We start from the raw sequence: 70,526 nt of genomic DNA on the forward strand, positions 1-70,526 counted from the left end.
AAAGTAGGTCCTGTTGGAGAGTATTGATGCTTCATAATTTCCTGGACCACGCGCAGCGCAACACCCTCGAAAGCATTAACCAAGCTCTCGGAATGTCAGTGTAGCGAGTGGGCCACCACGTAGTTTACTTCCTGATGTAGAGCTCTGGTACGATCTTCTGACGGGGTGGACAGATCCACTCCATCAAGGGCGCCTTCGGGTGAAAATCCTTCCCACCTGACGCCGTGGTGATGGGTCTTCTCGAAGGAGCCGATGAGATTGGCTTCGAAGAGGGCTTTAATCTCGTCGTATTTCTGCTTGTGTTCAGCAGGCAGCTCCTCGTAGGTGATCGGTTCATCCCTCGTCATTTCACCAACAGAAGTTGATGGAGTTGATGAAGATGATGTAGTTGATGAAGATGATGAAGACGGTCCCACTAGGCGTGCCAGAATATGTTATCGATCGAAACCCGCCGGCGAGTAGCGACAGGCAACACAAAGAGCCGGGAGGCTCCCGGGACTGCTGGTGGCCCCGGTCCCTCGGTCAACAGGCCAAGATCCGGCACACGTCCTGGCTTCTGGGTTGCTAGGCGTGCCACCTGACCTTGTACCTGATCAGAAAGGTGTTATATATTAGTTTCCTACATGCACAGACACGTATAAATATTAGTCCGAGCCGTGATCGGCTCATCGCATGATTCCCGGTATCGGCTGTAAGGAGCCGATTGTGTTCAGTACCGGATCGGATCTATAAATATAGCAAATATATCCAATGGTGATATGAATCTTGCTCCATAAACATCAAGCTAATCCAATCTACGATGATTAAAGCTTTCACTGTGTAATCGGAACATCCTACACGTAATTGAGCTTAACAGATACGGAAGGTGATGAAACAACAACCTAAACAGAGGCCTAAAAATCAATGAAAAGCCGATTCCTGGAACAATCCCTTTTTAAGCTGTTATAAAGTACCCAAGATACTGCCAGAACATTCAATCCGTTTGAAGGGTCTAATCAAGCAGATATTAAACTACACTGCACTTCTCAATTTTCAAGTGAAAAGTTTTCTTGCTGAGGGAGAAAATAATCACATTGCCATTGAGTGCCCCTACCTTATCCAGCTCTGCTTTTACTCATAGCACAGAATGAAGTTACGCCCTGGTCTTTACTTTTTTAAGATTATCTTAGAACTTCAACTTTTCCAACTGGCCTCGATTAACAAAGACTAACCATAACAGATTGGATCTACTAAACAAGAACGGAGAAAAGTGCTGACCTTATACCCGAGATCGAGTACAGGGGCAGCTGTAACGCCCCGGAAATTTCAAATCTAAACTACGCGTTAGGGAGTTCTGACTAAAAACTTATTCATCGTAAAACCCTGACCCTCTCTGCCACACGCGCGCCGTCACATTCCCGCCCTGTGCCGCTCAGTGCCCGGCGTACCCCACGCGCACCGCCTCGACCCTCGCCACCGCGTCACGTCGACCGCGCGCGACCGCTTTGCCGCAATCAGCGCCGGCACGATGCTGTTCTTCCCGCACAGCGCGCGGACGAGGCCCGCGCGTGGCCGACCAACCGCGGTCGCCGCTGCGATTGGCGCCGACGCGTTTTCCTCGCCGTTCTCCTCGCGCAGCGCGCACGCGCCACGCGCGCGAATCCCGCCGGCACGCGCCATTCTTTCTCCCCTTCCCCTTTTTCTTTTCTTTTTCTCTTTCCCATTTCTTTTCCTCTTCTCTTTTCTTTTTCCCCTTTTCTCTTCTTCTTTTCCCCTTTCTCTTTTCCTTCTTTCCCCCCTCTCCTCCCTGTTTTCCCCCCCTCTCCCCTGCTCCCGAGCGCCGCCCCTCCTGCTTGGCCCCGAGCCACGGCCCCCTTCTCCCCTCACGCGCACACACCCCGTGCCCGGCCGCTTGTGCCCACGCGAACGCTGTGCGTGCACCACGTGCCGCGCCGCCCGCCGCGACGCCCGTCGCTCACCGCGCACGCCACGCCTCGAGCCGCGCCGCCCGCCGCGCCGCCTTGCCCTCACGCGCACGCCGCCGTACGCGCGCGCACCGCCGGACCGCGCGCGCACGCGACCCACGCGCACGCGCACGGCCACGGCACGCACGCGCGACTGCACGACCGCCGCGCCGCCCGTCGCCACTCGCCGCTGCTCCCCTGCTGCACCGCCCTGTGCTCGCACAGCGCCCGCCCACGTGCCCGAGCCGTCACGCCGCTCCGGCCTCGCCGCCCGCGTCGCCGCTCGTCGACACCAACGCCGCGACGCGGCCGCCATTAAGGCGCTCCGCGCCGCCCGCCGGCCTCCGCACCGGACACCACCGCTCACCCCCTCTGGCCGCCTATAAATAGGCCTCGCGCGGCCCGCTACCCCCCCCCCACGACTTCCACCTCCGCCTCTGCCCTCTCTCCTAGCCCGCAGCGCCGCCACCACCCGTGGCACCACCGCCGCCCGCCGCCCGCCGTGGGCACACCTCCCTGCTCTACCCCAGCCCGTGGTGAGTGGGGGAATCGACTCCCCTCTGTCCCCTCTCCCTTTTCCCCCTCAACCCCGAGCCGCCCCGGGCCCCGGCCGCCGGAATTTGGCCGGCGCCGGACCTCCCCCTTCCCTCCCCTGTTTCCTGTCAACGGGAGAGGAGGAAGAAAGGGCATTATGCCCATAACCCCCCCCCCCCCTTTCCCTGTTTTCCTCAAAGAAACCCCCCATTCACCCCCTTTTTCGAAAAGAAGCCTCGCCCTTTCCGTTATTTCAAATCGAATCCTCGATACATAAACCAGGATATATTTGATACTTTTAAGCATGCACAGGGTATTTTTAGGATTAGCAAATAAGCCCTTATCCCTTTAGATAATTGCGAACAAGTCCCTGGACCCCCATTTAAGCCCTAAAACCCTCTTTAGCGCGTCATTTTATGCGCGAAACGACCTCCAATTGACCCGAAACTTTACCACGCTCTTTCTAGTACAGTTCTAACCATGCCATTGAGAAACCGCCCAGAAATATTAAACCTATCTCCGTAACTAAATTATTTCCGATTCAAGCTTAACGATGAAAGCTTTTAGTTCTTGCGCTTGATTGAGTGTCTGTTTGTTTGCGTCGTAGGACACGGAGTGAACGAGGAAGGTCCCGAGTGCGACCAAGCGAACGAGGACCAGTTCTGCGACCCCGAACCCGAAGGACAGTGCTTCGATCAGGATCTTCCGCAAGGGTTTGACGATGGCAAGTTCAATTCCGCCCTTTGATGCATGTTTTTGTCCTAGTTTTTATAAACACAACCCGACGGCCTGTTTTATAAAATTGCATGGTTTTGCGTGCCGTAACCATGGTAGGATAGCCACCCTTGTTGTGACAACCATACCTTGACCACCTGATTTTATAAAGAAAATGCGTGTGTGTGGGAAAGGGTAAAATGTGGATTTGAGAAACGAGTCGGACGGGATGGATGGCATTTCTGTGTGAATTGCCGTTGGTGTGCTCGTACCTGTGTGGTTGAGCGTGGAGAGGAGATATCCATCTTGTCACCCCTAAGGACCGAGTTGATGTGTCGTCTCACCTAGCTTCCTGTCGTGCAAACCACTTGACCGTTGTATGGGCAACGGCTTGGCCTAACCCCACTAGTTAGTCTGATAGCCATCAGGAGAGCTGAGAGCAACGGGTGATCAAGGAGAAGGGATAAGCTCTGTGTGACTTATGCCCCGGTTAAACCTCGAAGATAGGTCGAATGACCCCTTGATGGATCCCGTGGTGGCTAGTCAGGCCTAGCTAGGTGGGTAATGGCTTTGATGGGATCTGCACCGGCACTAAGGTGTTCGTGCTGTGGTACCCCACCTGTGGGTAAAGTTGCACACCTCTGCAGAGTTGAAAATCTATTCGAATAGCCGTGCCCACGGTATTGGGCAAGTTATGGTGTGGTCACATAACTAGTGTTTCTCTCTGGAAATGGTTGAGCTGGTGTGAGTTGTTTGGAAAGTATTCGGCAGTTGTGCCATGTGCTACGGCGGACGGGGAGTCCGGTAGCGGTTTAAAACTTGGATTCGTGTGGATCAACATCGTGTGCCCCTTGGTACTGGAAAACTTGTTTTGAAAAGTGCTTTTAAAACGAACCCCTGCATATAATTGTGTTTCCGCAAATGAACCGTAACCTTATCCTTGGATTATCCTGTGCATTTAATCCTGTTATACCCCCCCTCCGTGGGTGTGATTGGACTTGCTGAGTACGTTCGTACTCACCCCATTCTTACTTTTACAGTGGAAGATCCCGACTACATCCCCGAAGACGTTGAGTAGGATTCCGTCCTGCACCCAGTCTTGCCTGTGGGTGAGGTCACCGTTGGAGTTCCGCATGGCGCAAGACTCTGATGATTCTCTTTTCGTAGCTAGTGTAGTAGTGTGGGTTCTAGTTGTAATCCTCGCGATAGTGGCGCTTCACTGCCCATTACCGCGTAGAGTTGTACGGTGATGTACCATCTGATGTAATAAAAGTGTTATCAGCCTCCTGGGACTGATAAATCGACACTTTTAAGTCTTCCCTGATGGGGGGGACGCTTCAGCAGCCGAACGTTTACAGGTAACAAGCAATGCACAATTAAAGCATGGAAGCGCCGATGATACTCTATAAATGCTAAGATAATTAGTGTTACTCACCATCAACAACGGTTCAGAATGAGAAACATGAAAGATAAATAAGCAAGAACGATGCTGCCCCGATCACGCACGGCGTGATCGGGGCCGCATGGCACTTACCCGAGAAACCCTAGTACAGAGGTGGTGATGCATCGAGAGTTGTTGGTGAATGATTGATGATTTTTTATTATTTATCCAGGGTACATATTTATAGTCCGTAGACTTGCCTTCCCTAACCAATCCTAACTAAACACAACACAAATCTTAACTATCTCTATCTAAACTATTTAAACACACATGCCTATCTAGATACACGGCCAACCTTGGCCTCAAACACCTGCATAAGGTCCGATTCGCAAGCCCATTATGGCTATCCTTCGAGCCCATCTTGCTCCTCGACCCACCTTTCTGGCCCGCCTAAATTATGGCGATAATAATATCTCAGGGGACGGGGTTCCTTGTATGATTACAAGGTAGAAGTCCTAATAGGATTATAAGGTATGAGTCCCAACAGGACTACAGTGGAATCCTAGTAGGAATCAGATTTCTTTTTCCTCACGGGTAGCTTCCTTGCGGTACCCAGGGGATCTATCCCTGACAAGCCCCCGAGCTCTTCATAGCCGAGTACTGCAGGCATTTCAAGTACTTCTGAAGTAGTCTTCGGCTTCTTCTGCAACTCCGTCTTGAAGGTCTTCTTCGAGTACTTCCTTGGTTGCATCGAGGCTATGAGGTGCTCATGCCCCGAATAGCTTCAAATCTTCTTTTGTATGGGGTGCGATGGAAAATCGCACTCCATATGGAGTAGCCCGAGCCTTAGGTTGAATAGAAGAATCAAGCTGAGGGTCAAATTAGTCTTGAATCTTCTTTTCTTATCCTTCGAGTATATTCGAAAAATAAATAGTCGATGACACGTATCCTGCAGCCCCCGGGCCTTGAATCCAAAACCCTTAGGTTCGAAAAAAGGATCCAAGAATCGTGGCATTGGTTTACTCTAAAATCCCAAAAAAAACTCTTCGCCTTCTGCACAGTTAAATTGAGCCTCCCGCTGGTTTATTTAACCGTGCAGTGACTTAGGGTCTCTTCTGCACTCTCAATCTTCATATGAGTCATCTTCGAGTAGTTTTGCGGCGTCCAGCGCCCGAGCTTACGAGCCAGGAGAGCCGAAGGAGCCATGTTGAGTAGTGTGCATCGCCCAGCCCCTGAGCCTGGGAACTAGCGGAACTGTGATGGCACGCCGTGCTGCCTGGAGGATTGTTGTTGAAGCTTGATCTGAAAAAAGACAAGGCATACATTATTTAGCATAATGCGAAGATACCGAGTAGTACTCAGTAATAATGTGAAGACACCAAAATTTATTCGGTGTAAAAATTGTTGTGTCGAGCTCTTTTTTAGGCCATTTAAAAATCTCCCGAGTAGTCCACCCTTTATGTTCACCCAGTCCCAGTTTAGCCTTCGCCCATAGCATGTATAAGTTGTTTAGGTCTATAGCCTTCGCTCATATCATGTACGAGTCGCTTAGGTCTCTAGCCTTCGCTCATACAGGACGGGTCGCTTAGGTCATGACTGGAGACTCGAGGTTTCACGGATTAAGGCTTTTGTTACTCGAGTAGATTAGCGACCGTTAAGAGGAGACAACAAGCAGAAAGTAGTCGTCATGCGACAAAGAGGATGCGCAGTGCGCAAAAGTAATCAACATTACGACAGAATGAATGCGTGTTGCGCAAAAAGTAGTCAACAAAGTGTAGCTCTGGAGGGTTTCAATGCCCATCGAGAGTCATACACGGATAAGTAGTCGGCGAAGTGTAGCTCGGGAGGGTTTCAATGCCCGTCGAGAGACGTACACGGATAAGTAGTCGATCATGGTGTAGCTTCATGCCTGTCGAGAGGCGTACCCAAAAAGGTAGCCGATCTTGTGAAGAACAAGTCAGAAAAGGTATAAGTCACTTAGCTTAATTCGTGGATGAATGTCGACGAAGCCGTGGAGCTCGTTGATGGAGCTGCGATGGTTTGTTGATGAACCTCGACTAGTCGGAGTCGATTCCGACTAGTTTTCAAGTCGAAACGAGTAGTTGCTGTAGTCATTACTGTGAGGCTCGCCCTCGACTAGTTTCTAGTCGAGACGAGTAGTTGAAGTAGTCGTCGGCGGGCCGCCGATCATCCTCGCAAAGTCAAAGTGATCGCCGGCGGGCTGCCGAGCCTTCTCGTGAAGTCGAAGTAGTCGCTGGCGGGCCGCCGAGCCTCCTCACGAAGTTCAAGTAGTCGAACTCGTCTGCTGCGTGCGGACATTGCGGCACAAGCCGAAGTTGAACCGGGTCGTCGAGGTCGGCGGCCGCGGTGCATCGACGTTGCAGCGCGAGGTGAAGTCGAGCCGGGTAGTCGAGGTCGATGTAGCCGTTCGCTGAAGGATCCGATCTCGAACTCGATGAATCGATCCGCCGATGCATATGTATGAAGTAGCAATCACCACCTTGAGTGGATTGATGTTGATGAAGAGGTCCTTCAAATTCGCCCAATGATCGTGATGATCGGCCCCACGGTGGGCGCCATGTGTCGCTGTTTTTACCATCGGCCTACCTTAGAATACCCTAAGGTAGGTGATTATTTGGTGAGGGATCACCGGATCTGAAACTTGAAGGTGAACGTGAGGATACAAGACACAAATTTAGACAGGTTCGGGCCACTAGAGTAGCGTAATACCCTACGTCCTATTTTGGGGTGTGGTATATTACGTCCTGCGCTTGGGTGTTGATTTGCCTGTTGGCTGCTCTCTGTTGGTTGTCTGCCTATCTAGGTATCCCTGCCCTCCTTTATATATCCTAGGGGACGGGGTTCCTAGTAGGATTATAAGGTAGGAGTCCTAGTAGGATTACAAGGTATGAGTCCTAATAGGATTACAGTGGAACCCCTCGCTCTGCCCCTCTGCCCCGTGGGCCCCCGCGCGGCTCTGCCCGTGGCCCCGCGGCCCACCGGCGCCGGCCCCGCGGGTCCCCGCCACCGCCCTGAGATCCCACGCCGCGGCACCGAGGCCCGCCGCGCCCCACGGGCCCCCGCCGCCGCCCCGAGGTCCCACTCCACGGCCCCGAGGCCCACCGCCGCCTTGCGGGCCCACGCTGCCGCCCCTAAGTCCCACGCCGCGGCACCGAGGCCCACCGCCGCCTCCTAGGCCCCACGCCGCGGCATCGAGGCCCGCCGCAGCCCCCCAGGCCCCACGCAGGCCCCTGCTGCTGCCCCTAAGGCGCCCCGCCGTGCCCCCGCGGCCCGCCGCCACCCCTGAGGCCCCACGCCGCGGCCCCGCGGCCCGCTGCCGCCACCCCCGAGGCCCCACGCCGTGCCCCCGCGGCCCACCGCCACCCACATGTATGCCTGCCCGTTCTCTTTCCTGCTAGTTTTGAACTTTCTGAATAACTATTAAACTTAGTGATGCATTGTTGTCCATTACTCTAAGGCCAGAAACTGTATTACTCTAAAAATATTTGTGTTAATTTTTCTTGATAATTATTGTTTGCTTAGTATCGTTAATGAAGTAACATTTCTCACTTTCGTTATGAAGTAGATAGTTTGAGAAAATGAGAGACGATCGAAGTTGGATGTATGATGGTTGGACAAGAAACGGAATGCCTACGCGAGAGTGGATGGTCAACACACAAGCTTTTGTTGATCATGTATTTTCCTTGTCTCATGGCGGTGGTTTGGCAAAATATCCATGTAACAAGTGTTAGAATTGTTCTCATCAAGTCAAGATTGATATGGAGCGTCACCTATGCAAGTTTGGTTTCATGCCAAATTATGAGATGTGGTACGAGCATGGGGAGTCACAGGAGCAGGAGCCATACAACCTAGTTGATAGCTTTGAGAAAAATGAAGATAGGATGGATGCAATGATGGATGATTTTGTCCAACAGGTTGAGAATGCTGCTGAGGTACCGGAATATTTTGGTCTGCTTGCGTCATCAAAAGAACCATTACATGGGGCCACTACTTTATCACAGCTTGCTACTGAGATACGGTTAATGGCTATAAAGTCCAAGTACAACTTTTCAGTAAGTTGTTACAATGATCTTGTTGACTTAATTTTGGACATGCTTCCGAAACCTCACAAGTTCCTAAAAGACTTTTACTACTCAAAGAAGTTGTTAGCTGGTTTAGGGATGCCGTATCAAAAAATCCATGTGTGTGAGAATAATTGCATGTTATTTTGGAAGAACAATGAAAATCTCAAGTACTGTTCATTTTGTAAGAGTGCAGATACAAGAAGGTGGTGAAAAAAGATGGAAGTGTGCAGATAACAAGTGTGCCCGTTAAGGTGTTACGGTACCTACCTTTGAAACCAAGGCTTCAACGGTTGTACCTATCTCAGAAGACTGCAAAATAATGAGATGGCACAAAGAGGGAATTCGTAGTAATCCAGGATGCATGAGCCATCCATCTGATGGTACGGCTTCGAAGGCGCTCGACCATTATGATCCAAGTTTTGCAAGTGACCCCCGAAATGTGCGTGTTGGGTTGGCCACTGATGGCTTCACTCCCTTTAACTCAAATGCTGCCCCCTACTCATGTTGGCAAGTGATAACAATTCCATACAATCTTCCACCATCATTATGCATGAAAGATGAGTATGTGTTCTTGACGCTCATTATACCTTGGCCTGACAATCCCGGTAAACATTTGAACATGTTCATGCAACCATTGATTAATGAGCTGCATGACTTGTGGAATGGAGTTAGGACGTATGACTGCAGTCGGAAGGAATACTTCAATATGCAAGTAGCATTTCTTTGGTCTATTCATGATTTCTCTACATATGGAATGTTCTCGGGATGGAGCACGCACGGTCGTCTATGTTGTCCGATATGCATGGGTGATACAGATGTTTTCGTTTGAAATATGGTGGCAAATTCTGCTTTTTTGACTATCACCGTCGGTTCTTGTCTCATGATCACCCGTTCATGAGTCAACGAGATGTCTTTCGCAAGGACACAATCGTTACTAAGGGTCCACCCAAGCGTTTGACCGGTCAGGAGATTGTAGCAAGCCATTGTCAGTTAATTGCCACAGATGATGGGTTTGAAGGGGTCAAAGAGGAGCATAATTGGACTCATATAGCTGCCATTTGGAGCCTTCCTTATGCTACTACTCTGATTCTTCCACATAATTTAGATGTAATGCATCAAGAGCGCAATGTTGCAGAAAGTATAATTAGTATGGTTTTTGATTTGAAAGATAAGACTAAAGATAATTTCAAAGCTCGGCAAGACTTAGCTGAAATATGTGTTCGGCCAACCCTTAATCTGAGACCCAATCAAGCTGGCCATATGGGGAAGCCACGTGCTAAGTACTATCTTAAGCCTGCGGAGAGGAAAGAGATTCTTTTGTGGCTGAAGAACCTTAAATTTCCTGATGGATATGCAGCTAATCTGAAACGGGCGATGAACATTGTAACTGAAAAAATGAATAGTTTGAAGAGTCACGATTACCGTATCATCATGGAAAGGTTGTTGCCTGGATGCTGCGTGGGTACCTCCCTGAAGAAATTTGGATAATGTTGGCCGAGTTAAGTTTTTTCTACAGGCAATTATGTGCAAAAGAAATTAACAAGAATACAATGAGAAAACTGAGTAAGGAAATACCTGTCTTAGTATGTAAGATGGAGAAGGTGTCCCCCCGGGTTTCATGAATGTAATGCAACACTTGTTAACGCATTTGCCTTATGAAGCTGAGGTGGGTGGCCCCATACAAGACAGGTGGATGTACTTTGTTGAACGAGACTTACAGAAGCTCAAAGCAACCATCGGAAATAAAATACGAGTATTATCTTATTATTGATTGCTTGAATGGTAGGCGAGATATGGTGATGAAATGGTGGCACGTCATGGGAAGGAGTACGATTGGAGGAGGAGTGATGTGGATGTCGATGCCTTATACTCAAGCGGGGGAGGGAAGAAACATGGCAGGTTCAGCATGTTGAATGGCGTTATTGATACAAGTGGTGCTTTGAGTGAAGCAAGGTATTCTCAGTCCTCTCAGAATTCTCGGGACTACCAACGGGAAAGGGAAAGGGAAAGTCGACTGCAGGAGGAGATAAGGCAGCATAGAGAGGCGATGCAGAGGCAAGAGGAGTGGGCAAGGCAACAACAAGAGTACATTCAAGGTTTTTTTCGCTTAGCAACGACAGATTCAGGTACTATGCAAGTTTGATATTTTTTCAAGTCCTTGTGCACTTTTCATTGCAATAAGATATTTGATCTACTATCAGTTTTTAGGAAATGCTAGCGGCTACCCTTGGCTCACAATTTAATTTGCCACCTCTTCCTTCGCCTCCTCCTCCACCGCCGACTTTTGTACCATATGTGCATCTACCGTCTCCACAAGTGATAATTCTATCGTAAAACTAGCAATGCTCAAATTTTCTTATATATACATACTATAATTTTGTCTATAATCAGGGTTCAACGAGTACTCATCTTCGAGGAGTTTCTGCTAGCCCATCCATGCCACCATCGACAGCGCGAAACATTTCTGAAGGTGACTGCGGCAGCGGACATAATATTACCCCTCCTTGATTTGTGTTTTCGCGTTTCGTTGACATATATATGTCATTTAGACTATGGATTTTATGATTATACTTATTGGATGAATTTGATGATTGTGTGATGATGTATTTCATAATTCTGCTTATGGATATGTTAAGTAACTACTTATGGATGATTGCGTTTCATAATCGTTATTATATGCAACTATTTTTTAGTAGGATTCCAGTATTTTCGTCGGCCAGGTGGCCGACAAAAATACTGCAGCGTGTCCAGTATGTTCGTCGGCTTTGAGCTGATGAAAAAAACGACTATTATTTTCGTCGGCCACACTAGCCGACGAAAATGTGAACGTATTTTCGTCGGTTGTGCTGGCCGACGAAAAAGCACTTATTTTCGTCTACTTTATTCCGTCAGCCTAATTTCGTCGGCCAACCGATGAAAATAGCTATTTTCGACGGCTTTCGGGATATTTTCGTCGGTTTCTGGCTGACGAAATTACATTTTTTTCCTGTAGTGATTGGAGCTAGCAGTATCTATTGAAGTCTTTACCCATGCAAGAATGGTTGGCAATTTAGTCACATGTCACTAAGCCTAGCTAGTGTCTCTCTTGTTCCCTTTGTCATTCGAATGAAACCTTGCTTCTCAAAAACTAAAGAAACTTGTAATTATTAGGGCTTCTATGCAGCGGATAGTTTTAAAAAGCTGGAATTCCTTTTCATTATTAAAAAAGAGACAGCACGAGAGGATATTATGAAGGCAACGAAGCTGGTGACATGGATTCTGTGACCAAGAGTGGATAAATAGGTTATGTTTTTTTATGTGGTATGAGTCCATTTTGCCATTTTGCTACGCCCCATTCAGTTTTTATATACCCTTGGATGATGCAAGATGCCAGAACTTTTTTCTTCATTTAAAACAATGTGGGTTACCTTCAAGGCAGTTCTTCTTATGAGATAAGGTACAAGTACAAACATTCATACACACGTATCTTATAAACGCACAAGCTGGACCGATATATCTAGAGACCGATAAAGTTAACATAGACGTCTTGTGTTAATGGATAAAATCATCTACAACTAGAAGATTAATTAGCTATAAATGTAAAGTATTCATACTTTAGTCTACAAACTAAAATTAAGGTGAACGATGTTCATTAAAAAAAACTAACGTACTGAACTACAGTTCGCTAGAGCCAGGACACTTGCTTGCGGTGAATGTTATTTCCGAATATGTGCTGTCGTCATTTGGCGAGCTATTTAGCTGTGTCTGGTTCAACCGGTTAATGGAGTGAATGTATTCCTAAAGGTTAACAAAGAAACATTGTCAGCGAAAACACAAGCATGAGCAGTGACCATTTCTCCTGTTTATCATATGCCCACGTCACCACGCACACTACTGGAAAATACAAAGTCCCCTACGGTTTTAGGCATCCTCTAGGATGAACTGGCCAGTCGCTAGAATGCTCACCAGCATCGCCTTGCAGGTACTACTTAACGTCCCATCATCAGTAAGCGACTAACGTTCCATCCTCTCTTGTATAGTGATCTTTCGTTTCCGATCGATTCAGAGCCTGCTGACAGCTACCCGCTGCTCGAAAACACACATCCTTTGCAGACGAAAGAAATTTTAACACACGCGTTTCAATCGTTTTGGACTGGATCCACGCCTGTGCAAACTGTGACTGCGTTCTCTTAACTCTCGCGGATTTTCTTTCCCCTTTTCCTCTGACTCTCGACCCACTCGAATTAAGAAGTGTGAGAGAAGCGACGTCGTGTTTGGACAAGCAGCATGTTTTCAGAAACTCAATACATCAATTCTTTCTTACCCCAACAAGATCATGTCAGATATGCTTCGTCAAACAATAATCAGACTGGCCCCTAGCTTCTTGCCCGGTTTTTCTTCAGGATATGGTTGGATCACATCACGACCGATAACAAAATCGCTTGGTCGCACGCGTCGGATCACATCGAACGAACTACCATCAGAGCAATTTTCTAAGAGGTCCCCTTCCTCCACGAAGCCTTTCTTGCCGAGACAAGCATTGACCCCAGTTGGCGATGCAGGATTGTATATTGCTCGAGATATATCACACAAAAATCCAATCGCTCGCCTGCCCAGAAAGCAACTCTCGCACAAGTCTCGAATGCCGCCTGTCTAGATGCAGCTGCGCGCTGCAGACGCCGCCCGGGAACCGGACGGCATTATCCGATTGGCCGCCGGGCAGCTTAAATTCCCTCGCGAGATGGCGCCAATGCCCGCACGCACTCACCGTCACCGCACGAGAGCACGCAGCCGCACTAGCTTACCACAGCGGCACAGCTAGTTGAGATGTCGGCGGCGGCGGCGGAGTACCCGTGGCGCGCGCAGTCGTTCGGCGACGCGGGGGCCGCGCAGCGTAGCGCGCTGGTGCTCGCGTCGTACCCGGTGCTGCTGCTCCTCGTCATCCTGGCCGCGTTCGTCAGGTACCTGTGGGTCGCGCTCGCCATGTACTGCGCGCTCCTCTTCGTGCTTTCGTGCGCCGCCCGCGCCTTCGGCGCCCGGCCGGCCGCCGTCGGGGACGGCGACGAGGAGGAGGCGCGGGCCGGCCACGGCGGGCTCTCGGCGGCGGCCATCGCAGCGGTCGCCCCGGCGTTCCCGTACGAGCCACCAGCCGCGCCCGCTCCTAGCGACTGCGCGGTGTGCCTCGAGGCGATGAAGGCCGGGGAGCCGGCGCGGCGGCTGCCGGCGTGCGCGCACGCGTTCCACGTCGGCTGCATCGACATGTGGCTCGACTCGCACGCGACCTGCCCCGTGTGCAGGTGCGACGTCGTGCCGCGGAAGGGCGGCAAGGAGCCGCCCGAGGGCCCCGCGCTGCCGTCGTCCGCCGAGCCGCCGCTCCCGCCGGTGTAGCTCCGGCAGGGGGGTTGGGTCGGGCCGTGTCACGGCGGCTACTGCAGGGTAGTTTCGACTTTTGGGATAGGCTTTGCACATAGTACTAATTTTTGGGGGTTATGTATAGTTGTGCTAGTGTGCTGTTCTGCTGGCTGTATATATGTAGTGTATTTGTCAACGATAATGCAGTTTATTAAGCTAGCGATCTTGCAGAGTCTGTCCAGTCATCGTCTTTTCCACGGAGTGAATTGCGATTGAAAAGAACCTGTCAACACTACTGACTGAGACAAGCTGTAAAAAGATCTGCCAATGGGCACTGACAGCCCAAATCGACTTTGATTTGATCCGCAGTTGCTGTAGTTAGGACTTACGAGTACAGTATACAGTTTATTCAAACCAGGTGGTACCAGCAGTTCAACTACAAAACCTACTTTCTACGTTGAATTACAAAATCATATATACACTCACCACGCACGCACGTCACACTCGCACACCCGCGTTTTCTTGAAAAAATAACTTACAGTTTTTCAAGAGGATGTTATGTTCCGCATGAATGAGTAGGAGCTTCATGTGACCGAGCACGCTAACACATGGCAAGAGGGTAGAAGGGGTTGAGCTCGAGTGGCTCTTGGGCCCCCTCTCACGCGGGCAGCCCGGGTTCGATCCCCGGGAATGGCACCGCTATGCAGTACAGTAGGCAACTAAGAACACATATTTTTTCAACAAGAATGAAATCATATCTGTCCGAGGCGCGATTTGAAGGATCAAATTGTTTATTTAACATCCAGATTTCAGTTGAACTCTAATTTTATTTACGAATTCCACATTGGTGCTCAGCTCCTATTTCTCGCCACACACACCTCCACACACCTCGGTTTCTAGTGGTCTTATTCCTTGCTGCCAGATTTTCCTTGCTACCAGATTTACCCCTACCATGCTCACCACTGCATTATTTGAGTCCCACCACCGATGCTGCCCACCACCAATTTTCGTATATTACTTGTAAGCGTACTCCATCTCGCTGCTCCACCACTGTACTTTGTCGCCGCCAGTCATGTTGCCTCTCAAGGGCATCCCTTTGAACCTCTGCAATGAAGAACCTCCTTGAAACCCAACCCGCCACGGCTAACCCATCGTTGCTTCTACGGTGGTGCACAAGACGACTCATGAATCCGCCTTGATGAATCGGAGGATGAATGCGTGTCTTATAATAAACTATAGGTGTCTTATAATATAAACTATAGAAGTAACGCAAAAGATCACTTAACGCTCAAAAGCGATAGAACAACAATATCTATCTGAATATACATTTATATTTTAAATTACCATCAGTTCGATTGTTAATCGAGTATCACCATTCCCCTGTGCCATGAAAGCAAGTGAAGCAAAAAGAAAGAAAGAAAGAAACAGATGGGTCCAAACCACACCAAGTCCATTATTGCTGTACATTTGGACAGGGCTAAATGGGCTGTCACGCAGCCCGGTGATTTTGGCCCGGCCCAAAAGAGGCCCGGCACGATAGATGATGGGCCGGGCCAGGCCCGAGAAAAGGCCGGACCGTGCCATGGGCCGAGAAGACAGCCCGATGGGCGGCACGGCACGACCCGGTTAATTGCGGCCCGTCACAGCCTGATGGGCGGCACGGCCCATTAAAAAGCACGGCCCATAAGGCACAGCCCAACCCAATAAACCCGCGTGGTGTATATAAGCCCCGGCCGGCGCCCCCCCCCCCACTCCCCCAGAACCCTAACCCTAACCTGATCGTGGCCCCCCCTCACGGCCTCACCCCGCCCCCCAGCCTGCAGCGGCGCACCCGCACGGCCGCACGCTCGCCCCCCCCCCCCCCCCCCCCGCGCCCCCTAGATGGCTTCTTCATCGAGGTCGATGGCACCTAACGAGTCTAACGGGCTGTCGTGCTAAATGGGCTGGCACGGCCCGTTGTCGTGCTAAATGGGTTGGCACGGCCCGTTTAAGAGTGTACAGGCCGTGCCATGGGCCGAGAGGCCAGCCCGATGGGCGGCACGGCACGGCCGTTAGTGTAAGCGTGCTGGGCCGGGCTGTCATTTTATACATTGGCACGGTCCATGTAAGAGTCGGGTCGGGCCGGCCCGGCCCGATGTACAGCTATAAAGTCCACACTCAGTCAGGTAGTCTGACCGATCAACAACACAGACACATATGCCAACACTGAAACGATGTCTTGGTCACTGCTAAACCTATCCCAACGGCCCAGACAAAAGCCTGGTTGCCTGGGAAACACGGACCTTTCTTCTTGTTGCATACATTCCAAAGCGTAATTGGCCGGTGCAACAGCATCCACATCCCCGTGGTGTACTGCTTCTACGCAGGCTGCAGCTGACGTGATCGACCGGATTGTCTTGTAGCGGCCGATTTCAAGCATGTCAAGCTCCGGACTCCGTACTATCCGGTACCGGTCTCCATCGGCTGGATGCTCCCTATCTTTCGCGACCGGAAGCATCAGGCGAGAGCTGGAGCCACTCGAATTTTCGCAGACATGTCCGGCGACGCACGTCGCGCCTTGGAGATCGAAATCTTTGATTGGTCGTGCCGTGCGTCGTAAATCGTAATGATGAAGAATTACACATCAGCGACAGCGAACACTAGACCACAGCACCAATCTAATCTGCTTTATGCTGTGTTAGAGATCAAGAATGTACAGTCCAAATTACGAACGGAATTGCGCCGCCCAGATTCCGGTGAGCTGATCGGTTCCTCACACCGGCGGCAGGGCGTCGGGCGAGGACTCTACCGTGACGGCGGCCGCCGCGGCGGCCTTGGCGGTGAGGTTCCGCTGGGAGAGGTCGCAGCGGCAGAGCGGGCAGGTCCGGTGCGCGCGCAGCCAGGCGTCGACGCAGTCGGCGTGGAAGAGGTGGCGGCACGCGGGGAGCTGCCGCACCATCTCGCCGGCGCGCACGTCCTCCAGGCACACCGCGCACAGCAGCACGGAGCCGCCGCCCTTCGCCGCGGCGGCCGGCGGCTCGTACGCGAACGCCGGCAGCAAGCCGATGGCCGCGTCCGCCAACTCGCACGCGCAGCGGCGGTGCACCACCAGCTGCACCGCCGCCGCCGGAGCGCTGCCGGCCTGCTGCCGCTGCGCTCCCGCCGCCGGGGCACCGTCCCACGCGGGCGCGGCCCAGCCGGCGAGGCCGAACACGATCGCGGCCGCGGCGGTGATGGCGCAGGCCCTGGCGACGCTGCCCGTCGCGGCGGCCAGCACGACGAAGAGCAGCAGCGAGACGCAGGCCACCACGACGCAGTAGCAGGCACGGCCCTCGTCGTGGCCGCCGTCCTCGGCGGCGCTCGTCACCACCACCCTCGGGTGCAGCGCCAGCATGTCGTCCGATCCCTGACTCCCTCCGTGCTGCTCGCTGCCGGTGCGAACGACCCCTAGCTAGAAGTGAGAGCTTGTCTCTGCTTCCGGAACAGGGGCGAGGTGTGTTCTCCAGCTCTTCAAGCGTTTCGTGGCGGCGAGCTAGAAATAGGCGCCGGCGGCGCCAGTGCGGGGTGGAGAGAGCGACGTGTTCCTTTGGTGGCTGTGCGGCCGGCGGTTTGCGGCGGCTTACGGTTTCGGAGAGGCGGGCTCCGTTGGGGGTGTGGAAAATTGGGGGAGGGGACGGTGATCCTGGACGTGTTTATCGCGGCGCCGCTGCCTCAGACCACAAGGGGGGTCGCTGTCGATGGGGCCGCGCATGGCAAGGCAAGTTAGCGAGGTCTGCTGACTGCTGGCGTGGTGCCCTGGTGGCGAGATGTGTGACGAAGCGGCCGGGTACATGTAGGCAGGTCAGGCGAGTGGTGGACGATACTTCCCTAGTCGACGGTGGCCCGCCGTCGTGGACGCGAGGACGAGGTGACACATGGCGGTCGAGGAGCGGCGGCGAGCTAGTAGTGGCGGGAACAGAGCATACAGTATATTCTGTTTCTCCAACAAACAGATGCGTTTGTTTCGAGGAGAAGAGCCTGGAAATGCTTTTGTGATGAACACAAATCAATCAGTCGAACCGCTGCGTCGCCATGTCTTATTCGGTCACATTTTCAGAATCTAGTAATTGAGAATGTTGTACAGCTCTGACAGGCTAATAAGCTTCCAGAGAGCTGTAACTGTGAACCCTTCTCGATCAGTGCGGTGGTAGTGACTAGCGTGATGGGTGGCGCTCGGATCAAACAGGCGGCAGCGGCAGCGCTCCCGCCGCGACGACGGGCGCGGCCGCCGTCGCACCAGCGGCGGCGGCGGCGGCCTTCCTCGGCGGGAGCTCGCAGCGGCAGAGCGGGCAGGTCCGGTGCGCGCGGAGCCACACGTCGACGCAGCCCACGTGGAAGAGGTGCCTGCACGCGGGCAGCTGCCGCACCATCTCCCCGGCGAGCACGTCCTCCAGGCACACCGCGCACAGCACGCCGCTCCTCTGGCGCCGCGGCGACGCCGATGCCTCTTCGTCGTCCGCCACGGCGGCGGGGGGGCCGCCGTACGGGAACGCCGGCAGCGCGGCGACGACCCCCGCCGCGTCCGCCAGCCCGCACGCGCAGAGGCGCCGTGCCAGGCGCACGGGCACGGGGGCCGCGGGCGCCGGAGCTGCCGGGGCCGGAGCCCGCGGCGCGGTGAGGGCTCGGATCCCCGGCGCGACGAGCCAGGCGAGGAGCATGAGCACGAGCATGATCGCGGACAGGCCGAGGACGACGTAGGCCTTGGTGGCGGCGATCGCACCGGGGCTCGGGAGCACGGAGAGGACCCCGCAGAGGAGCATCAGCGACACCACGGAGGCCAGGATCACGGAGCAGACGCGGACGTCGTCATCGTCGGGCGCCGCGCGGCCCGCCGCCGGCAGCCTCGACCGCTGCACGCTCACGCTCAGCATGTGTGCGCGGTGCATGTAATGCCCCCGTCGGGATTCTGTCGAGGGCTAGGTGGCGCCGGCGACTGAGGTGATCTCACGCAGACTCTGACACTCAGATCGAGTTTCCCTGGACGGGAACCTGAAGGTGAGGCCTGTGGCGGACTGAGATCGACGAAGTGTGTGTGTGTGTGTAAACCTACGAGAGGCCATTTTGAACAGAAAGAGAAGGTTCACACTTTTGGCACCATGGACTCGCAAAGATGGAGCTAGCAGCACGCTAAGTTTTTCTCCTTTTTCTTTCCAGCCTCGATCTGCAGGTGCGGCTAGCCAGCCTCGGTGATGCGGCGCACCTCGATCGCTGCCATGCAGGCCCTGTCGCCCTGATGTGATTCATGAGTGCCAACCATCAGTACAGATCAAGGCCTCGTCTGTGCTTTGCAGTCTGCACTGCCCTCAGCTTACTGCATCTCGTACCAAGACATAACGTGTGGTGTTACCAGCGGGCTAGATGTTACTCTTACCAAACGTAATAACATCTTTATATGTGCTTCTAAAATTTTAACAAAAATTTAAATGGATAGATCATGCAAGCATATACCATCATACAAAATTTGTGATGCAATTGAAACTTGTGCCATGAGAAAAAGAAGAGAAATCAGCTTGTAAATAGTAGCGGGTTATGGGTTTAAAATGAACGGTTATAACCGGCACTATTGCATCTTGTATAAGTTTCTATTGCATCTCACATTTTGCATGATGGTAAAATGTGTCATTAACTATCCATTTATATTTTTGTTAGAACTTTTTAAATAATGTAGATGGACAAATTTGAAATGGTAACACGATAGCACCTTGGGGAAATTCCCTGGAAGGCCCTGAAACAAATCACGCTTCCTTCTATGGCTCTAGAAAACTGAAACGCCCTTTTGTGGCCTCCTTTTTATTTTTGTTCTCTTTCATGGCCCTCCCGTTAGACCCTGTTAGGGTTTGAGGTTTGAGGTGAGAAGCAAAAATTTCTTGGACTGAACTACCCCTGCCACTCCCACACACACCCCCGATCCCATCTCCCCCATCCTATCCCGTGAGCCCCTCGTCCTCTCCCGTGGCCTCCAGGCGGCGTTGCTCCGGAGGACCGGAGCAGAGGCGGGCGTCGGCGGGCGGCGGCGCGCGGGCGGCGCCGGCGGGCGAGCGGCATGCGGGCGGCGGCGTGCGGACTCGGGAGCCCCTCGTCCTCTCCCATGGCCTCCAGGCGGCGTTGCTCCGGAGGACCGGAGCAGAGGCGGGCGGCGGGCGGCGGCGCCGGCGGGCGAGCGGCGTGCGGGCAGCAGGCGGCGGCGTGCGGACCCGGGAGCAGAGTCACCCCAGGGGCGCGGCGGAGGGTTTTCACGGTCACTTAACTGGGAGTTAACTGCAGATGTAACGGCAGGGCCATGGAAGGGAAGAAAAATAAAATTAGGGTCAAATAAGGAAGTTGCAATTTTGCAGGGTCATAGAAGGAAGCGTGATTTGTTTAAGGGGGTTGCAGAGAATTTTCCCTAGCAACTTAGGTGCTCGTAACACCAGAGAACGTTCTACGTACGAAGGATGGAAACAGGTAGTACATTTTTTTCACAGTAAAAGAGATGGTTATTAATGTCAACTGAAGTACACTAGGGCCCGTTTAGATGCACTCCAAATTCCAACTTTTTACACTCTCTCTCCATCACATCAATTTTGGGACACATGCATGAAGCAGTAAATGTATGTAAAAAAAATAAGTAATTGCACAGTTTAATTGTACATCACGAGATGAATCTTTTGAACCTAATTAGTCCATGATTAGATAAAATTTGTCAAATACAAACGAAAACGCTACAGTGTCACTATTGCAACTTTGTTGCAATCTAAACAAGGCCTAGGTGATCCAAAATTCCTCCAGAAGTCACTTCACGATTGTCAGAGGCAGGTGATCGCCCACACGTAGAAACCATAATTTTTTAGTGGTGTTTAACTTGGCATCAGAGGCAGGTGATCGCCCACACGTAGAAACCATAATTTTTTAGTGGCGTTTAACTTGGCACACATACGACCATGAGAACTCAGGTTGCAGATTTTAGTGGGTCAATCCAATGACCCTTGACCCACTACCCAAGACTAGTGTATATATCTATTGGCCCAACCCAGTAAATATTAGTGTAAAAGAAAAAATCTGATTTATACTCTCGAACTATTATAAAAATTTTATTTTCAACGTTCAACCACAAAACCGAATAAAATATGCTATCCAACTGTTGAAACCGAAAAATTTTGACCCTTAATTTTTTATTTTGTGAAAATTAAAAATATTTAAATTTAAACTAAAAAAATTATAATTAATTTATTTTAAATTATAAAAATACGAAATGGGAATAAAAAATTCGCAGACGGCATTCTCTTGGTAGCAAGGCATGAGCCCGGCAATGGCGGCGCCAGCGTCGATGGAGGAATGGCGTTGTCGCCGTTATGCCTCAGGATGCAGATTTCTCTGGGTCGACCTAGTGACCCACTGCCTGAAATAAAAATTCTAATGTAAAGTAGTGTACAACATTCTAGGCCATCGGGTAACCCAATCCGAGCTCGAGCGGTGGCACAGGCACTGCCAGCTGCTGCATCGGTTGCCATCTCACCATCCTCGCGCAGCTGTCTCCCTGCCGCTCGTTGCCTCGTTCCCCTCCGAGCGCCTCTAAGAAAATAGTCATGATAATGCGGATCTTTGCGGCACAAATAATTCAACTAGCATGGAAATTTTATTATAATATACAAACGCACCTTACTCCAACCTTCCTTGAAATCTTTCTTCTTCTCTCTACCTTATGCTATCATGTTCTCTCTCGATGGAACAGAGAAACGAATGTGTGTGTGCTGTTCTTGCGTTGGTGCGGCAACTAGTAAACCAGCGATGGCTTGCTTTTATACTTGGTGAGGAGACATACTCAGGGGACGTGATGCCTGTTGCCAAGAGGCACCTACAACGAACAGGCAACCGGCCACCAACAGACGTCTGCTCACTCACGTCCATCATGCAACCACCAGGCGTCCATTTGTTTTGGGCCGCATGCAACCACACACCGATCGAGGAACTTCCATGTGCCATATTAATGCACCGGCCAATTAGCACTAATACATGTTTATGTGCTAACACATGCCATGCAAAACTGTGATGGTGCATCCTATATGCAAATAGACACATACATAAGTGACTTAATTTAGGAAGAGAAGAGGGAATTAAAACCCATAATTCTAATTCAATAATATTTAGTAACCATCATACTAAATCCATAACATTAGAATTAATCCATTATTTACATTGGCCATTAAAGATTAAAATAATCTTACAGCGCCGTCTCCCCGCCGTCGTGGCGCCACCTCATCCTGGACGAAGACCCCCGCGCGCCGCTTCCTGGAGTTGTAGTCCCAGCGTCCTCCTCCTCCATGGCCTCCGATGATAAGAGAACTTGAGGCGCGTGATCGAGTAAAACACCAAGGGCGTTAGTGCCACTGCCACAACAGCGGGGTTGCTGGCCGCCTTCTTGAAGGAGACAGAGAACTGCAGGTCTGCAGCGCAACGAGCTTCTATGGGTTCGCAGCCCTGCCGCGGAGAATCTTGGAGAGCAGGAGTTTGATTGCCTGCTGCTGATGCTCTTCTCATTCTCCATCTCTTCCTACTGCTGGTTAGTCCCCGGGTGGCCGGAGGACGACGACCGCGGCGTTGCTATCAGCGGTCAGCGGTGGGTCAGCAGAGTTTCTCGATGAGGTGCAGCTCCAAGATGAAGGGCCCCTGCTTCTCTCCAGCAGCTTCCTCCTCCAGCAGCTTCGACGGGCGCAGGCCGGCTGGTAACAGTGACAGGCATACCTTTGATGGGCATGCTTTGAATCATTAGCTTTGCTGTTTTGGGTAACCCATTGGGTCATTTGTGTAACCATCGTAATGGGTCAGTGTAACCCAAAACCCTAAAATAATCTTCATGGGTTGTAAGGATCAATGTTGACCCAATTTCAACCCACTTGCATCCAGACGGGGATCCGGGGTCCCCAGCGGGTTCACTTCCTACCGGCACTCTGGACGGTCTAAGATCACGCGTGGATCAAACGGACGCTCTCCTGAAATGTGACTTTCTCCGGGCTGTTCAAGCCCACGGTCCCGACCGGTCGGGCGATTGGCTGGAGCCTCGGCCCGCGTCCCCGACCGAAAGGACGACCAAGGCCTAGGTCTGTACTATGGTCCCGACCTAAGACGCCAACCGAACTCTGCCACGCATGTGTAACTTTCCCCGACTGACGAGGTCGGGGGCCGGCTGGGCCACGCATGCTGACCGTCCCTGGGGCCAGGTGTTGAGGATAAGGATGGACACACCGGAGTCAACTTGCCGCATAGGCCAACCACTCCCTCCGTGAGGGTTACAGTCCCCTCTGTTGCCACAGTGGGGGATAATATTCCACCTACCCATCCTCAAGAAGGGACGGGACGCAACGTCATCACGACGCGGCGGACACGCCTCCATCACAACGGAGTGACGGGGCGTAGTGCTAGGGACGGAGCATGACTACCGTACTTTACTTACCGTCGCATGCTCGCCCTCGACTGATGGAGCATGACGCACAGGGACAAGATAAGACGGCCACCCCACGACGTAGGACTTGAACGATGGTCATCGGAAGGTCCTAGCTGACAGAGCTGGCGACTCCGACCAGCGAAGCAAGGAGCACTCTATCTTTCTACCTCACTCTTTCTACCTTTGGTTCCCATATAATGGAGACTCCCCTTTGAACTATAAAAGGGAGGGTCATTCACATCATCCACTCGCAAGCTTGTAACTCCCCTAACTCTCACGAGCACCTTGGCTCAAGCAATACAACCGACTAACCGCCGTCTGGACGTAGGGCACGATTGCCTGAACCAGTATAAATCTTGAGTCATTGTGTGCTAGGCCACCTCCGATCACAATGCGCAATACACACTTCGAGTTGGTTTAGCTGCCGGCCATTTCCGGAACCGACAGTTTGGCGCCGTCCGTGGGGAGCGCATCATGCGTCCACTGTCCTGGTGATCGTATGGCCTTCGTCTCTGACGCGTCCAGCCTCACAAGCCTAAGCGATACGATTCGCTTCGGCTCATTGGCATTTCCCATGGCCTTGCACGTTGGACTGTGGGAACCTCTGTCTTCATGCCCTTCCAGGCTTTCTGCTTTGGAAGCCTAGACTATCGGTGATCGTCTCAGCACGCTCTGCCTCCGTGAGGAGGGCCCTCCTCTGATGTCGCTCGAGGGAGATACTACCTCGACTGACCTGCTGGTTGACCTCGAGACCAAGGCGCTTGCGCGGCGCATCAAGCTCATGCTCGGTGCCAACCCTTCAGCGAGTAGCGTGGACTTGCTCCTGTTCTCGCTGTGCAATGTTTTCCACCAACTCTCCGGACGGACCCTGCTATCCCTGCCACGCTCGCCGCGTGGACGGTTCTTGTTTGGCCTCACAAATGCCACGAGCGTGTACGCCAGGGAGCTCCGGAAGATCATGTCACAGCCCCCGCTCCCCACCGAATTCGTGGGCATGATAGTGTACAGTCCTGCCTCATTCCACAACCTCTTCTCTAATGACGACCTCCTGAGTGGGGGTTCCAGCGTTGGTGATGTGTCATCCCCTGGCTGCCCCGCGCCGTGTGAATGCGCCATGGCGGACGTGCAAGGGCGGCAACTAGTCCCAGTGGAGACCGAGGACACACACACCCCGCCAGACCCACGCGCACAGGCCCTGGAAACACCAAGGCACATCGTGAGGACTTACGTCAGCGACGGCAGCACTAGTCGCCGCCCGCATCTGTGCACCCCCGACGCAACTCTGAGCCGAATGCTCGTAATATTGCGGGCAGCGTGCGGGCGCGCGCCCGTCAAGTCCAGTAGGCCATCGTCGCGGACGTCGGTGGCTAACCGCAGTTTGCACAGGCTAGGTAGAACATCGCTGACGCAGCGATGCTCCTGCGCAATCTGCCCGAGCCTGCAGACCCTCAACAGCAGGAGCTCCACGGCAACATCTGGACGGTGTTGGAGCGTGCCACCGTGCAGCAGGCGGAAAGCTCTGCTTCCCGCCACGAGCACGCGGCCTCCTGCCCAGTCGTGGAGGCAGGCTCGCAGCAGCCTAACCCCTCAGTCCACTAGCAGCAAGGGTGCCCACCCGAGGCGGGTCGCAACGCAGCGGCTGTGCCGCGCCCCAATGTGGCGCCCGCTGCGCAGCGCCCCTCGGTGCACGGCCAACTCTGGCCCAACTACGACTCGCGCAGCGTCATCCACTAGCGGCAACTGGCTCGCGGCGGCGCCGATGTTGATCGGGCTGCCGCGGATGCAGCTGAAGCCCACCAGCCCGAGGGGGAGCACGAGGAGGCGCCCCCCCAGGCATGGTGGCTGACCGTGCGATTGGGACGGTGACCAGAGCCTTAGTCTGAACGTCCCGAGCCCGCGGGCCTTCGTTCATCGCATCCTAAAAGCGCCATTCCCACCGCTTTCGACCATCCACTAACATCATCAAATACACCGGGGGGACGAACCCCGCTGTATGGTTTGAAGACTTCCAGCTCGCTTGTGGGACCAGAGGAGCGGATGATGATTACTTCATCATCAAGTACCTCCCCATCTTCGTTGGGGAGTACATTCGAGCATGGATCAAATTTTTACCACCCAACAGCATCCATAGCTGGGCAGAGCTCAAGCAGGTCTTCATCGGGAACTTCCATGGGATGTACGTGCGCCCCCGAAACTCCTGGGACCTCAAAAGCTGCAAGCAAGAGCCTGGCGAGTCCCTGAGGGACTACATGTGCCGGTTCTCCAAGCAGTGCAACTCCCTCCCTGATGTTGTCGACGCAGATGTCGTCAACACGTTCCTCTCAGGGACCACCTGCAAGTCCCTCGTTCACAAGCTTGCCTGCCGGAAGCCGCGTGCCACCCGTGAGTTTCTGGACATCGCCACGAACCACACCTCCAGCGAGGAGGCGGTCGGAGCGGTCGTCACCGATGGTTGGGGCAAAGGCAAGGCCAAGCGGGAGGACTAGGATGAGGGCCCCTCCTCAGGGTAGGGGAAAAGGAAGAAGGACCGATGTCATGCAAACCACAACACGGTCACGGCGGTCGACCACGCGGGCAAGCGATAGGGCAATGCCGACCACTTCGAACAGCTCCTGGAAAAGCCGTGCACCAGTCATGGCTACCCCGTCAATCACAAGCTCAAGGACTGCGAGCTTCTCAAGCGCATGCTGGGTCAGCCCAGCAAGCACAAGGGTGGGGACCGCGATAAGGAGGCCCCCAAAGATTAGGGAGCGCCGCCCAAGGATGAGAGCGGCTTCCCCGACCCGAACGACTGCCTCATGATCTTCAGAGGTTCTGAGGATGATTTCACCAAGTGTCAACACAAGGTCTGACTCCAGAAAGTTTGCGCCGCCGGGAACGCCGTCCTCAAGTTCCTCCGGTGATCGATCACCTTCGATCGAGGTGACCACCATCCCAGCTCCTCTGACCGGGGAGCTACCCGCTTGTTGTCGACCCCATCATCGGCAACAAGTGCCTGACCAAGGTGCTGATGGATGGGGGTAGCAGCCTCAACATCTTGTATGTTGAGACCCTCGACGCCATGGGCATCTCGCGGTCCAAGCTCTGCGCCTCCGTTTTCCCCTTCCTCGGCATCGTTCCAGGCATGAGGGCATACCCCCTAGGAACATAGACTTGCTGGTCATGTTCAGTGACTGTAGCAACTTTTGCACCAAGACCCTGATCTTCGAGGTGGTGGACTTTGAGGGATCATACCACGCCATCCTCGGGCGTCTGTGCTACGCCAAGTTTATGGCGGTCCCAACTACACCTACCTCAAGCTGAAGATGCCGAGACCAAACATCGTCATCACGGACGCCTGCGGATGGGAGCAATTCGAGCTCGCCATCGTTGTCGCCAACTCTGCCGAGCTCAAAAGGCTCCACGAGACGCTGGTGGAAGGCATTCCCGACTGCAACGAGCCAACTTCGTCCAGCGCCTCCCGCTCGCCCGAGGATACCGAAGCGGTTGAGATTGACCCCAATGATCCGACCAAGACCATGCGGGTTGGAACCTAGCTCCCGACCAAATAGGAAAGCGCGCTCGTAGATTTCCTACGCGCCAATCGTGATGCCTTTGCATGGAAGCCTTCCGACATGCTAGGCATCCCAAGGGAGGTCGCCGAGCACGAGCTTCGCATCAAGCCGAGTTCCAAGCCCGTGCAACAACGCCTGCGCCGTTTCGACGACAAGAGGTGCAGGGCCATAGGAGAACAGATCGCCAAGCTCCTAGCAGCCGGCTTCATCAAGGAGGTGTATCACTCCAACTAGCTTGCCAATCCCATCCTTGTAAAAAAGAAGAATAGGAAATGGAGAATGTGTGTTGACTGTACCAGCCTTAACAAGGCATGTCCTAAGGATCCTTTTCCTTTGCCGCACATAGACCAGATAGTTGATTCCACATCAGGATGTGAAATCCTCTCTTTTCTGGATGCCTACTTGGGCTATCACCAGATTGCGATGAAGGAGTCCGACCAGTTTGCGACCTCTTTCATCACCCTGTTCGATACGTACTGCTACATCACCATGCCGTTCGGGCTGAAAATGCTGGCGCCACCTACCAGCGTTGCATGCAGAAGTGTTTTGCCAATCAGATTGACCCGCTATGGTAGCCCGACCAGCTTGGGCCATCGAAACCCACGGTCGCTATCTACGTAGACGACATAGTGGTGAAAGTGCCTCGAGCGGAAGACCTGGTCACCACACTAAACGCCATATTTGCTAACCTCCGAAGGTTTAGCATCAAATAGAATCCCGAATAATGCACTGGGAAGCTACTCAGATACATAGTGTCCGAGCGTGGCATCGAGGCCAACCCCAAAAAAATCACGGCCATCGCTAGGATGGGCCCCATACTCAACATGAAAGGCGTGCAATGACTCATCAGATGTCTGGCCACCCTCAGTCAGTTCATCTCCCGACTGGGCGAGCGGGGAATGCCCCTCTACAAACTCCTCAAGAAGTCTGACATGTTCGTCTTGACGGAAGAGGTCCAGCAAGCCTTGGATAGCCTTAAAGCGTTGTTGACCTTGGCCCCAGTTCTCGTTGCTCCCGAGCAACATGAACCGCTCCTATTCCATCTCGCTGTGACCACCCACGTGGTTAGCGCCGCTCTTATGGTCGAAAGGGAGGAGCCGGGCCTTGAGCTAAAGGTTCAATGACTGGTGTACTTTGTTAGTGAGGTACTCACTAAGACTAAGGCTCACTACCCGCATATGCAGAAGCTCTTGTACGCCATGCTCATGGCGACCAAGAAGCTGCAACACTATTTCACCGACCACGAGGTCATCATCGTCACCTCATTCCCACTTGGGGAGGTTGTCTGCAGTCGCGACGCTATGGGACGGATCTCCAAATGGGCACTCGAGCTCATGGGCTACGACATCAAATACATCCCCCGCGCCACGATCAAGTCGCAGGCCGTGGTCGACTTCGTCACTGAGTTGACGGAGGTCCAAACCCCAACTCCGGACATCACCCACGAACACTGGACCCTATACTTCGACGGGTCGATCACGCGTGGGGGCCAGTGTTCTCGCCCGAGGGGAATAAGCTCCGCTATGCGATCCACCTCCACTTCCTAGCCTCGAACAACATCGTTGAGTACGAGGGCCTTGTCAACAGCCTTCGCATCGCCATTGAGTTCGGAGCAACCCGGCTCTATGCTTACGGTGACTCCAAGCTGGTGGTAGACCAAGTCATGAAGGAGTCCAGCTGCGAAAGCTCCCTCATGGACGCCTTTTGCCAAGAGGTGTGCAAATTGGAGGGCAAATTCTAGGAAATTGATCTGCATCACGTGCCCTGGAGGGACAACAACGACACCGATGCGCTCGCGAAGATGGCGGCCCAGCGGGATCCTTGTCCCGATGGGGTTTTCATCAACAACCTCATGCACCCTCAATTCGCGTCAAGCCGGATCCCCCTCAGGAGCCGTCCGACCCGGTACCCAGGGAACCCAGTCCGGTACCCCCCAACCAAGGGCTTGGGGGCCTCGATTGTCTCGCTGTGGAGGCCAAAACCTCATCGGTGACCGCATCGGCGACCGACTCGGACTGGAGGGTGCCTCTACTGGCCTACCTCCTTGATGAGGTCCTCCCAGCCGACCGAACTGAGGCACGAAGGATCGCTTGACGCACTAAGATGTATGTCGCCATCGACAACGAGCTCTACAGGCGTAGCCTGTCAGCGGTCGGAATGCTGATGAAGTGCATTCTGGCCCAGCAGGGCAAAGAACTCCTCCTGGAGATCCATGCTAGCATCTGCGGCCATCACGCCGCCCCACGGTTGTTGGTTGGCAAGGACTTTTGCAAGGGTTTCTACTAGCCAACGGCGCTGCGCGATGCAGAGGAAGTTGTCCGGACATGCAAGGGGTGCCAGTTCTATGCTCGGCAGACCCACCTGTCAACACAGGCACTTCATACTATCCCCCTCACCTGGCCGCTCACGGTCCAAGGTCTCGACATGGTCGGGCCTCTCACGAAGGCCCCTGCTGGCTTCACCCACTTGCTTGTCGTGGTGGGCAAGTTCACCAAGTAGATTGAGGCAAAATGGATCATTAAGCCGAGCTCCCAAGAAGCTGTCAAGTTTTTCCTTAACATTGTCTACTGGTTTGGTGTGCCCAACACCATCATCACAGAAAACGGGACCAACTTCACAGGCAAGAAGTTCTTGGAGTTCACCGACCAATACGGGATCAGGATTGTCTGGGCTTTGGTCGGACACCCTAGCACCAATGGGCAGGTGGAGAGGGCGAATGGCATGGTCCTCCAAGGACTCATGCCTCACATCTTTGACCAGCTCAACAAGTTTGCCGGGCGGTGGGTCCAGGAGCTCCCAGCCATCCTCTAGAGCCTGAGGACAACTCCCAATTGGTCCACAGGAGTCACCCCATTCTTCCTAACATACAGGGTAGAACCGGTGCTTCCCTACGACCTGGACTATGGCGCCCCAAGGCTCAAAGCCTTTGACCCGGACCGAGCCGCGGAGGCTCAGCAAGACACAGTTGACTTATTGGAGGAGGCTCAAGAGACGGTCTTGGTCCGGTCGGCTCATTACTAACAAACCCTTCGCAAGTACCACGAGAAGAAGATCCGGGGAAGAATCCTCGAAGTTAGCAACTTGGTGCTGCGGAGGGCGCAGTCGACCATGGACAAGAACAAGCTCACCCCACCCTGGAAAGGACCATACACGATCACGGAGGTGGCCCGGCCAGGAACCTACCTTGGAACATTGAGCAGTTATGTCATTTCTTCCCCTAAATTCAGTCCTTTCACATGCTCTCGTTTAAACGACAACTCCTACAGCGCCTCGGCCCGAACACTCTCGGCCCGGGTCACTCGGGGGCCCCACTAGGGTACCCCACCACATGCACGGCTACCCCCTCTTTCTTTTGTTAATCATGCACAAAAAACAACATTTTTTCTGCTCAAATGAAAGGGCAACCCATTTCCCTATTGCCATCTAAGTGATTTTTGTTGGTCCACCTGACCTACCGAACTCTCGTCACAACCTACGGTGAACTAGCAGAGCTGACGCGACTCGGGCCAGCCCCAGGCTACACGCTGCAGCATATAGTTAGCAAGCAGGTTCGAAAGGAAAAGTGCAAAGGCAAGAGTCACTCCTCGAAACAAAAGGGATACGGGCGAGACATGCTTCCTAAACATCATTAAAATGAACATCAGTTAAAACAACTGCAAAACATTTAAGGTTGTTTGCTTGGGGGCCCGTTAAGTCCCCCGCACAAGTCTTCCAAAAAGAAAAGCTAACTACAAATCCTTTTCTATTGCGGTCCCTCGTTTGCGTTGACCGATGATGTGGATGGGAGAAGCTATGCTGCAGGGTTGACTGAAGGACTTCCTCGAATAGGAGCCGGCTCGGTCGGGGTGGCACCCAACTCGGCCGCTATTGGTTGGCCGCTGTTTCCATTTAGAGCCACTTCCCTCTTTGCACGACGGGCCTCCTTCACCCAATCCGCAATGGTCATCTCCACCATCGCTGTTCCGACCGGCTCTAAGCTCCATCCGAGTTCGCAGAGCTGGTCGGCGGACCACCCGGCGGCGTATCCCCTCCCGTCTGCCCCAAAGTCTAGGGTCGGGTAGTGTGACGCCACCAACATCAACACCCCGAGGTGCCATGGAAGACTCCACCGGTGAAAAGCCCCGACACCTCGCCCAGAATCTCTGAAAGATTGGTGACGAGCGCCCTCAACTCCGGGCGGGGTCCGAGGATCTCTGTGACCACCGACTGTGCCACACCCTGAAGTTGACCAAATTCCTCTTCAAGGACCCTGTTCCTCTCCAAGGAATCCGCCAGCGCCTGCGTGTAACATGTCACCACCTCTTGGGTGGTCGCCAGCTCGGACTTGGCGGCACGACAAGCATCCTCCAACCGCTCCAACTTGTCCCACAGAAGCGCATTCCTCTATCCTAACTCTGAACGCGAACAAAGAGGAGGTTATGGGTCACAGGATGTGAACCAAGAATCGACGGGGCGGAGAAAAGGAGTAACTTACCAGCTATAGCATCATTGGCGATCTTGAGACCCTCTTCCTTCCAGGTCAACATCGCCTCTAGCTGGACGATCAGATACTCCTTGGACTGAACCTGCCCTTCAGCAAAAGCTCGGGCCTTCCACTCCCCTCCCAGCGTCGCTTGATCCGTGCTCAGAGCCGACCAGGCCATGGCGAGCTCCGCGATCAAGGCCGACCGGGCCATAGCAAGCTCTTGCTCGGCAGCGGTCGCACGACCACGTTCGTGGAGTTCTGACACCTGAGCGGCTTCCAATTCCTGGGTTAGCTCCTCGACATGTCGCTAAGCCACCGTTTCCTGCCCCAGTCGGGCGTGCTCCTCCCGAAGGAACCAGGACTTGCTCAGTGAGATCCCCGCTAGGCTCTTCATAGCAAAAAATTAGAAATGCCAAAACAGTATACTTGCCATCGGAGAAACGAAGGTGAAAAAGGGGATGCCGAGACTCACCTGAGCAAAACTCAGCAGTTCACCGGACGTGGTCTGCCGAGCAACCCTAGCCTTCTTGTGGGCTTCAATGAGCCCTGAATCCACAGCGGCAAGCTCACTGCAAGCCGACCGCCCGCTCCACTCAAGAAGGTCCTAGAGCTCCTCCTATCGCTAATCGCACAAAACGAACTGGGCCTTACACGGTTTGCTAGGGTCGGGCCACACCCACTCGCCGACTGACCCGCTCGTAGGTTCGGACGATCTGGAGGTAGGAACAATCGACCACTCCTGGCTCCCCTCTAGCACTGCCTACTACACCGGGGGATTGCTCGCCTGGATAGGGAACTGGTCCGCCTAAACCTAAGCCTCTTCGCGCTTAGGCAGCTGTACGAGCTTAGTGTCCACGTCCACGGACACCGACGCAACTTCTTCGTCCTCCTCGAACTTGGATCACGTGGGTGAACAGTGCCCTCCTTCGCCTGGGGACACGGGGGTCATGATCTCCCCCCCCTCGTCCAGGACCAGGTGGAGGGGGTATCACCACAGTCACCCTCGTACTGGATGGTGCGGGGAATGCCGTCATCACTGCTGACCCGCTCGTGGAAGCCATTCCCCTGCCTCCTCCTCGGATCGGGGTGAATAGTACCGTGTTAGGCCTCCATGGCACGTGTTCAACATCAGCCCCAAAAGTGATTGACGTCGAGTCACTGCGAGGAAAAGTAGAATAAAGCAAAAATACTTGGAAACCAGGTTGAAACCTCGAGGCAATTCCCTTACCTCGACACCCGACCAATCGGCGGCGGCCCAAACTTCTCGAACCTCCGGGCACCTAGCAGGGACCGCAAACCATGCCCCATCGCATGGCCTAAAATAGGGGCCGACCCTACTGACCCCTGACTGACCTGTGGAACACCACGACCGGCACTATCAGGCAGTGAACTCTACGCGACCTCCCACTGGTCCTGGGGCGGGTCAACCACGCTCGCCGTTGTCGGACGTGCCTCCGGACTGGCGCGCTGCTCCTACTCGTCCTCACGCCCCTCCATGTCCACTACTGAAGGTGGCAGTGTCTGCGGCACCTCCAAGTGTTGCTCCACTTGGGCAAGCTTTGCCTTATGTGTCTACGCCACATCATCCTCCATAGCGTGTTTCCTCACCTCTGGAGCGCCGGTAGACATCCTGGAGCCCTCTACGATCTCCAGCACCGTGGTGCCACGAGGCTCCATCATGAACACAGAGTCATCCGACTCCGCCTCCTCAGACTCTTCACCGTCGTCAGAGTTGGACGAAGGCTCCAACTCAAGCTCTTCCTGAACGGCATCACGGTCCCTCCTATCAGGAAGAACGGCATCGCGGTCCCTCCTATCAGGACCCGATGCGCAATCTCCATCTCTTTCTTCTGCCTTCTCTTGACCTTTTCGGCTTTTTTCTTCTTCCTAGCCCGGGAGGCCTCTACCTAGGTGGCCTGTTTAGCCGTGCCCGCCGCCCCCTTCGGGAGATTACGGAAGGATTGGGGATGACCGAGTCCCTAAAAAAAAGCTAAGGTCAGGAGCTGGTCAAGCACTCGAGGACCAGTAGGAAGGAGAGGGGAAAAAACTTACCAGATTGAGCTGGTACACCTTGTTGCAGGCCCGCGGACCACGATGCTCCGCTGATTCCCCACCTTCAGCACCACATCGAGCCACGATCACACCTCGCCGTCGGTCACTGCCGCCGTTGACACCTGGTCGGGATCCGTGATGCCGGTGTACTCCCACATCTTGGTGGTCCTAACGGCCAATGGGAGTAACGCACGGTGCTGAGAAGACGCACCACGTCGAGGCCCACTTCCACGACGCGCTCCCGCAGCGCCTTCTCGAGGACCCCAACGCGCGCCTTCTCCGAAGTAGGGGGGCCCCATGTCCAGCTCTCCTTCCTCACGGGTGCGCCCCCGTGAACGCTGGGAACGGCGTCTCCGCTGGGTTCCTGATATAGAACCATTCTTTGTGCCACCCATGGTTCAAATCCGTGGGGGCATACACCAGGTAGTCCACCAACTAGCGAGGCTTTTTCTGCAAGCCGAAGCCCCCGACGGGTGATAGAGACCGCGGACGGGGTCACCTCTACGCGTGCACGCGTACGGTTCCCCCGACCCGACCGCCTTCCTTTATGACAAAGGCCATGGCAAGTCGGGGTACCATGTTCCTTCTCAGAAAGAATGACAAACATCTAGCCCATGACCAGACTTGTGGTCGGGGCGCAGCAGACACAAAGCACTCCAGAATAAACGCACTTTATTCCTGGCAAGTAAGTGTTGCAGAGCACAGTACAAAAACCTGTTACCACCACAAGGGTGGTAACGTTGGAAGCCTTGAGGAGGGCTACTACAAGTGCGGGAAGACTGGGAGGAGAACTTCCTCATAAGCCTTCTTCTTGCAACCCCTTCCTCAAGGGCCCCGCCACCGCTAACTGAACTCCCTCACCGTCTCAAGCGACAGCGAGGTTCTCTTTTTCCCCGGCAGCTCCAGCAGGCACGCTCCGCATTAGGAAGGGACGAGGAGAGTTCCTCCCCGTATCCGGACCCGGCCGGTGGAAGCACTGACACATCCTCCGCCGGGATCCGGCACCTCCCCATAGTCGCCCAAGGCACCTGGGGAAGCTGCATCGATTGCCCAATGGATACGGTGCCCTGCCTGTGCACCCGCTCCCCTCGATCATCCGAGCTGAGCACTCGGAGGACCAAGCTTAGGAGAGGCCTGGGTGCATGGCGTCGCCCACGCGCTATCCTCTGTCGTTCGCAAGTGTTCTTCTAGCACCAGATGCTGAAGGAACCACCAACTCTGTCAGGTGAACGCACACGGGCTGAGAGCAACTCCATTATACAAGACAAGGCTCGCCCACACTCAGGTTCTGAATGGGTTCAAAAACAAGGTCTCGGGCGCCTCTATTTATAGTTGCTCGAGCGCCCCTTGTTTTAAAAGCCAGCTTCGCTGTGTGGAATGCTGTTCCACCTCAAAAGAATGGAAATCCTCACGGGAAAACAAGGAGGAGCCACTCTGCGGTAGGCCGACGCGACGTATCGGGCAAGCCTTGATGTCCCGCACCAAAAAGAAGGTAGCTGGTACCGCTGCGGCACACTTACTGCATGGTCAGATCAAGGCAACCCCGATTGACTCGCTATCACAAGGGGGAGCCTCTGCTACACGGTGTCTCTCTACGGCTGAGGCAGCACGATGTGACCTCTCACTCTGAGCAAAAGCACAGCGCAGTGAGAATAGCTCCTTCCCAATTAAACAAATCGCAAAGCCGCTCAGGGGCCTCTGATGGGTCTAGGGACCCGGGTTCCCCAGCGGGCCTACTCCCTGCTGGCACTCTGGATGGCCTAGGATCACACGTTGATCAAACGGGCGGTCTCCTGGACCATGATTTTCTCCAGGCCATCCAGACCCACGGTCCCGACCGGCCGGCCGGTCAGCTGGAGCCTCGGCCCGCGTCCCCGAACGAGGGGACGACCAAGGCCTAGGTCCGTACTATGGTCCCGACTTAAGACGTCAACCGAACTCCGCCACGCACGTGTCACTTTCCCCGACTGACGAGGTGGGGGCCGGCCAGGCCTCGCACGTTGACCGTCCTCGGGGCTAGGTGCTAAGGATAAGGACAGACACGCCAAAGTCAACTTGCCGTACAGGCCAACCACTCCCTCCACGAGGGTTATAGTCCCCTCTATTGCCACGGTGGGGGGATACTATTCCACCTACGCATCCTCACGAAGGCACGGGACACAACGTCATCACGACACGGTGGACATGCCTCCATCACAACGAGTGACGGGGCGTAGCACCAGGGACGGAGCGTGACTACCGTACCGTACTTATCGTTGCACGCTCGCCCTCTGACCGATGGAGCATGACGTACAGGGACAAGATAAGATGGGCACCCCAGGACGCAGGACTTGGATGGTGGTCATCGGAAGGTTCCGACCGACAGAGTTGGCGACTCCGACCAGTGAAGCAAGGAACACTCTCTCTTTGTATCTCAGTCTTTTTACCTTTGGTTCCCCTGTAAGGGAGACCCCTCTTTGGACTATAAAAGAGAGGGTCATCCACCACGGAAAGACACCTCGACAGATCTCGACCATACCGCATTATCCACTCGCAAGCTTGTAACTCTCTTAACTCTCATGAGTACCTGGGCTCAAGCAATACAACCGACTGACCCCCGACTGAACTAGAGCATGATTGTCTGAATCAATATAAATCTTGAGTCATTTTGTGCTAGACCACCTCCGAGCACAACGCGCAATACACATTTTGAGTTGGTTTAGCTACTGCCCATCTCCGGAACCGACGCATCCCGAGTTGTGCCGCTGTGTCCGCATAGCGTAGCAGGAGATGGAGGTCGCGCAATCGATGACGGGGCTTCGAGCTCACTCTCGAGGTGCTTGAACAACATAGTGGGCAAGGTGAGTGCGGAGAGGGTGATATGGCTGCAGACTGGACTCAGAGTTCTGTAGTCTTTGGGTGACCCAGTGGGCTTTTGGGTAATATATAATTTCTTTTTGGGTCAACCCATTTCCTAAATTTTAGCTACTGGGTAGGGTGGGTAGTAAACTGGTGTCACCAAATGTGACCCACTTGCATCATGATTGAGAACTAACCAGTTGTACAAACACATTTAAGCCACCTGTGAAATAGTGTTTATATGTAGCAGTGTTTATAACCTGAAGTATGTAATGACGCCTAGTTGGTTTTTGTCTCCCGCGCCATCATCAGGGCTTACGAGGGACGAGACGTGCTCGGCAATCATTGTGTTAACAACCGTCACACATAACGCTCAGCTCGTGCTCATTTGCGCATGCAAATTGTGTGGAGCTAGATCTGGCCTATCACATGGAACGTGCCCCGGCCTGCAGTCTGCACTCTCTAGCCGTTTGGATTCAGATCATAGTACGTAACAGATCATGAGCTACTGCCCTACCCTAGGCCAGCCGAACCCCTTTCACTGTTGCTCATGTTACAAAAATGAGTACTCTCACTGTTTTCTTATAAAACATGTAATGGTGGTTGTATTTGATTTAATTCTTTTTTTTCTTACTATGTGAGTTACATTTTGCTGCTGGAGCCATCAATTTTTTCCAGGCCAGAAAGGAGAACAACATACACAAAAGAGAAACGGATATCATAAACTTTGAGTTACGTGGTTTGAGTTTTCACTCAAAAATTTAAGCTAAAGTATTAGTGAATTGGCCATGTATTTCCTCATCAACTTTAGAGTTTTGATTTCCTGATGGTGCATATAACTCCATAAGATATCGGGTCAGAGTTCTCAAGCTTGAATTCTAGCTTTTGCAATTTGATTAGAAAATAGTGGAGTGTTGAATTATACTCCCTCAATTCTCTTTTGATAGACCTATTTACAAAACTGAAATTTTCTACTTTTATAGTCCTGTTTGAGTTGTCGCCTCGGATCTGACATGGACATCATTTCAGTTCTCATACAAAGTAACTCTAGAAAGAATATTGGCGCATATATATATATATGATGACATGGATACTTAGGATTCCACGCAAAATATTATTTTGGCTAACGAGGAGTATATAATGACATGATTAATTGGATGGTAAGCAGGATCCTTCTCCTTCATCATTATGTCAAGGTAAAATAGGTCTATCGAAAAAAGAATTATGGAGTAGTAAAGAATTACTCACATTTTACAAATCTAGTAGAATGTTTCTTTTAGCGCAACATTCACAAATTCGACCGGAGTTACTTTTTTTCTTGAGTGGAACATGTTTTTACTCGAAGGCAATACTTTTACTTGAGAAGAAAAATAGTAAAGTGTGAGACACACAACCCATTTTTAGCTGAACATCAACGGATTGGCTAACAGATGCAAGTCATCATTTTTTCCTAAACACGTACATACATACATTCATGCTATTGAATATAGGTACACAACCCTATCTCTATAAGCATCTCCGAGAGACTGAACTAGCACATCTTAAGAATACTTGAGAAGAAAAATACTAAAATTTGACAGACAGCCTCTTCTTAGGGGAACATCGATGGACTCGTTTAACGGATGCAAGTCATCATTTTTTCAAAACACCTACTCATACCTACCACTACGAATACACGCACGCAACACTATTTCTATGATCACCTCCGAGATACTGAGCTAAACTGATGAAGTCGCCATAGACATCTCGCTATCGACAGGCACATTGCCTACCATTGCCGGTTAAATATTTAATAAATTTGAAAAAATGCAAGCACTATGCTAAGTTGAGGACTCGAATCCGTGTAGGCAGATTCCACCTCAAAGAATCTTACCAGCTGAGTTATGCTCAGTTCGCAGATGCAAGTCATCCGGTGCTAAGCGACATGATAATAATGCTAAGCGTCTAATACCACTTCCATGAAAAAAGTGCACATAAACTTTTTGAAATGTGAATTTGAGAATCAGGAAACCTTTTGTTTTTTCATAAAGGAGGACAAATACATAGAAAAAGAATCAAATATCAGATGCATCGCAAGCCTATTCAAGTGTTCATGCTTTAGCAACTACCAATTACGATATTCAATGTGGCGACGGGGATGGTGACTTCGACTTCGACAGCGAACCACCACCGTCCTCTCTAATTAGCACCGGTGACGGTGATGCTGGCGTGATCACCTCTATGCTTTCCAATGTTCCAATGTCCACCGCCGACAACTGCCTGCTGGTGCTGAACCTCATCGGCGACGGCGACTTGGATGGGACAACAACAATTTCGGACACCCCCGGCGGCGATGAATTCGAGCACCTATCGCACACCCCGGCGTACACCGGCGGGGTTGGAGACGGAGACCTGGAACCAAAGTGAGGCCTCGGCGATGGTGACTTGGACACGATCATCTCCTTGGACCCGCTCGTCGAGCAGCTGCTCCTCAACGGCGACCGCGCCAAGATATCCGCCAGGACCCTCGACGCCGTGGGCCGCTCCGGCGACACGCCGCAACGGCGCAGCTGCGGCAGCGGCGGGGACACGAGCCCCTCCATCAGCCGCGCGCGCTCGGGCTCCAGGTGCGCGCGGCACACCGGGCACGACGAGTGCGCGCACAGCCAGGCGTCGATGCATCGGCCGTGGAAGAAGTGGCGGCACGGGGGCAGCACGCGCACGACGTCGCCGTCCTCCAGCTCCTGCAGGCACACCACGCACTCCACCGCCCTCCCCTTGCTGCCGCTCCTCCTCCTGCCGCCGAGCGGCGACGGCGACGCCGACGCGGCCCACGCGCGGTACGTGAACGTGGGCAGCGCGGCGATGTCGTCCACGCTGAGCCCCAGCCCCGTCGTCCCGGACGACGTCGCGCCGTGGCCGCCCGCCTGGAGCTGGCGCCACTCGGCCAGCACCGACCGGCCGTAGCGGATGGCCATGTAGAGTATCACGGCGACGAGGACCGCGATGATGATGTACAGCAGAGTGAAGTTGGAGCTGCTGGTGTTTGGCGCCGGCGGGCCGTCGACGGAAGGGTCGGCGGCGGGCGACGACATGGCTGCTGCTGCTGCTGCTGCAAAGAACGTCCGATTCCGGTGAGCTTGTCTTGAGATGGTTCGAGCGACATGTCGCTGGCAACCGGTAAGCGAATCATTGATCCCGGTGGTTGACGTGGGATTTAGAGGCAGCCGCAGGCATGAGAGGGGATGTGTGCGCCGCATGCACGCCAAGTGCATGATAGAATTGCAGTTGGGTCGCTAGCTGGACTTAAGCCCTGGGTTAAGGCAAGAGGTTGCGTGCTGAATATAGTATGACCTTGAGATAAGTTGTATGCTGCTGGTGTTCATACGGTGCTGGACAATGGATTTGTGTTTGTTGCTAGGATTCTTTTTTGTCCACTGTGTTTAGTTTAGCCGTTGAACTGCTAGCTTGACATCGATGGATTATTCAGTAATCATCTGGCGCAGGCATGATTGGTGATCCTAGTATAGAATAGTGAATATAGTTTGGTTGAATTTGCTGGCAGACAATTGGATAGGGTTCAAGTCAACTTCATGATTCGTAGGCAAAATCATGCATCGATTCTTCAACCGTTGTTTTTTTTGATAATGAAAGTTTTATTGATTTTCAAGCGCATATTCATCAACCACTGTTAAAGCCTGCGTCTGCATGAGTTTTCAGATAAGATCATTGGCTCCGGGATTGAGCCGAAAGTCTGACATAGCGTTGTCAGAAATCAAACCATTACTTTGCAAATTTGGAGGAATCGTTTTTTTCCCCGTTTTTGCTTCAGAGCGGAATTGGACTATGCGGTGACTTATGTAGAACAGACAACAGAGTAAGCACTGGAAGTCTGGAACAGAGCTCGAGAGGAATGTGATGGTAGTTTCCACTTTTTCTCACTACACAACTCATCTGCATCTGCATGCACAAATTTGCTGGGCAAAGTGAAGCATAGAAAATTCTTGCCCAGAACGAGTAAAGCCCAAGTACATTTTTGCGAACTCTACACTCCAGCGTCGTGCGACTCCAACGTGGCCGGAGAAGGTGATCTTGTCCTGCACATCCGGCCGTCCGGCGTTCTTGGCCGAGGCGGCGACGGTGACACAGCCGAGCTACCATTGCCCATGGCGACCATGAGCTCAAAATGCATGGGGGACCTCACTGGAGATGGCGACCTGGACGAGACGACGGCGTCTTTCGCTCCCGACGCCTCCCCCCTCTCGCGCTCGGGCGACGCCGCCCCGAGCCGGCGCAGCTGCGGGAGCGGCGGCGACAGGGACGCCACGCCCAGGCGGACTTTCTCCAGGCCCGGGCTCCCCCGGCACACCGGGCACGTCGCGTGCGACAGCAGCCACACGTCGACGCACCCCGCGTGGAAGTAGTGCCTGCACAACGGCAGCATGCGCACCAGCGCGCCGTGGCGGAGCTCGTCGAGGCAGACCGCGCAGCAGTCCGCCGCCGCCGCGGCCGGGGCCCTCGCGTCGCCGCGGCCCGGCGAGGGGGAGCGGTACGTGAAAGTGGGGAGCACGGCGACGTCGTCGGGGCCGAGGCCGAGCGCCTGCACCGGGCCGGGGAGTACGGTGACCGCGTCGTCGTCCCCGGCGCCGGCCGCGGCGTTGGAGCCGTGCCGGCGCGTTAGGAAGACCGAGTTGAAGGAGCGGCAGTAGTAGAGGACGACGTAGAGGACGATGGCGACGAAGACACCGATGCCCGCGTACTGCGCCGTCGTGGACGCCGAGGCGACTGGCATTGCCGCGGAGATCGCGAGCGCGGCAGAGCGTTTGCAGAGAGGAAGGGACAAGACGGGAATGTCGCGGGAAGTTGTTTGTTTTCTGCATCATTTCTTCGTGCAGGTCGGGTGGTGCCGTAGTGGCTGGCTAGTGTGGCATGCCTTGGAAGGTAGGTTGAGCTCGGGGGATGGCTTGCACGTAGACGAACGCGGCATCTTGCAAGCTGATGCTAAGCGTGCCTATTATATTAGCTCCCATGGAATGGAATGACGCGTTGAAACTCCAACGACTCGTAATAAAGTGAGGTCGTTTTCCTTTAGAAACTTTCCGCTAGTGCCATGTAAAATGAACAGAACTTTGCAATCCCTTATTTGTCATCGAAATCTCCGTGCCACTCAAATTGGCAGAAAATGGCAAATAAGCGACTGAGAAAAATTACAGTGGTAGCCAAAGGATTTACCCAAAAATTGAAGGGAATATTCACCAGTCATTTGATTGATCTAGAATTGATTTTCTCACCTTTTGGATGTACGTAAATTTTTACTTTCATCAGCCGTAGCTAGCATAACTATTACGTGTTTAAGAAGTCAAATTTTGGTATTTTATATTCTGGTTGAGTATTTCTAATCAATGGGTCCCTACTACTATCTCATGCTTTTTTGATTCGTTATTTTGGTCCATTATATGTCTTGGACCATTACTTTTTCCCGATGTATTTTTTATTGAAAATTATTTTTAAAAAATATAATCATGTAATAACATTTTTGTATCAAATTTGCTTAATATTATTTTCATTTAACAAATCCTAGTATGTTATGTTAACAAATCCCAGTAGCCATTGTTCGACAATTAAAAAACTTCCAAACTTTATGGCAAGAGACTTTCAATCTCAAATTTTTATAACCTTTTTAAATTTTAAAGTTTTGCATCAATCTAAAAATTATATTCAATTGTTTATTTTAAAAGATGAAAACCCTAACAAACTGAGGTTAAAACTTAGTATTTATTTGGAATGCCAACAATCCGTGCTGAGTACTGTTCGTTATCCGTATTAGACAAATCAAGACTTTGAATGTATTGGTATAATGGACAAGTTGGTAACGTTCAATTGAGAGCGTAAGCTGGTAAGGGCATTACATCCTTTTAGAAAAAAAAGATTTATTGTGGTCCCTTAAGTCTAAGAAAAAAATACAAGCCATTCTCCTCCAAAATTTAAATAAACATACTGCACCTGTAACCATATGAGATCAAATTTCTCTTGGTGATAATGGTTGATTTTAAGAGATTTTCTATCAATCCACCTACTTCCTATTCAACAATAGTTAGTTAACGATTGCTGATTCTGTTTGATAAGAAACTCTTGTTTTGATTGCCCACATTAAATGCAACACAACTACCTCTCCTAATTTTTATTGTGAAGACAATAGAGATCCATTTAAGTGAGTAATATGATGGTTGTCCAACTCAAAACTTTACAACAAAACAAGAGATAAAGACCTTATCTTCTTAATTTCTAATGAGTTTTTTCTAGTAGAACTACTTATCAAGGATAGAGATTGTAGAATTTATTATTTTTGTAGCAAGATGACCTTACATCAATATGAGCTACAACTTTCTAACCATCTATCTTTGCATCTAGTCTCGCTTCCACTCTTGTTCCCTATCGATGAATTCAAATAAATTAAACATACCTACTTTCTACTTTTAAAATGGATTGTAACATTCCATGTATAATAAGAAGGTGAGTGCAGAGAGAGCTCTTGCCTCTTTGGAGGAGAGGCTAGAAATGATATAGTACATGCATCCCTTGAACCAAACGTTGCTCCTCTGGTTTATCACTCCTTTTTTTCTTGCAGTCTCAGTCCATTTTTTATTATTGTTCTTCTCTTGGACCAGAACTAGCAATATAGTTTTAAGTAGTTTCGTTTTTAAGCGTATGGGATGGGCTTGTTGTTTGATATCATCATTTATTTGGAAACTTGCATTTTGTGGAATTGCTTTTGATAAGTCTGAAAAATTTCCTAACTGAATATTAGAATTTGTAATTTGAATTACTGAGCTTTAGAACCTAAATTTTAACTTTTGAATTGATCAACTTTGTTCATCTTCAAAATACATCTTTGGAGTATCAAATAAACATCTTGAACTTCATATTTACATAGATCAAATAAAACTCCTGAACTTTGGGAACTGTAACTTTAAGAAAAATGGGAAACTCCAACTTTGAAATAGTATTTGAAAAAAGAAATTTGAAGCAACCACTTTCAAATCTATGATTCTTGAACTTTCAAATTGATTCACCTTTGACCTAAAACACTTTTTTGTAAGTTGTTAGGTTAGCCAGGAGTGTGGGCCCTCTAAGTGATGAATATAGAGACACTGAGTACCTTATCTGATCCATGGAGTTCATTGCCCTGTAAACTAGATCAGATTTATTAGCATAAAAACAAAGACTGAAAGATCGAGAGAGGTGGAAAGTGAGAAGGCAAAGATCACTACTTTGGACATAGCCTTTTATTGGGTTAAGATAGGCCTTGATAGATATCTCTCATGCTAACTTGGGAGGCATCAAAATTTAAGTTGTAACATTGAAATATCAATTTTTTATAACCAGGTGTCAAGTCTTAACTTATAATTTTGGTACATCTTGTTAGCTCTCTAAAGATGTAAAGGAAATATCTATTGGCCATAGGAGATATTTTCATGAATTTTGAGTGTAGTTGGAGACAGAATGGTAGAGAGTGGGAATTGGGGAAGGCGATGGCTGTTAGCCGATGTGAATGCCCGTTGTACCAAACAGTCATGATGCAGGTGGGCCAGATTTTTTCAAACCAGTTTACAACCCAACTCTACCCAGTAAGTAAAATTTAGGTAATGGGTTTGCCTAAACAAGAACATCGGATTACCCAGAAACCCATTGGATTACCTAAAAATTACCAGCCATTTATTCATGCTCAGTGCTGAACCGCGTGCATCTCCTCCTTTCTTCTCCCTAGCAAGCAGCGATACGCTAGCTTCTCCCTCCTCTGTTGCTTGCAGCAGCACGTAGCATTCATGCCCTCGCCAGGTACAAGTAGAGGTGCTCTTCCAGTCCTGGCCTGGTTTTTTTTTTAAATGTCCTGGCCTGTCCTCAATCAACGCCATCCCTGCTCCAATAGAGCCAAGCAGTAGCACCAGCTCCTCCCAATGCTTCTACCTCGCGGCGAATCCAAAGCCATGGCCTGTAATGCTGATCCGTAAGACCCATATCGATCCACCAGATCCAATCGGAGCGGTGCAAGGCCAATAAAAGCTGCTGCCAATACCACCGACTTGACGACTCCTCAAATTTCGGGCCGTAGCAGCTCCGATCGTAGACCACGCCGTCGTTCCCCACCAGCAGCACCTTCACAGGGGCCCCTCACCAACTCGATGCCGCGCGCAGAGCAGATGTGCGCCTGGTCAGCTGGATGCCGCGCAAGTGCTAAGCAAACATAGGACATGCGCTGCTGGCGTCCGAGGAATATTTCCCCCAACAGAAAAGTAAAAATGGTGTTCTGACTTAATGGAATAATCTTATATACACTTTTAAGATTTTAAAAAATTATCCCAACTACATTAAAAGATGAGGGTATTTAAATCCCCTACCTTCGTTACATAATCCTAACAATACCCCTACCTACCTAGAATATCCGTGGGATATTATGATTTTTGGGTTATTTCTGGATGTTGACGTACAAATTGTTTACTACAAGATGATCACGCTCTTCATATGATATCAAACGTTCCGCAGAACGCTTGATCTTTCGTTTGAGGTCTTCGTGCTGTTGAAGATTGTGTAACTGATTCCTTCATCATCCAAAAGTTAGTGTTTACCTCGGACGCATTTACCATAGTTCTACACGGTTGGTCCACCCTCGCGCGAAGGTCGCAACGTAACCTTCGCGCATTCAGCTAGGCGCAAACCTTCAACCATCAATGAAAGAGCCAGTACTGCGAGATAAAATCAAAAAAACTGTGTAATGACTTTTAGATTGCCCGAAGATTCCTCAAGACCTTTGGCATATCCTTCGGCGAGACCTTCTCGGGAGTGGCAATCCCTAACAGTAGCCCCTCGTGGGCGAGGGCCAACTGCGTCGGTCCAAACCCTCGAACAAGGATTGCCAGCCATCCTCCGAGAAAAACGTCTCCCCAATCGTCGGAGGTTGGCACACGCTGAAGGTTATGTTTGCTTATGTGTCATGTTTTTATTGGGCGTAGTTTGGGCTTCCTCTCGGGTTTACCGCCGGTTGTTTACTATTCGTTTTGCCCCCCTATATAAGCAGTGGTTGAGGGTGAGTCGCTTTCACGCTCTCATCAGCTAGTAGCCTTCGTATTTCATTTTCTTAGTGCCACGTGTCGTGAGTTGATTTGCTGCTTCCTTCGCGAGAGTTTTACTTGATCTTTGTGAGTGAATCGAAGGTTTTCATTTCTATTTTCTTGGGCTGCAGTTCTTTGTCTTAGTTTTGTTGTTCTTTTCTAGGGATGGTCTGCTTGAAAGAAACTATAAGCTCATCGAAGGTGGCCAAGCTATTCTAGAGGTTGAGGATTTGGTTCAGCTATCGGGGGATGAGGAAGACCTGTCTCAAGTGGACGCTGATCTTTCTGATCTGATGGGTCATGAAAAACCCAAAGTTACTGTGACAGTTCAAGTACCTGTAAATTAGGCACATAATTTATTAGTGTGAAGTATGTGCTTGTTAGTGAAAAGCTTGTGTATGTTTATGTGAAGTTTTTGAAAATTTAAAGTGCAAGTAAAAAGGGTATTTTTGTAATTATGGGAAAAACTAGGGTTGTTTTTGCAAAGTGTAATTGGATAGGAGGTAACTTCAAAATAAGTGAAGGGTGGTTTTGCAAATATGTTTTTCTTATTTTATCCCCTGTAAAAAAATATATATTTATCCAAAAAGTTGCATTAGAAATGCATATGTTGAATTGTATAAAAGTTTGGGTAAAATGGTGAAAATAAGGGTGTTTATGTAATTTTATAAAAGTACAAGTCCTTTTGTGCAAGTAGATGATTTACAAAAGTAATTCTCAAAGTTACTCAGGGCTAAAGTGTAAAAGGTGCAAGTCAATATGACATGTCTATCCAATCATTATGACGAGTCTATCCCGTCATCATGACGTGTCATAAATGCTTGCATTTAGGTCCTAAATGTTATGATATTATATTCTTTAGGATAAAAGTAATTCAAATCCAACTTTTGTTCAAAATTTCATGTGTAAAGATACAAGTTTTGAGTTTTTGAACTTGGGCCTTAAAGCAATGTTGTAGAGTTTGAAAAACTCTCCAACTTTCGTTTTGGGCATTTCTTCATTAGGGTTTTAGATTAATGTGAAATTTATGCTTTACAGATAGATCCCTGCAATTTTCTAAAATTGCGTATAAGCCCTTGAGAAATTCCATCTGTCCTTCTTCTCTGCTCTCTCTTACCCTGGCGCCCCTTTTCCTTTCCTCACCGGCAGCTCCATCCTCATCTCCACCCCGGTTCTTCCTCTCTCTCTCTCTCCTCCATGCGGCAGAGCGGCGCTGCGTGCAGCGCAGGAGCGGGTCCGGCGGTGCGGGCCACGGCGTGCGCTCGGGCGGAGCAGGCTCGGGCGGCGCAAGCGGGGTGCACGCGGCTCGGCTGCGGCTCGGCGCGGCCGCCGGGCGAGCGCGGGCGGCGCTGGAGGCGCGGGCGCGAGCGTGAGCGCGGGAGCTAGCAGTGCGGCACGCGCAGCGCGGGCGCTCGGGATCCAGGCGGCACGGGCGCGGAGGCAGGTGCTGGCGCAGCAGCTGCGGCTTGGCGGCGCGTGAGCGGCTTGCTGGCAGGCAGGCTGTGCAAGCGCGGGAGCCAGGCGTACAGGCAGCACTGGAACGGCGCGGGGTGGCCGGGCATGGTGAGCCCGGAGGAGCAGCGCGGCCGCGTCTAGGCGACTCTTGGGGTCATGCGCAAGATGCGGGAACGCGGTGGCATCGACCCTGACAAGTACACCTACGCCACGGTGATCTCCGGGTGGTGCAAGACTGCCCGTATCGAGGACGCAGCTAAGGTGTTCGATGAAATGCTGGCCGCGGGAGAAGCGAAGCCAAGCCTGCGGATTGTCTCTCATCAGACTAGTGACTCCGGAAAACATGCAGGCGGTGCTTCTCATTCCGATGGTTCCAAGAGAGAAATAGGCATGATCGAATTCATCGGAATATTGAATGTCAAGGTGATAGGAGGCAAGCGGCGCACGCGAGATGTAGAGGACGGGCGGTGGCCGGGAAGGGTGGACGCGAGCTCGCTCGCTCGTGAGATGCACGAGGAGCGGCGAGCCGGAAGGAGAGGCGGCGACCGGATGCGACGAGCTCGGAGGAGCCACGCATGGCGAGCTCCCTTCATCCATGCGGAGGTCGAGGTAGGAGCAACGCAGCGTAGATTTGACGCGCAGCGCAAGACCGGCGGCGGTGGTAGGCCGGCCCTGATGGCGTCACAGCAGATGGAGAGGGCGGCGGAGTTGCAGAACCCGGAGGTCCGAGCGGAATTGAACCGGCACGTTCGCGAGTGCGAGCGGAAGTGTTTTGCCAGTAGCCGGCTCGGCTCGATTCCGCAGGCGAGTGCGCGTGCAAGGCAACAGGCCACGCGCGAGCAAGTTGAGAGCCAGTAGTGTGAGAGCAGAACGGGAACAACGCACAGGAGATGCAACCCGGCGTGGCGATCCTACAAGATGCTACGCAGGTGTGCCGACCGTGTTTCTGCAGCACACGGGCGTGAGCAGAGGAGGCTCAGCCCGTGAGCAAGAGAACCTTGAAGTTCGTGGAGGAGTTGGCATAGCGACCCAATTCGGCTCTATCATCTCGTCCCAGGGGCCCACGATGTCCAGCAGTTCCTATCCCTCGTTGATCACTCAACCGACCACCATCACCACAGGTCACCATGAGGAATATCCCTCCGGTCATCTTCCACCCACTACAATCCCCTGGCAAGTTTCTTCGTCACCCACGGAACCTCGACATCGTCGAGCACTTCTCATCGCCGATCCTATTCACCGCGAGAATTCACTTTCCACCTGTTCTTCTCCACAACCAAGGCTACCCCAAGGTTTGCCCTGACCTACTGAATCTTCCTAATGCCGGCGACCCCTTTGCCGGAATATCGTCGTTATCTTCCTGTTCTCTGTTTTCCCCGACCAGGGACTTGATTATTTTGATTTAAAAATTTCTAGGGTGTTCTCTGTAAAATTTCCAGAGTCTTCTTTATTTCAAATCAGTGAACTTCTACATTTCATAGAATTTCGTAAGAAGTTCATAAAAATACAAAATCAGTTTTGTTTAAATCCTTAGGTGAAAATCTACAAGTTTTATGTTGTGATCTTGAGTTGAAAGTCTTTGATTTGTGGTCTAGGTTAAATATTAGGGAATGAGTGCTTTATTGAACCTTATATTGTATGCATATGTTGTAGCTGGAAGGTAAATCATAAGATGTATGTCTTAAGTAGAGATATGTGACATTTAGTTAATCCTTTTACACGAGTGATCATATCCCTGCCATCAAGACTTTATCCTTATTTTGATTGCCATTTCCTTAAGGTCCTTTTCGTATAGGGATCCTTGTTAGTCCGTGTGTATCTGCTGCTTAGCTAATACATCTCTACAGCTATGCTTCAGCATCGGCTATTGGCTCAGCCGCTAAGCATCCGTTTTCTTTGAGTCTACGATGTATCTGTGTAACAGCTGTCAGCCGATGCATTTCTTTTGATATGCTTCTACCATCGGCTGGTTAGCTGATACGGTTGTTATCTTTTTAGTATCGGCTACTGCCGATACAATTCTTTTGTTCTGTCCTACATCGGCTGCACATAGTCGATGTATCGGAGATGCACACACGATCTTAAGATTCTTGCTATCGGCCGATCCAAGCCGATTCCAGTTGTCTTCTATATCAATCGAACATGGCCGATCAATCCTTAGTTTCCCTATCCTTATCCGCACACTTCTATCAGCCGATTTATCGGCTAGGAAATCGGCTCTATGCGGTCATACACCCTAAACCCCACTCCAATTGGCTGCACATCTGTAGAACATGTCCCATCGGCACAAACCCATCAGCCACATCCTCCTCAATCTAGTTCCGTACTTGTGGTCTCATCAGCCCAATCCGATATTAGTATTCTGTTCCACCTAGTTTTTGTAACAAGTCTGGCTTAGGTAACCCCATCGGTTGTACGTCACTCAATTGTTGTGCTGACGTAAACAAGTCGATGCAATCACACCTAGTTACCTAGGATAGCACTTAAGCACATCTCAGTTAAGATATAGCTGCTTTAGTTGTCACCCCTCTGCTAAAATAATTGATACCTTCGTCGATCAATTAGGAAACCCTATCCATCGGCTACATAGGCCAAAGTACACAACCCTAGATCAGTAAGATAGCCCAGTCGACACGCCTCTGTTAGGCACGACCAAAGCACATCAATCGGCTAAACCTGATGCATCCTCATCGGTTAAGGCCAAGACCAATACACCAACCAATTAGATAGACCAAAGATATGCTGATAATCCAATCGGCAAGATCCTTCCTTTTTCTGTACTTGAAGTACTGTACCTTCAATGTTCCTTTCCATATCAGCCGATTTAATTTCAGGTGAACCAAATCGGCTAATCCTTTCTACTCATATACAGAGATTACTCCTGCCGATTTCTCTTCCGAAATGAAATCAGCAAATTTCCTAATACTGTATAGATGGTTCCCTCTTTTGCCAATTCTATCAGCCAAAACCTTGTTGTTTTCCATCGGCTCTGTTATAATCTTCAACAAGTAGCCGATTCTAATTAGTTGTCCCTCTAAAGCTCTGTCTAAGTTTAGTTTCAAATCTTTTTGGTTGTTATGTGAGTAGTATGTTAAATGAGTGTTGAATTGCAACTTTATCGTGAATTAAGATAGTTTTATGTGCACATTTGAGTGTAATATTGCATTGCATGTAGATACGACTACTTCCGCAAACGATACCTACAAGATCTCCCAGGAGTCTGTGGAGGACTTTTCTGAAGCCCAAAGGAACGTCACCAAGGAATTATCTGAAGCCCCGAACCAAGTTCGGAAGATAATAATACTAACATCCCTGACTTTAGCCCCACCAGTAAAGGCAAGCCCCGATGCATATCCCAATATTTCAAGTTATTACCATTTCACTTATACATTGTATATATTGCATTACGTCTAGGAGTTGGAGTGAAACCCTAGTTGCATGATATCTTAGGAATCCAATGTATTGTATCCGAGTCCTTGTCATTTAGATGCTCTGCTAAATAGGACCGGTAAAAGTCGGGTGATTTCCTATCACTCGCGCGATATAGGAGTTGCTTGTTTACAATTCCGCAACCATTATAAGGATGATGGACAGGGTCATGTGCTGTATCATGACCGAAGATTACCCTGTTTGTTTTGATAAAAATTTTAAGGTCGAAATGTGTGGTAGTGGTGGCTAAGCGTTTGAAAGTACTAGCCACATGCCGCGAAATATGGTAAGCGGTAAGCCTAGTACCCGAGTGGCCCGGCAAATGGACACGTTTGCACCACTCGACTTTTATTTTATGTTTACACGCACCGACGTGTGGGAGTACGTTCTGCATGGCAGACAAGAATACGGGTTTTGTAGTCGCGCTACAGACGTATGTCCTGCACAATTGATGTGCGTACGGTCCTGCAGTCGCTTGTGGTGGCCCTGATCCATAACCCGGAATATGAGAGAAACAGTTGCTTAGGAACAATCTTTGGATGTTCCAAGCGTGTGTGTTAGGTTTACCTTGCAAGGTTGAATTCGATTCAGAATCGTCCGCCTCTCACGAGGATTGAGACTGCTTATCCCTTCTGCCACATCGAGTAAAAAATATAATTATTGATGGAATAATCTTGATGGATGATAATCTCTATCTTGCTTGTTTAGTATAGGTGCTTAACTAAAATGGCTAATCAAGCTAGAATCTGAAAGCTAAAACTTGAAAGTAGGTTATACTCTTTTTTGCTTTTCAGCTGAAAATAAACCTAGAACCTTTATAATGCCTTCATGAGTCTAGTTATGGGCTAAAGTATACCCAAACCCGGATAAGCCTTACTGAGTATTAGTATACTCAGCCTTGCTAGTTATATGTTTTTCAGGTAATGTCTTTGAAGACCCTACTCTTCCCCTGCCTTGGCCCTGTGCTCTCCCAGATGGTTGGTTCGTGGAATGGAGTCCGTCCCCGACCAACACTGATGATACCGAGTGATGTCGTGCCCGGGCTTAGCATGGCATTAGACTTGACGACGTGTTATAAATTGTCGCATTTGTTTTCCGCTGCCAAAAACCATAACTTTAACAGTTTGTAATGTTTTCCCTAAACTTGAAACTTCGTATTACTTTTGGAAACTCTTGTAATGTAATTCCCTATTATGTAAAATATGATGGTGTATGTATCTCTAGACTCACCTTCGTGTGAGGTAACCTTATTGATCCTGTATTCGGTGGTTTATCGGGACGTTACCCGACAGGCCAAGGGATTATACCGTTTGAAGCACGTTGGAGCCCTCAGGAATGGACTTGCGTACTTGAGCCGGTATAATTTAGGTTGGTTCTGCCACAGCAACCCTTCGAGTTTGGGAGATCCTTGGTTTCGTAGAACCTTATTAAATTTTATGTTGACAAGGGCTACTTTGAGGCTGTGGAGTGTCGGCCTCTGGGGAATGAGGATACCCCTACTCCGCACGAAGGTGAAACTGTTGTATTTCGTGACTTTTTTACCGCTGGATTATGCTTTCCGCTCGATCCTTCTTTTCCTGATATCCTTGCAAAATATAATGTCAAGATGCATCATTTGACACCGAATGCAATCATTCAGTTGTTGAAATTTTACTGGGCAGTGAGGACCTTCGGTGCTCCGATGTCTCCGAGCACCTTTTGCAGATTTTATGAGCTGCATCCCTAGGGTCGGAAGATCTCTTTCGAAGGTGAGGATGAGATTTACATCGCGCAGAGCGGCCATTGTACCTTTGTTCTGAGGAGAAACAACAAGATTTTGAAGCTGGATCATGTTGAGATTTCTTATTGGCAGAAGAACAAGTGGGATGATGATTGGGCTCTTTATTGGTTTTATGCCAAGATTGGTTTTGCTGGCTCAGATGATCCGCAAGAGAAGACTTTTCCTCTTGCATCGAAGGTTGTACCTTTTCAACATGTCAATCAACCAAATTTTGACAAAACTTTGGAATTCAAGGAGTGTACCGCCGGATTCATTCAGGGCGGTGGCAGCATCTATTGGTGGCTATGATCTTGTGGAGGAGTATCTGGCAGCTAAGTTCTGGCCATTGACCTACGGTTGGGCAGCCAAGTCCTTCTCGAAGTTTAAGCTTTGTAATTTGACGCACCCTATTTCCTGTCCCAAGTTTGGTCTTGAGCGGCCCGCTAATTCTAGTGATGAGGTGGTGGCGGTGGAGGTTGAGCACGAAGCTATCGCGCTGCTTGGGGTCTACAACAAAAGGGAACACAAGGCCTTTTTGGATAGTTGTTCCTATGGTAGCTGTAGTAACCACTGCTTCTATGAGATGCGCATCAAATATGAAGCTCGTGAAGCACCTCCGGAGCCTATTAAGAGGGGAAGAGGGGTGGGGAATGTGGTCTTGGAGGAGCCTGCGGCTAAGAAGGGGAAGAAAGAAACATCATCAGCGGTTGTTGGTTTCTCGAGGCAGATCACATTTGGGAAACCTCCGAAGGTGCCCTCTGCTAAGTTGTCGTCGAGTCAGATGGGGGTTCGGAAGAAGAAGGATGCTGGTGCAAGTAAGTATTCTTTCAAGATTGCCGAATATGATATGGGAAGTCCTGCTTTTATGAAAGCTTTGAAGGCAACTGAACGTAGTGTTCCTTGGGGTGTTGGGAGTAGGGGAAGGTCTATAGAGATTGATGTTGAGCAATTTGGCTCTTTGCATGCAGATCTAGATAGCGTTGGCGCGGTGATTCTGGACCTCCATCGGAAGCCAAGTGCGCCGACTCGTATGGTGAACTTGGTTGACGAGGAGAGCGATGAGGAGGCCCCGAAGGTTCCTTCCGAAGGTATTTCTAAGGATGTCGAGCCGAGCCTCTTGAAGGTTCGATCCTCTCCAACAAGGGAGGTCATGCCAGCGAGCTCGTTTGGAGTTGGCGGCGATGGTGCAACTGTTCCGAAGGAGGCAAAGCTGACGGATGAGGCTGTTCCTCGAAGCTTTACAGAGCTAGGTGAAGTTCTAGTGACTCATCATCTTGCTTTTCAGGGGCCTGATATTGACCCGTACCTTCGCTATGCCCTTGAAGTAGATGTTGCGAATCTTATGACTGAACTTGGTGGCATGCTTGGAGGTCCTGGCACTGAGGGGTCTGCAGAGGCTGGGACCTCTGCCCAGGTCAGGGGCTTCTCGGAGGAGCTTGAATACTTTGATGATGATGGTTGTTTCTCGAGGCTTATGATTCATTCTTGTTTTTATTGTGTATATGTCCTTGCCTAATGCATTGCATTTTGCAGAGTTTGGTAAGAACTTGGGTGTATATGGGATTGAGTCTTTGGGGCACATTACTACGTCTTTGTGCTTGAAGGTGGTGTTCCTTCTGCTGGTATTTCCGTGTTGTTTTTCGTTATCTGCTGAGTACCAATTTTGTTTTTGTATAGGCTTTGCTGGTGAGCCGAGCTGCGACTCAGAGCGCCAAGAAGGATGGCGAGGCTCAACTGAATAGGTCTGCTGAGAACCTTCGCCTGGTTATGATAAACCAAAGGCTAAAGGAACAGAACAAGACTCTGGAAGACCTATGGATTCTGCGTAATGATCAAGTTCAGGGTTTGACCAAGAAAGTTGACGACCATGAAACATTATTCAGAAAATGCAAAAAACTATTGATGAGAACGATCAAATTTTGGAAAACCATCGCACCACCGTGGAGAAGGATGCCGCGAAGGTTAACACCCTAGAGTAGGAGATTAAGTGGCTTAAGCCTGAAGGTGCGGGGAAGGATCACTTGATCAAGAAATTGTTGAAGGAGGCCGATGAAACTCGAACCTTAATGGACAAGGCCATTGGAGAGATTGTTGAGAAGAGTGATCAGATTTATCTTGAGTATAAAAAGGCTCTGGCAACCTTCGGAGCTGAACCTGAGCCTTTACCTCAAGATCCTGAGGGGAGAGCATCAGGTTTACTCAATTGGATCCTAAAAGAGTTCTCCTCATTGGCAGGCATATTAAATATGGCCTCTGACAACTCGGCCATCATCTCTTGTGAAAGCATTCTTGCAATGTTGGATCACGAAGGTTGTTAGGACTTGAGTCGCTTGAGCTCTCGCAACTATGTTTTTCCGTCGTACTCGGATCTTAGTCAAAATATTTCAAACATTCAAGTTGTAAAGAAGGCTTTTATTCGAAGGTTTTGGAAAGTTGCCGGACAAGAGGTTGTTCATAACATGGCACAAAGCCTGTTGGAAGAGGTATGTCCTATATGTTTTTGTTTTCTTATTTCCTTGTTGATTTTGGGTCTAAGTGAACTGACTCTGTGTAGGCAAAGAGGCTGGGGCCTGAAACGAAGGCTAAGGACAAGTTGACGAAGGTTGCAGAGATCGCTGGGAGCACCGGAACAAAGGTTACTGAAGATGGTGGTGACCAGGATTCGAAGGTGTATATTTAGTTTCTTTGAGAAACTTTGTGATCCATGATTCAAAGAAACACCTGATGTAAATATTCCCACCTTTTGGCCAGGTGCTCTTGTCTGTGAAGCCAGTGCTGGACATACCTCCGATGAGCATAGGTTGTAGCGGGGTCATCGTGCCCGGCTCTGCTTGGGAGAGATACGGTTTCTCTCATCCCGAAGCTAGTGTGAGCAAGTTTTTCAAGCATGTATATTCGATCAAGGTACTGAGTGACGTGCAATCATGTAACTTGCGTAATCAAAGATGTTTTGCTATGAACTGTAAGCTTTGTGTGGTGGTCAAATAATGATTTGTGTATGCAGCTTTGTATGATTGTGTCCTTCGAGGCATAAAGACTGATTCTTTACGTTTGAAAAATATCTCCCACCTCCCTAGTCTTTGTGACTCGGAGGTTGTATTGGGAAACTGTGTTTTGTGTTATGGCCTTTTGTCGCAACAGAGGCTTGGCTTTTGTTTTGGTTAGTAAAAGAAAAGCGTCCCCCCTCCCAAGTCTCTGGTGTGTGAGGGTTATGCAGTATCTGTGGTAAAACATTTTGGTTGTCGGTCGATGTTGGAACGAAGGTTAAAATAATTTTGGGTTGAGGAAAAATGTCTCCCCCCCAGCCTTCGTTGATAAATGACCGTATTTGCATTTTAATGCTCATTGCATTTTCAATTTTTCTAGGCCGAAGGTCTTTTGACTTTGGAACTCTTTGGGGTCGCTAGCCTCTTGGCTTTTGTGCTTGTTGCACTTTTAGGTAAGTATGCAAAGCTTGCAAGGCATGCGAGCTTTGCTACCTTACATAGTTGTGGCCTTCGAGAGGCGACGGTCGATGTTCCCAACTGTTTTTATTACTTCCACCCATGAGGCAGCCGAAGGTGTTTTGGCTTCGATACCCTTGGTTCGATAGCCCTTGGCTTTTTAGTGCTTACTGCACTTTTTCTTTTTCCTCGGCCGAAGGTGTTTTGGCTTCGATGCCTTTAGGTTTGATAGCCCCTTGGCCTTTTAGTTCTTACTGCACTTTTCTTTTTCCTTGGCCGAAGGTGTTTTGGCTTCGATACCCTTAGGTTCGATAGCTCCTTGGCCTTTTAGTGCTTAATGCACTTTTTATTTTTTAGCCGAAGGTGTTTGTCTTCGATACCTTTAGGTTCGATAGGCCCTTGTCCTTTTAGTGCTTAATGCACTTTTTATTTTTTAGCCGAAGGTGTTTTGGTTTTGATACCTTTAGGTTCGATAGGCCCTTAGCTTTTTTAGTGCTTGTTGCACTTTTTATTTTGTAGCCGAAGGTGTTTTGGCTTCGATACATTTAGGTTCGATAGCCCCTTGGCTTTTTAGTGCTTGTTGCACTTCTTAGATAAGTATGCAAAGTTTGAGAGGCATGCGAACTTTGCTATCTTCCATAGTTGTAGCCTACATGAGGCGATGGTCGATATTCACAACACTGCTGCTTCGACCCTGAACAGAGGTTTGGGGAAAGTAACTCCTTATTCATTTTTAGAGTTATTACATAGGATCCGCCTCATTAAAAACCTCACCCCCGATGTGGGTCCCCTTTGTGAGGAAAAGAGTACGGTCCTTAAAAGTTTACAAGGAAAACAAAGTAATGTAGACTACCAAGTCTGGGTCTGTTTGTAGTTCTACAACCCAGGCTTGTTATAGTGTTCTTAGATGTAGTATTTCTTTAGGCTGTCAACATTCCAAGAATGCTGCAGCTCGTGACCTTCGCTGTCTGCAAAGTAGAAGGAGCCTGGCTTACTACTTCTTACCACGAGGAATGGATCGTCCCACTTTGACTGTAGTTTTCTGATGGTTTCAGCGTTGGGTTTCCTCTTGAGCACGCAATCACCCATTGATATGTATCTTCTGACTACCTTTTTGTCCCTCCATTTTTTGTTTCTTGTGGGTACTTACTTAGGTTATTTGCTGCTTGTAAGATATCGAGCTTGATTAGGTCAGCTTCGTTCGAAGGATGTGTTTCGTTCTCTTGTGACTAGGCCCGTAGGCTTTTGTTTTTGAGCTCTTCCGGGCTCATAGATTCTGCTTCGTAGAGTAATCTAAATGGAGTGAACCTTGTTGTTTTGGACTTGGAGGTATTGTGTGACCATATAACCTTCGGGAGTTCATCTACCCATTTGCCCTTTTTTTTGGGTCGAAGAGGCATCTTTTGATGCTGGAGAATATTAGCCCATTTGCTCTTTCGACTGCCCCATAGGATTGTGGGTGGTAGACGAAAGCGAACATGATCTTCGTGCCAATGTTGTGGCAGAATTCCTTGAAAAGCTCTGAGTCAAATTGCTTGCCATTGTCAACGGTTAGTTTTTTAGGTACCCCAAATCTGCATATGATGTTTTGCCAAAAGAACTTTCTGACAGCTTCGGAGGTTATGTGGATCAGTGACTTAGCTTCTATCCACTTGGTGAAGTACTCTACTACTACTACAGCGTATTTGTAGTTTCCTTGTGTTGTGGGTAGAGGGCCGACAAGGTCCATCCCCCATCTTTAAAGGGGCCATGCCGAAGGTATGAGATGTGAGGGTTGTGAAGGTCTGTTGGATTTTGGCCCCATCATCTATCAAGCTTTGCAGGTTCTGACAGTTTGCTCTGCATCTTTTAGTGCCGAAGGCCAAAAGAAACCCTGCCTAAATGCTTTAGCCACTAGGGGTCTCACCCCGACGTGGGATCCACAGAGTTTTGAGGGTATCCCATTCAGCAGGTCTTTGCCCTGTGCTATGGGGATGCATTTTAGCCATGGTGCTGTGACGCCAGACTTGTAGAGTTCACCTTCAGATACGGAGTAACCTCTTGCTCGCTGAGCTATTCTTTTTTCATCTGTTTCATCAGTTGGCTCAAAGTGGCGTCGAAGGTAGGCCATTATTGGGGATCTCCAATCTTCACTGAAAATAGCGTTGATTTGCTTTTCTTTCTTTTGCTGTATCAAAGATGTGGCGATTTCTTCGTAGAAAACGTCCGGTGGCAATGGCTGTTTTCTTGCTGCTGCTTTTGCCAACTTGTTAGCTTCGTTGTTTTGTGCTCTGGGAATGCGCTCGACTGAGAAACCATTGAAGTGTTTCTCCATTTCTCTGACTGCCTCTAAATAATTTATCATTTCAGGGTTTTGGGTGTCAGATTCTTTCTCGATGTGATCTGAGATGACCTTTGAGTCGGATCTCACTGTGAAATTTTGGTGACCAAGGGCTTTCATCTTACATAGACCCAGCAATAGTGCTTCATACTCGGTGATGTTGTTTGTGCTCGGGTCTGGCTTGGTGAAGTCCATACAAGCTGCATATCTTATTTTCACTCCCGAAGGCCATTCAATGATAGCTGAAACACCGACACCGTATTTGCACCATGCCCCATCGCCGTATATGACCTAGGGTTCTATGGGTGCTTCTTCCTCGAAGGTTGGTGATGTCCAGTCTGTAGTGAAGTCTGCGAGGACTTGAGATTTGATGGTTGTTCTTCTCTTGAAATATATGTAGAATTCAGAGAGCTCTGAGGCCCATTTGCTGATTCGGCTCGAAACTTCTCTATTGTTGAAGACATCATATAATGGTTGATTGGAGACCACCATAATTTTGTGAGCTTCGAAGTAGTGACAAAGCTTCCTGGAGGACATGATAACAGCATATGCAATTTTCTCTAGCTTCGAGTAAAAAAGTTTGGAGCCTGAGAGTGCCTCTGAGACAAAATATACCGACACTTGTCCGAGGGATCCTTCAATCTCTCTTTCCAGCACTAGGCCTGCGCTGACTACTCAGTGTGAGGCTAAGATGTACAGCAGGAGTGTATCTTTCAGGTCTGGTGCTATCATCTTGGTCATCTTAGTGAGATAGTCCCTGAGGGAGTTGAAGGCATTCCTTTGTTCTTGTCCCCAATTGAACTTATTGGCGTTGTGAAGGACTTTAAAGAATGACAAGCTTCAATCTGCGGAGCGAGAGATGAATCTGTTCAGAGCTGCAATTCTTCCGGTAAGTTTCTGTACATCTCTGATGGACTTTGGCTCTTCCATGTTGGCTAATACTTTTATCTAGTCTGGTTAGCTTCGATGCCCTTGGTGGATACAAGGCATCCTAGTACCTTCCCCTTGTGCACTCCGAAGATGCACTTTTCTAGGTTTAAGCTGAGGTTCGCTGTTTGAAGGTTAGCAAAGGTTTCTACCAGATCTGTTACATGATTCTATCTTTTGGTACTTGTTACGACAATGTCATCCACATAAGCTAGTACATTTCTTCTTAGTTGAGGGCCTAGGACCTCCGAAGACATTCTTGAGAATGACTGCCCAGCATTTTTGAGACCTTCGGGCATTCTGACGAAACAGTAGGTGCTGAAGGGGGTAATGAAGCTTGTCTTCTCCTCGTCTTCTTTCCTCATCCAGATTTGGTGATATCCGGAGAAGCAGTCCAACAAGGATGTGAGCTGGCTGTTGGCTGCGTCATCAACCACTCTATCAATTTTGGGTAATAGGAAATAATCCTTCGGGCAAGCTTTATTTAGGTCAGTGAAATCAATGCACATGCATCACTTCTTATTTTTCTTCTTGACCGGCACTGTGTTTGCTAGCCATGCTGGATACTTGACCTCTCTAATGATGTTGGCATCTAGCAACCTCTGAACCTCTGCTTTGACTGCTGCAACTTTGTCATCAGACATTTTGCAAAGTTTTTGCTTTTTGGGCCTGATCGAAGGATCAATGTCGAGCCTGTGTTCGATGATATCTCTGCTTACCCCCAGAAGGTCATTGGCTGATCATGCAAACACATCTTTGTTCTTGCAAAAAAAATTCAAGGAGCTCCTTCTCTTCCTGTTCATCGAGAGTTGCACTGTTCGCACCAGCTTGTCTAGCATGTGCTTGTCGAGTAGGACCTTTTTCACTTGGTAGTCCTGCTCAAATTTATCTTTTCTTTGTCTCTTTTGGGCTCTTTTGATTGGCGGAGGTTGCGTGTCAGCTTTGAGGTGATAGACATTTCTTTGTCCTAGGGCAACACCTTGTTCTATGTCTCTGGCCAACTCTTGGTTGCCATGAACTGTGATAACCCCTTTGGCCGCAGGTATCTTCATGCAGAGATACAACTGGTGGACAACAGCTTCGAACTTGTTCAGGAATCCTCTTCCAAAGATTGCAAGGTATGGATAATTCATTTCCACAACATCGAAGGTGATATTCTCTATTCTTGGGTTGGTGAGGTCCACAAAAGACACTGGTAGAGGTATCTTTCCTAGGGTGTTGACCTTTTTGCCTCCGAAGCCTATGAGAGGTATTTCTACTAGCTGGAGGAAATTTCTGTCTATGTTCATTCTATCGAAGGTGTTGGATAAAATCATATTAGTGGAGCTGCCAGTGTCCACAAGGATGTTTCCATTCGTCCATCCTTGGATATTTGCTTCTATCACCATGGGGTCAGAGTGTGGATAGCTGACTAAGTTGATGTCTTGCTCAAAGAAAGTAATTGGCATGTGTGACCATTGAGTTTTGACCACCGGCCCGTCCACTAGGATGCTATAGACTTGTCTGAAGTAGTTACGCCTCTACCTTTTGTTTTGAACTCCAGCGATGATCCTCTGGCTATGGGCATTATCATGCCGAAGGTAGGCAAGGTGTTTTGGGTGTTTGACTTTTCTTCATTGGGGGCAGGCATTGTCGGTGTTTTACCGCCACGCCCACTGAGGGACACCCCTGAGGCAGTGAGTTTGTAGGTAGGGTGTTACCGAGATTAGGAACTCGAAGGTGCAATGAACATAAAGTTTAGTCAGGTTCGGACCGCCGAGAGCGTAATACCCTACGTCCTGTGTGTGGTTTATATTGCCTTAGGTGTTGATCGGGGTTGATCTTGGTGATCTTTCATGAGGCACGAGTTGTCCCTCATGGTCCTATACGAGGAGGGTCCCTGCACGCCCTTATATAGTCTGGGGGACAGGGTTATATGGAAATCCTAGCAAGATACAAGTTCAGGAGTCATACCCGAGTACTATTCGGGTAGTTTCCTTCTGTTTCCGATTAGTTCTACTACGGTACGAGTAGTTCTACTACGTTACAAGTAGTTACAACTGGTGTAGGGCGTGGGCCATGTCCCACCCATTATCCTGTAAGATGTACGCCATGTGCACAGTCCTGTGGGCCCAGGTCTGACAAGCCTCCGAGATCTTCGTAGTCGAGTACTGCAGGCTTCCGATTACTTCTGAAGGCGTCTTCGAGTTCTCCCGAACTCCATCTCGAAGGTGTCTTCCGAGTACTTCCTTGGCTGCATCGAGGCTGTGAGGTGCTCATGCCCCGAGTAGTTGTCAAATCTTCTTTTATATGGGGTGTGATTGAACTCGCACTCCATATAGAGTAGCCCCGGAGCTGTAGGTTAACTCGAAGAATTAAGTTGAGGGTCAAATTAGTCTTGAATCTTCTGTCCTTATCTTCCAAAAGATTTGAAAAATAAGTCGATGATGACACATGTCCCTGCAGCTCTCGAGCCTTGAATCCAAATCCCCAAGGTTTGAAATAAAGGATCCGATGAATCGTGGCATGCAATATATAACGGTAAAGATTTGATGGTTAAGATGGGCAAATTGGTTCAGAAATTTGAAAACCGCTTTTTTCGGAATTAATTCCCTGAAAAATTGGTTAAAGAAATAGCTTCTCCAAAAAGCGCCCTAAATTACCTGCTCAAATCAAACCTTATTCCTTGAGTGCCATGTCGCATCTAGCCCTCGAGCTTGGGAGCTAGATGAGTCGCACGAGATACACCTAGTAGTCGGTGTCAGACTGGGCCCATGGGACTGTGCACATAGAGTACATTTCCTAGGATAAGGGATGAGACATGGCCCACGCCTACATCCTCTGTAACTATTTATAGCGTAGTAAGACTATTCATACAGTAGTAAAATTAGTTGAAGACGATAGGCGGCGAAGCGTAGCTCTGGAGGGTTTCATGCCCATCGAGAGACGTACACAAATAAGTAGCCGAGCATGTGAAAAACAAATCCGAAAAGGTAAAAGTGACTTAGCTTGATTCGTGGACGATTGTCGACAAAGCCGCAGTGGTCGTCGATGGAGCCGCAACGGTTTGTTGATGAAACCAACTAGTCGGAGTCGATTCCGACTAGTTGTCGACAGTGTGAAACCCACTCCCGACTAATTTTCTTGTCCAGACTTGTAGTCGGAGTAGTTGTCGGCGGGTCACCAAGCGTCCTCGCGGCGCAAGGTGGAGTCGAGCCGAGTCGTTGAGGTCGTCACTGCGGCGCGAGCTGGAGTAAAACCGGGTAGTCGAGGTTGACGGCAGCACATCGACGTTGTAGCGCGAGTTGGAGTCGAGCCGATCATGAGTAGGAGCCGGGTTGGATCCAAACTCGTCCTTACAGTTTCCGATTAGATCGGAAAGTCAAATTTCGCCGAGATCATCAGCAAGGTCGTCAATGTCGAGGCGGGATGCTGGAGCAGATGCCGTCGGCTCCCTGGCTTTAGTGAGGTGGCTGTCGAAGCCACCACGACCGTTGGCGATGTAGAACCAGGAGCCGAAGGTGAACATCGTGCCCTTACTGAGCACAACGCCGGTGAAATTGAACGATGCCATCGAGTTCTCCGGTGGATCTTCGATGAGCCCCCCTACCTGGCGTGCCTGCTGTCGGTGTTTTACCGCCACGCCCACTGAGAGATACCCCCAAGGTGGTGAGTTTGTAGGTAGGGTGTCGCTGTGATCAGGAACTCGAAGGTGCAAGGAACATAAAGTTTAGACAGGTTCGGACCACCGAGAGCGTAATACCCTACATCCTGTTTGTGGTTTGTATTGCCTTAGGTGTTGATCGGGGTTGATCTTGGTGATCTTTCATGAGGCACGAGTTGTCCCTCATGGTCCTGTTCGAGGAGGGTCCCTACCCGCCCTTATTTATTCTCGGGGGGACGGGATTACATAGAAATCCTAGCTAGATACAAGTTCAGGAATCCTACCCGAGTACTGTTCGGATAGTTTCCTTCTGTTTCCGACTAGTTCTATTACGGTATGAGTAGTTACAACTAGTGTAGCGCGTGGGCCATGTCCACCCCTTATCCTATAAGATGTACACTATGTGCACAGTCCTGTGGGCCCGAGTCTGACAGGCAGCGGCGGAGGTAGGGGTAGCTCTTCTTTGGGTGTTTGGAGTGGAGCGTGGTTAGCGGCTTGCGAAGGTGCTAATCTTGTGTTTTGAAGGGGGTTCTGCCAAGGGAACGTGTGTGGCTGGTAGTTGTAGCTTGGGTTTGGGACGAAGGTTGGGAATGAAGTCTGTGGTGCCCAGGTGGTATGGCTGACCAGTTTTTGGGCGTTCTTTTCTACCTCCATTCTCTCTAAGGTTTTTTTCTTTTCGGGGCAATAATTCGTTTTGTGGTCTGAATCTCTTCTGTGGAAGTGACAGAAGAACTTGTTGGGTTCATTGAGGTTATTGTTGTTTTGATGCAGAGGTCCTCAGCCTCGGCCTCTTCCTCTAGCTCTGTTGGATCACCCTCCTCGATGCGAACGTTGTGCTTTGTTGGGTTGGTGGTGGGGTGATGAATGGTTGGATGCTTTGGGACTCGTCCTCTTGTTGAGGTTGGACTGGGAGGATGTATTGTGGGTTCTGTGGTCGAGGGTTGTGGTGGTTTGGGTTATGACATCCAGGTTGAGAGTTCTCATTTCTACCCTCTTCTTGTGATCTGCGTTAGATCTTGCATACCTTTTCATCTCTGCATATAACTCTCAAAGGTTTGTTGGAGGTTCTCTTGACAAATGAGATGCTAGTGGCCCTAGCAGTAAACCTTCGATGCATTTTTTGATTGCCATGCGCTCTAGGAAGTTTGGGTTCTGTGCCTTCTTCTGGACAAACCTTCAGAAGTAGTCATAGAGGGGTTCTTTGTCGTGCTGGAGGCATTGGGAGTTATCGGCTGCGGATGAGTCGCCCCTCCTGAATCCCTGGAAATCTTGTCTGAGTTTGTTTTTGAGATCACTCCAGCTCGTGATGAACCTTGGTGGTAGGTAGGAGTACCAGGTAGCCTGGACCTTCGCAAGCCATGATGAATGACTTAGCCATGATGGAATCATCCCCTCCAACAGATGCAATTGTGACTTCATATGTCATGAGGAATTGGGTTGGGTCTAAAGAGCCATTGTATTCTAGAAGCTGGACAGGCTTGTAGCCTTGCGGCCATGGAACTTGCTGCAGTGTCACTGACAATGGTGAACTAGGATCGAATGATTGTGGTGGGGGTGATTGTCGGTGTGTTCTTCTTTGGAAGTGGTCTTCATGACGATGGTATCCTTCGTGGTGGAGGCTATAGTTTTCTATGTAGTGGTTGGTGGTTTGGTTATCAGAAGGTATCTCCTCTTCTTGTTCAAACTCTTCTTGAGCTCTTCGAAGGTCATCGAGCTCTGCTTGCATCTCTGCTAGCTTGCGCTTGGCATCTGCCAGCTGTTTGGCCTCTTGGGCCTCTTTTCTCTTAGCCGCTACTTGAGCGCTAATTTTGCCCTTTGCTTTCTCCACGGTTTTGAGTTGTGCTAGGACGTCCGTCAGAGTGGGCTCTACTATTGGCTCTTGTTAGTAGTGTCTTCAAGGGTCTCGGTTCTTGGCTCAGGGGGGGGGGTTGGCCTTGTATCGGAGGTAGGGTTTCCGCATTTAGGCGGCCAGTGCTTGGTGCCGTCGGCTCAAACTCAGTGATTGTCCCGAAGCTTACGGCCTTCTTCTTTGGTGGGGCCATCGTAGGTTTTCTTTTGTCGAGCTGAGAACACGGTGGGCGCCTGTGTTGGGGTCCGAGGAATATTTTCCCAAACAAAAAAGTGAAAATGCTGTTCTGACTCAATGGAATAACCTTGTATATACTTTCAAAATCTTAAAAAATCATCCCCATTACAGTAAAAGGTGAGCGTATTTATATCCCCTACCTTCGTTACATAATCCCAACAATACCCCTACCTACCTACAATATCCGTGGGATATTCTAGTTTTTAGGTCATTTATAGATGTTGACGTATACAAATTGTTCACTACAAGGTGATCACGCTCTTCATGTGATACCGAAGGTTCCCCGGAACCCTTGATCTTTCGTCTGGGGTCTTCACACCGTCGAAGGTTGTGTAACTGATTCCTTCGTCATCTAGAAGTCAGTGTTTACCTCTGACGCGTTTGCCATAGGTCTACGCTGTTGGTCCACCCTCGTGCGAAGGTCACGATGTAACCTTCGCGCGTTCAGCTAAGCGCGAACCTTCGATCATCACTGAGAGGGTCCGTCCTGCGAGACAAATAAAAAAAAAAACCTTGTAATGACTTTTAGATCACCCGAAGGTTCCTCAAGACCTTCGGCATATCCTTCGGCGAGACCTTCTCGGGGGTGGCGATCCCCAACAGGCGCAATGAGGTGGGAAGCAATGGGAGGGGATGAGTTCAGAAGGGAGGTGGAGACGACGTCGTAAGGGTAACCCAATGACCCACAACTTTTGATCTATTTTCACACTGTTGTTCTGTTTAGTTGGTTAACCCAACGGGTAATTATACTATAATTTTTATTTGAACCTAGCTAACGTACAGCCGGCCGTACGGCCGTCGGATTCGGAAAGCTCATCGAACCAGTGGCACGCTTTCCTATTTAATTAGATTTACAATTTTGCAATTTCCTTTCCCGCACGGCCGCACAATTTCCTCCGATGCCGTCAGCTGTACAGTTTCTCCCACCCAGACCCCTGTATATTGTTCTACACCTCCCAACTGATTCATCAAAACTGCTTAAGAATGGCACAAGCATCATTCAATTAACTAGCAAACACAAAGCATTCATCGGGCATCATTCATCACCAGGTATGTGGTTTAGGCAAATAAACATCATCATCATTAGGCATCTTAGAACATAAATATCACGCAATAGACAAAAATCATCAGGCAGTTTTGAACACGCAACATCAAACCCCATGGAAAAAAAAGAACACATAAATGCCATGCATCATCATGCGTCTTAGAGCTCAGTTTTCAAACCTGCAAAGTTGTATTTCTTTGCCTATAGTTTTTCATTGCAGAACTATTTGAATTAGATGTCACACCCTAAAATATTAAATATTTTAGAATGTGAATGTCTTTTAGAATGTGTTTATCCATCGTTAGGGTTTTCCGATAATCTTCCAGATTTTTCTGGCAATTATTCTTATTTTCCTAGAGCTAGATCCATTTATTGGAAGGCTCTTAAATCTTTATCACGAGCCCCAAGTATTTTATTTGGACTTCTCGTGTCCCAAATTATCTCCTGGAAAATTTTCCAAAATTTTAGGAACTTCAAGATATATTTTTAGTGATTTAAAATATTTAATCTAGACTTTTCTAAAAGATTTATTTAAACCTGGAAATAAAGGAACAATGAGTTCTTTGTCGTTTTCTCTCAGGAAATCCATCATTGCCCCATTCCATCCTAAACCCTAGAACCATAACACGTGCAAGCTTGAGCTTGGCCACCATCACAGTCTCATCATTTGTCACCTTTCCATCGACAAAAAGTAAACTAGAAGCTTCTCGTTTTAAGTACCGAAGCAAATCCTCTTGTTTTTTCCTTTTATTTTCCATTCCCAAGTTTAATTGCTTGTCGAAACTTACTGACTGCCAATCACCTCCCTTCGCCAAATTGGAGCAATCCAGAAGCTTTCCCATTTCCTTTTTTTTCTTCATTTCTTTCTTCCTTTTGTTCTTCAGTAACCAATTTCTCGTCATTGTCAGACCGAGCCATTTCATCACCATTCTCCCTTTTTACTATATCGTATCCGACACCCTAAAATGCCCATTCGAGTTTCTATTCTCTATCCTTTCTCCCCGAACAAGCCATGCTTGAAACAATATCCCGTGGCTCGTTTCAGTGTTTTGTGTCGGTGCTTCGTTGTCGTCACCGTCAACTCCGATGACCAGCACTATCGCTCTAAATCCTAGACCCAAGTTGATCCCCCTCAGCCACCCACTCTATTTCCTTCTCTCTTTACCCTTCTCTCCGAGATCTAAATTCTATCCATCGGCCCGAATCAATGTCGGCCCTGCCGAGCGCTCCTCTCCGGCTCTCTATGATAACACGATCCCGCTTATTATTCCTTCTCTTCCTTTTGTTTTCACCATGACAGTCATACCATGCTATGCTCAGTTTTCCCAAGCGTGCGTGCTAGGACTCGTTGATTGAGTTCGGTTTGGACACACATGCCCGATCTCATCGTACTCATGTACGCCACCTGCAGGCTAAGCTAGCTGCTTGCCGTGTGCCGTTTTGGTTTCATTTGAGACCGAATGGCTTACGCGGTGCGCGCATCACGAAACCCGACCCGACCCAATTCAACCCGAGTTGATTTATTATTCCTCCCTCCTTTCCTCTTCTGTTTCTCCCTTCGGCCATTTCTGTCAACCGTCTCAACTTCTTGTACCAGCCTACAATAGTCCCTGTCTTCCCCTCTCTCACCAATAGTGGGTCCCGATCATCATATCCTTCTCCTTCCCCTTTTCTTTCGTGTGACCAAGCCGAGCTATGCATGGGAGAGCTGGGACTCCCCGTGCCGCACCCCTCAACCAGGTCAGCCCAGCCAATCCTCCTCGGCCACGCTCCTGACGGACCCAGCCCGCCTGGCGCCCAACACCACTGGACTTGACTCCGGGTAGCGCACGTCGGCCGCCACCAGGCCGCCTAGGTGTGCGTGCCATGCCAGGGTTCCGAGCATCGCGCCTATAAATCGCGAGGCCCGAGCCCTCCCTCGAGCCCTGCTGCCTGCGCCCCTGCTCATGCTCTCCCTCGAGAAACCAGCGCAGCCGCCAGTCGTGCATCGCTCTCCTACAGCGGAGCCCTCGCTCCTCCCTGTTCCTCCGCTGCATGTCCCTCCCGTCGTACAACGCCGCAAGCGGAACTGGCCGACGCGACGTAGCCTGGGCAGCTGCCGCACGTGGCCCGGTGCCTCCCTCCTGCCCGCGCCTTCCTGCCGCGCGTGCAAAAGGGGCGAGTGCCCAGCCCTGCGTGCCCCCCTGCATCACCCCCTTCCAGCAGACCACCGCCACCACCAACTTCACGGCGAGATTCTGGCCGCCTCGGTGATCCCCCGCCGCCGATAAGACCCAGACCAGAACCCCCTCACTCTCCTCTCCGTTTCCCCCACTCGCCATGGTTCCCTGTGCCCGGAATCGCCGGGTCTCCGTTTCCCCCACTCGCCATGGTTCCCTGTGCCCGGAATCGCCGGTAATCCGGCCAACAGTAGCCACCGTCCTCCATGGGTATGGAACCAAACTTTTGCAATTTAGCCCCCTAAAAATCTTGTAATTCCTGCAGTTTTCTTTATATCCTGTAAAATCTAAAAAAAAACCCTAGTAGATTAGATCTTTTCAACCCAGCCCCAACCCTAATATTTTCATTCTGTAATAAATTTGCGAGCACTGTTTCATGTGTCTTGCAAAAGGTTTCTGCTAGCCATTCCACTCTATAGTTAATCATGTCTAGATCCCTGCAGTCTTGTTTTTTTTGCCATAGTTTAAGATCCATTTTGATCCGTTTTTATTGCGTTAGTTTTGTTTCAGAGTAAGCTATCATTTATTAGTGTTGTTGTATCATAGTCCCTGTTTTAAAATTAAATATAAATTTAATTTGATTAATATTCTCTCATCTAGTTTTTCTAAATAAAATCCAATTAAGTCTTTACATCACTTTTATAATAAATGTTAACTTGATTAATACCAACTTAAAATACATTTTCAGTTATAATTTGTTAGTTAAACATGAATCATAAAGATGGTCTCACGTGTTCCTTTCAATGTTAATTTTTTAATTAGTATAATTTATACATACATAATTATAAATAAAATTAGACTAAGTTTTACTTTACTTTTATAAATACAAATATAATATAAGTTAATTATGACCAAGGATAATTTCTTTCAAATACCCTTTATATTTTTAAATTAAAATAAATGAAGCTTATAGTTCCTTTATTTTTTATAATATCAATATTTCGATAGCTATTTCTTTTCAATCGTAGCTCTGTTTTCCACGTTTCTTGCGCTAGCGTGACCGTAGCAACAAGTCCTATTTTTTGTATGCTCTTTTTAAGTTTTCTTTTTATTTGGTGTATCTGTTCTTAGTTATTCTTGTTCGTTGGTTGTTGTGCTTGGACCTGATGCTTGTGTGGCGTTAGAAAGAGTGCAATCCTAGAGCTTTGAAGATTAAGAATTTCAAGAACAAAAGCTGAAGATTCTGAGCAGCTATTCTCTAGAAGAGGGACAAGTGTTTCCTTAATCATTCTTTTATCCTAATAATCATAATAAATACAACTTTCTTTATGTATGCATGTATCTTAACCTAATGGATCCTAATTAAGAATATGCCTAGTTTTTATGATCATTCCTTGTTAATTTAGATTTTATCTTTTTGTTGGGTAGCTATGCTAGTTGCTTATAGTCTTGGGGTATGGTTGGTTAACCCCTAAACAATAATATACCTGCTTTACTTCATGTTCTCAGTTACTCTGCGTTGCTAATTTAAGATCATCTATTTAATCGGATCATCTGTTTAATCGGAACATAGAGAACCACCTAGAAAAACAGTGCATCCACAATACTATATGGCTCTGATCTTGACTAATTAATTAGAAACTCTAGCTCGTGATGATCTTATCAAAAGGGTAAGATGGGAGTGCATTGATAGGGTATAGCCCGGTTCTCTTGGAGGCTTTGTTTATGGTCCATGGTTAACGTATCGCCTCATTAGGAATGGTTATAACCACTGTGGCCTAAAATCTTAGCGGATCATTGCAAGTTAGGAAATCTTTGTAAAGATCTCGTAGTGAATCTCTAGCCACTCACCTCGAAAGTATTTAAGAGGCTTCTGACCTCAGGTGACATGGGAAACACGAATTGTAGGTAAAAGTACAACCTTTGCAGAGTAAAAACTGATATATCAGCCGTGCTCATGGTTAAGAGCGGCTTGGATTCTCACATGATTAATGAACTTGAAGATAAATTAAATCATGTACTATGTTTATGGTTGTAGTTATGCTTCTTTATATCCGTTCTCTTTTCTTTTAATGTGGGTTGGTATGAACTGTACCTTAGTAATCAGGTGCTAATGAAACTTGACTAACTAAAATTGATTATCGCAGTAAGTCAGTCAGCCTTTATTTGCTTTTGGCCTTCATGTCATATAATTCCCAACACTTGTTGAGTACCAACCATAAGTGTACTCATGCTTATTATAATTGCTGCTCAGAAGAGAAAGTTGATGTGAAATCTCTTAAGACGATGCTAAATTCTAGACCTACACAACCCCTCGTCGATTGCCTGTGAAGTTTAAATCCTTCATTTTCAGGATAAGTTGTATAACTCTGGTAGTCTTTTAATCGTTTATTTCTCTTTCTATTTTTATGATACTGTTACTGATTATTCACTGATGAAATCAATATGTATGGAACTTGATCCTGGCATACATATGGTTATGCTTTCGATTTTATCTACGTTAGAACGGCAAAATGTACTCAAATATGTACTCCCCCATTGCTAAATATATTTACTTCTAATTACTCAAAATACCTTCCGATCTGCATTCATGTTCAACACTCTGGTGAACTTCAATGTAATGATAAAAAGACATGAAAAACAAAAAATATTTAACTATGTAAGTAATGGAGGTCAAAAAAATTTCTCTAATTAGTAGGCTGAAGAATTATTGCTTGTCTTAGCATTGCTGGTAGTTGTATCAACTATTTACTGAGACAGCCACTAAAAAAATGAATTGTAAGATACTCAAACAAAGTTGCTTAACGAAATATATTGTTATGCCTAGATAGAACA

At 49.6% G+C, this 70,526-nt stretch overlaps 6 protein-coding genes across 6 annotated transcripts; 2 read left to right on the top strand and 4 right to left on the bottom strand.

Moving 5' to 3' along the window:
* The first annotated feature begins 12,978 nt into the window (after window positions 1-12,978).
* Window positions 12,979-14,267, top strand: LOC112890684 (RING-H2 finger protein ATL39-like). Its single transcript, XM_025957531.1, has one exon. It carries the CDS (start codon window positions 13,464-13,466, stop codon window positions 14,022-14,024), a length of 561 nt encoding a protein of 186 aa, XP_025813316.1. The 5' UTR covers window positions 12,979-13,463; the 3' UTR covers window positions 14,025-14,267.
* A 1,870-nt stretch (window positions 14,268-16,137) lies between these two features.
* LOC112890013 (RING-H2 finger protein ATL8-like) lies at window positions 16,138-17,719 on the bottom strand. The gene has a single exon (XM_025956839.1). The coding sequence runs from the start codon at window positions 17,359-17,361 to the stop codon at window positions 16,741-16,743; it is 621 nt and encodes a 206-aa protein (XP_025812624.1). The 5' UTR covers window positions 17,362-17,719; the 3' UTR covers window positions 16,138-16,740.
* Window positions 17,720-18,184: 465 nt separating this feature from the next.
* Window positions 18,185-19,093, bottom strand: LOC112890335 (probable E3 ubiquitin-protein ligase ATL45). Its single transcript, XM_025957242.1, has one exon. The coding sequence runs from the start codon at window positions 18,890-18,892 to the stop codon at window positions 18,185-18,187; it is 708 nt and encodes a 235-aa protein (XP_025813027.1). The 5' UTR covers window positions 18,893-19,093.
* Window positions 19,094-28,159: 9,066 nt separating this feature from the next.
* LOC112890336 lies at window positions 28,160-29,792 on the top strand. The gene is made up of 2 exons (XM_025957243.1): window positions 28,160-28,396; window positions 29,481-29,792. Exons 1-2 carry the CDS (start codon window positions 28,160-28,162, stop codon window positions 29,790-29,792), a joined length of 549 nt encoding a protein of 182 aa, XP_025813028.1.
* Window positions 29,793-38,330: 8,538 nt separating this feature from the next.
* LOC112890014 (RING-H2 finger protein ATL11-like) lies at window positions 38,331-39,871 on the bottom strand. The gene has a single exon (XM_025956840.1). It carries the CDS (start codon window positions 39,588-39,590, stop codon window positions 38,457-38,459), a length of 1,134 nt encoding a protein of 377 aa, XP_025812625.1. The 5' UTR covers window positions 39,591-39,871; the 3' UTR covers window positions 38,331-38,456.
* A 489-nt stretch (window positions 39,872-40,360) lies between these two features.
* LOC112890337 (putative RING-H2 finger protein ATL71) lies at window positions 40,361-41,107 on the bottom strand. Its single transcript, XM_025957244.1, has one exon. It carries the CDS (start codon window positions 41,105-41,107, stop codon window positions 40,361-40,363), a length of 747 nt encoding a protein of 248 aa, XP_025813029.1.
* Between the last annotated feature and the right edge of the window lie 29,419 nt (window positions 41,108-70,526).

Source organism: Panicum hallii, chromosome 4 (assembly GCF_002211085.1).
Source record: "Panicum hallii strain FIL2 chromosome 4, PHallii_v3.1, whole genome shotgun sequence".
NCBI lineage: Eukaryota > Viridiplantae > Streptophyta > Magnoliopsida > Poales > Poaceae > Panicum > Panicum hallii.

Excerpts from the sequence above, each read along its gene's own strand:
- LOC112890684 (XM_025957531.1), top strand. The coding sequence starts at position 13,464 with ATGTCGGCGGCGGCGGCGGAGTACCCGTGGCGCGCGCAGTCGTTCGGC.
- LOC112890013 (XM_025956839.1), bottom strand. The coding sequence starts at position 17,361 with ATGCTGGCGCTGCACCCGAGGGTGGTGGTGACGAGCGCCGCCGAGGAC.
- LOC112890335 (XM_025957242.1), bottom strand. The coding sequence starts at position 18,892 with ATGCACCGCGCACACATGCTGAGCGTGAGCGTGCAGCGGTCGAGGCTG.
- LOC112890336 (XM_025957243.1), top strand. The coding sequence starts at position 28,160 with ATGCAGAAGCTCTTGTACGCCATGCTCATGGCGACCAAGAAGCTGCAA. Across the intron at positions 28,397-29,480 it reads TCGTCACTGAGTTGACGGAG|ATTGAGGCAAAATGGATCAT; the intron begins GTCCAAACCCCA and ends TTCACCAAGTAG.
- LOC112890014 (XM_025956840.1), bottom strand. The coding sequence starts at position 39,590 with ATGCACTTGGCGTGCATGCGGCGCACACATCCCCTCTCATGCCTGCGG.
- LOC112890337 (XM_025957244.1), bottom strand. The coding sequence starts at position 41,107 with ATGCCAGTCGCCTCGGCGTCCACGACGGCGCAGTACGCGGGCATCGGT.